Source organism: Melanaphis sacchari, unplaced genomic scaffold (genome assembly GCF_002803265.2).
Source record: "Melanaphis sacchari strain LSU unplaced genomic scaffold, SCAv2.0 Contig307_pilon_pilon, whole genome shotgun sequence".
Classification (NCBI taxonomy): Eukaryota; Metazoa; Arthropoda; class Insecta; order Hemiptera; family Aphididae; genus Melanaphis; species Melanaphis sacchari.
Window position 1 is genome coordinate 39 of NW_020271181.1, and position 72,089 is coordinate 72,127.

Here is a 72,089-nt window from a genome sequence, read left to right on the forward strand (position 1 = left end):
CACTTTCACAATAATTTGTCCTAGGGTGCTCATGTACTTCTTCTAACTCTTCACTCGCTACTGCTATTTGCTGTGGCACTTCACCTGAGCTACTATTGTTCCTTTGGTTTCAGTCGAAATCGACTATGTATGATTCTCTCATTGTATTGTATGTAGCCTTTAACTTTTTTCGCCTAGGGTTTATTCACTATCAGCCTCTCCCCTATACCTAGTCTCTTCTCTGCTGTTCCCAGCATGTGATTCTGTAGTCTCCGCTCCAGAGTCTCCTGGTTCAGCCATCTTATTCTGATATTCAGGATATCAATTTTCATCTTGTTCATTTCCATTTTCAGGTTTCCAACTTTCCACACTGTAATAACGTTCTTACGTTCAAGTTGCTATGAATTTGTATTCCTTATATTCTTTAACATTTCTTTCTCCTCTCGTAGTCCCCACCCGGAGATCCGAATGGAGGACTATTTTACCTCCGGAATATTTTACTTGAGAAGCTGTCATGTTGATTGCTGTTACTTGGGATATTAATATGGTGGTTTCCCGTTGCCTTCCATATGTCCATTTTGGTCGCCTCTTACGACGGGCATGGACTACCATGGGTGAATTCTACCCCCCACCCACAGGGGGAGGATGTACAATTATTATTGATTATTATTTATTAACAATTATTAGATACTTATGAAGAAGCAGCTATAAAAGAAAAGGAAATATTTATATCGGCAACAGCATTAGAATCTGATAACGCCGAACAAGTTAACAAAAAAAAAAAAAAAAAAAGAAAGAACATAGAAAAATCTGTTGACGATGACAGCTGTAAGTACCTGCAGATACCTATACTATTTTAACATTATAATTTGTATTATATTATATTAATAGCTTTAGTAAGTCTAATCAATAACTATGTTATTTGTTACTTATATGTATAGATATACTCATATAATCAATGTTAAAACTGTTTAAAAATATAGCGTATGATTTTGGCATTAACTTAAATAAATTAATGTGAGAATTTTATAATGGTTGTTGTTATAAATATAACATATAAGAAATGTTTTATTTGTATTTCAATTATGTAATTAGTTATATTTAAAAATTTTCTTACACACAATGTTACAGCATGTAGCAGTGCTCAGCTTACACCCATTAAAATATTAAAAGTAACTAACAATTGTGCTTCAACTTGCCATTAATCTTATGGAAATAATGCTGATTCTGTTAAAACTCCTGAGAAATTGGATCAAATGACAAACTGTCCTGCAATCATTGAATCAGAAGTGTTTACGTGTAAGTATTTAATTGTGTATAATTTTTTTTTTTTATGTTTATACCTCGGTTAATAATAAAATTAAGGTTACCATTTACTTTTAGCTGCTTTAACTTCAGTTTATGAATTGAGCCCTCCAAATTTTTCAAGTACTATACTTGATAATAAGATGCCAAGCACTGTAATTCTTAATTAGATGTCATGTAAGTATTACATTTTTTGATGAAGTTTAAATAATACAGGAGGAATACTATGATCCATGTATAAACACAAATTAAAAACATTATATTTCTGTTAGTTAATTAATTTAATATATTTTTTTTTATATCATACTTATTCTTACTTTCAAATAGGTTTGTTAGTTTTGTTAGTTAGCTTACTCCATACAAAAACCATTTTTTTAAAATTATTATTCATTTTGTATAATTTTTTCTATTGAATAATGCTCTATTTTAATCAATATTATATTTTTATTAATGTTATTATAGCAACTGCAGATAATGCAATTTAAAAACTCATTCTTGAAAAAGTCTCAATTACATTAGCATATATTAAAAGAATAGATGAGAAAATAAGCACGACAGCATCAGTTATGACTCAACATAATAATATTATGAACGACTACGAATTTTTAAATTTATTTCCTATGAAAGACGTTGAATCTTTACATAATATAGACAAAAGATTGTCCTTGGAAATTGAATTTGAAAATCAGATGGTAATCTCTCATTAAAATATCAAATTATTGTTATATTTATAACAGTGGCGGCTCGTGAGGTTCACGTTAAGTGGTGCACAAAAAATGTATGAGATATCTGTTAGATGGTAAAAAAATTTATTTTGGTATAGGTACATACCACGAATAATACCAAAATAACGTACTTACTTATCTTATCTAAATTAAATTTTTTTAAGCATTTTACCCCATTAAAATGTGAACTAATGTGAGAAGTTTATTTTTCATGCATTTTGATTTTCAAATTTAAATGAGCCAAATCGTTTATACCTTTTTGTACCCAATTATTATCACCAGATTTTCGAGAAAAACTGTTATTTAATAAATATTCAACAGTAACCATGTTTGATTGTTTGATTGGTAGTTACAAACACAAAATTAAAACTACAGGTACCCACGAAAAATAATTAATAAAAGTATAAAATTAATAATATTAATATTCGTACAAAGAAACTATTAAACGCAAACCGTACACGACACGCTGTTTGACGAAACTAATGGCAAATAATAGCTAATCATAACAATATGATTTTAATCTGTTTTTATATTATGAAACGTTGATGTTATCATAGACGTATTATAATAATAATAATAAGTCAATGGATATTATAGTAGTTATTAGTTGATTTGACAGCTGCACAGTGCACACTGGCAGCAGTTGATGGATACTGTACAATGATACATTGATGCGTTATCGTTTCGACGAATGACACGATATCGCGATAGCACGACAATAAAATAGGATCGGTGCACACATTAAATGTGCTCCAAATTGCCATGTATTACTAACCGGCGTGTTGAGGCATGTAGCTAATTTTTATACGGCCGCCCGGAGCACAAACAACTTGTGCTCCGCGATATTATTTAATCGTTTATAAATATATTTCTTAACATAAAAGCTGCAAAAATTTGTTTTTATTAATATTTTTTTTAATTACAGTCCATTTGTATAATCATCAATTATATTATGTTATTATGGCATATAATAATTTTTTATATAATTTTTTTGGGTGGTTCACGTGCTCCTGTGCACCATACCACGAGCCGCCACTGATTTATAACCATTATAAAATATACTTTTACAGATTAATTTTGTAACTAAAATTGGTGGAAATAATACAAACAACTTTATAAAAAGAATTTTTGGAAGATTATTTACAAATCAACTTGCAACAAAATATTCGTGGACAGGATTCCGAAATGACTGCCAGCTTCAAAACTTAAACTTATTTAAAATTATAAAAAGTAATGAAGTTAAATCATTTTATTATAATATCTTATTTTAACTTATTTTTTTTTTTGTATTAGATATTGCACTGAAGATATTTAATTCAACTGAGATAGAATTTGAAAACCACGTACAAAATTGGTTTCGCCACGGACAGCAACAACTTAATCGCAAAAAAAAATAAATAATGCATAATATTTTATTGTTTTTAAACAAAATTCATTTAAATTGCAATAAGTGCTTGCAATAGTCTTTAAGACAGAGGTTCCCAAACTGTGCGCCGCGGTTTGTTGTCAGGGGAGCCGCGGCTGTGCCTCGCTGCCGACCATGTTATCTGGTCTAAAAATAAACAACGATATTTTACGTTGACGAACATCGTCATTTTTATTACCATTATCTTGATTCTTACAATAAGTTATTATTACTATACTAAACAATTATTGTATTTGATAAAGATAAACGACTGTTCGTGTCTGGTGAAATTCATTTCTGCGTTAGTACCTATTTATTAACTATACACTCCGGTATTAGTCTCGACATGTTATAACATTTTGTTCAAGTTTCTTAAGAATATATTATATTTAGTAAGTTCTGTGATTTTCTTTAAATTGTGACTTTGTTCTGTGTTTAATTATTATGGATCGATTTTTATTAAACAATCGTAAACGTACGAGTACATGTGGAGACGAAGAAATTTTACCATCAACCAGTCGCGGTGAAACAGCAAAAAAGCGAAAATGTCGTAAGTATAATAATAGTTATTTGGATTTTGGTTTTACGTCAACAGAAATTAACGGCGAAGAAAGACCACTATGTGTAGTATGTATGAAAGTTTTGGCACCAGAATGCATGTTGCCGAGTAAATTAAAGCGCCATTTAGAAGCAAACCACAAGTATATGATTGAAAAACCTCGAGATTATTTTATTAGAAAGTTAAAAGAACTAAAACAGGAAAAAAGTACGTTTTTTAAGAATGCATCAATACCAACTAATGCTTTGATCGCATCTTATAAAATATCCTATAGAATTGCGAAATGTAAAAAGCCCCATACCATTGCAGAACAGCTTATCTTACCGGCTGCTATAGATATGGTAAATATTATGGTTGGTGAATCTGCTGGGAAATTACTCTCAAAAGTGCCTCTGTCCAATAATACGGTTAGTCGCAGAATTCATCATATGGCGGAGGACCTCAATGATCAATTGATAGAAAAAATCAAAGAAAGCGAATTTGGGTTGCAGCTGGACGTGGCTACGGATACTAATAAGGATGCTCATTTGATATGCTATGTTAGGTTTATAGATGGTGATGACCTACTTTTTTGTAAAAATATTACAGCAAGCGCTAAGGCTCAGGACTTATTTGATATTCTTAATAATTTTATGTCAGAAAATATGTTGGATTGGACTAAATGCGTCGGTGTTTGTACTGACGGCGCTCGTTCCATGTCTGGCAGTTATGGAGGATTACAGTCACTTATTAGAAGCAAAGCCCCTGATGCACTGTGGACCCATTGCATTATCCATAGAGAAGCACTTGCGGCAAAATATCTGAGTCCCGCTCTGAACCAAGTATTAGAATGTGTAGTGAATGTAGTTAATTTTATAAAAACTCGTCCACTGAAAGCAAGATTTTTCAAAAAATTATGTGACGATATGGGAGCTGAACACTCAAGTTTGTTGTACTACAGCAGTGCACGTTGGCTCTCTCGTGGTAATGTTTTATCACGTACGTTTGAACTACGGCAAGAAATTTATATATTCCTTAAAGAAGAAGGGCACAAATATGCCGATGAATTTTCTGACGAAAACTTTTTAATAAAATTGGCATATTTGTGTGACATTTTTGAAAAACTAAATGCATTGAACTCCTCATTGCAGGGAAATAATACGCACATTTTGAAGTCGATGGATAAAATGACAGCTTTTATAAAAAAACTCAAACTATGGAGAAGACAAATTAATGAAGGCACAAGCAAAGATTCTTTTTCTATATTGCAGCAGTTTCTGACCTCTAATAGAGTTGAGATTTCTCAAGATATGAAACCCATTTTTGAAGATCATTTATCACAGCTAGTAATATGGTTTGAGAAATATTTTAAAAATGAAGACACTGATAAATTTGCATGGATTCAAGATCCATTTAACTCCATTGTTCCATCAGAATTTATTTCTTCTGAAGAAGAAAATCTAATTGAGTTGTCTTGCGACAGTAGTTTGAAATCAAAATTTACCAATATGGAATTGACCAAATTTTGGATTTCAATAAAAAATGAATATCCACTTATATGTGAAAAAGCTCTTCGTGTTTTAATTCCGTTTTCTACTTCATATTTATGTGAAGCTGGGTTTTCGGCGGTCGCTGTGATAAAAAGCAAATATCGGTCAAAAATCAATGTGGAGAAGGAAATGAGAGTAGCGGTATCAAGTTTGATCCCAAGATTTGAAAAACTATGCAGTGATGTCCAGGCTCATCCATCTCACTAATTCAATTGTTTTCTACAGATAAACTATGTCTAATTTACCTTACCAAATAAAATTAAAATTAAATATTTCATTGTATAATTATAAAAAATAAATATTTTCATGTAATCTATTGAAAATTATACATGTTAATTATTTTATCTATATTATTTAAAAAAAAAAGTCGTAAATTTTATTAAGGGCGCCATGAGCAAACTTCAGTTCTAAAAGGGCGCCACGAGTAGGAAAAGTTTGGGAACCTCTGCTTTAAGAGGATTCCACACAATTTTATATTATTCTTTCAAAACATTTGATTATAATCTTAAAGGACAATTTTATTTTATTCTTACAAAACATTTTATTGTTATTTAAAGGGACATTTTATTTTATTCATTCTTTCTAATTATTTTATTATAATTTGAATAATATTTTATAATAACAATAAATGTATAATTAGTAATTATTAATTATTATAGCACATAATTGGTTCAGTAATTTATTTCAACCCTAGTGTTAAGCAAATTCAAAAATATTGTTGGAAATTAATTTTTCAAGATGTAGATTTTATAGAGCAGTTGTCAGCATACGCTGCGTGTACAGATCAAATGTTGGGTAGTTTAAAATAAAATGGAATAAAGAGATTAGCAGAAGTGAGTTGAAGGTTCTTGGATAAATGTTATATGAAATGATTAATGATTTAGATTTTAGAACGACAAAGCATAAGTGTTAAATGAAAATCATGATTATATATATTTTTTAATGTATACTTTTTAGAACAGAAAAAAGAAGGATATTAACTTATTATTGAGAAGGCATTTTGTACAACTAGTTAAGGACAATTTATCTGAACAATTATCCTTGAATAATCAACAGCAAGGTGTAAGCTTCTCAGAAACACCACAAATACAGAAATCAACTATGGAAGATGTCTCTATCAGTGTGCCTTTATCAATCGATAATATTCTGCAGCCTTCAAATAAATTTCAAGAGATTGCAACTAATATCAGTGATAATTATCATAATCAATTTAGTTTTAATACTAAAAATAAAACTGAAAATTATTCCTTAGATTCAAAACTACAAAAATGGGTAGTTGATTTTCATGTTACTCATAATTGTGTTAATTCATTGTTGGCAATTTTAAGATCAGAAGGTTTGCGACTCCCTAAAGATACAAGAACGTTGTTAAAAAACTCCAAAAACTGGTAGTCATGATATTGTTTCTATTCATCCTGGGTCATACATCCATTTCGGTGTTAAATTTATGTTATTAAAATGTTTAACTCCACATATTGGGCATTTTGAAAACAATTTTACTGTTCAACTAAGTTTCAACATAGATGGTGTACCACTTTCGTTTAGTTCCAAATCAAGTTTCTGGCCTATACTATTGTCTTTTGTAAATGTACCTCATTTATTAAAAACTGTAATTCCAGTAGGATTATATCATGGAAAATTTAAAAAACCATCACCAAGTTTTGAGTTTTTAAATCCATTTATTAGTGAAATTAATGATATTATATCTAATGGTCTTGATATCATCTTTCCGTGTGTTGCGGGGTCGACCAGTTCTTCCGGGTTGCCCCGGAGACACTCAGCCCCTTTATATAACCGCGTGGTTGTCTCTTCCGGGCAGTAATCCCGGATTGCTCCGGGGGTCCTACCCGGGGCGCCGCCTCACCTCGGGCGCCATAATGAGTGACCGCCGCGGCCAGAGCCCGACGGATTATCGCCTGAGTCAAACCCCTTCTACTAAGGCGGTACTCCCACAACCACCACGAGTCCTTCCTCAAGTGTGCCTTCCCCGGTGCGGGCGAGCGCGAGTCCTCGGTGAGTCCACGCGGTCGTGCGCCTCGGGTCCAGCACTCCCGGAGCGTCGAGGCGCTATTAGCAAGCCGACTCGACGGGGCTTACTCCGAGTCCCGTGGTACAAGGTTTGAACCCGGCGTTCAGGCCCTCGCAACTGCCTTGTCCGCAAGCAAGTAGGTCGGGGCACCGCTGTGTGTACCGCGACGACTCCTTTATAGCGCGTACGGTTTTGATCTTTATCGACAGATTGCCGTTTCTGCCGGTGCCTCTCTCGTATCAAGCCCCGAGCCGGCTGAATACGTGCACGTGCTTCGCCCGATGGGTGGTCTGGCCCCTTTAGTTCGAGCTCTCGGTCTAGGCAAGAATTTGTTCATAGGGAGCGAGGGCACTCAATTCGCCCCGCAAGATTTTCCGTCCGACCCGGTTCCGAGGAGACCGGGCATTCAGACAAGTCTTAGATGATCAGTGGTAAACTATTTTACCACCCTATAACTTCCAAACTTAAAGTATAAACATTTTTTTTTTTCAAATTTATTAAAATATACATGTATGCGAGTCTGGAAAACAAATTTTGGGTTAAACAAAGCAAAAGCACCTTATGCCCTATAAAGGGTTAAAGATATAGTGGCCACAAATCATTTTAAACTATTTTTAGATTCACTTTATGTTTTGTATAGTGCCTCGCCTAAAAATCAAACCGAATTAAAGAATATCTGCAGTGAATTAGAAGTAGTATTTTTAAAAATAGGCCGTGTTCTTAGCGTCCGTTGGGTTGCAAGTAGCTGGAGAGCAGTAAATGCCGTATGGAAAATATTCCAAGCTCTTTGCAATCATTTTTCAATTGCATCAAATGATCTAAGTAGAGATTCTAAAACTAAAAGTAAATACTTAGGGCTCTACAATAAATTGGCAAGTCCTGAATTTTTAAAAGATCTATCTATTATGTGTGATGTTCTTTATGAATTGGCTATTTATCAACAGAACTTCAAAGTCACAGTATTACATTAATGGAAGCAGACCATTGTATTAAGAGATGTATAAGAGTAATTAATTCTTTTAAAACACACGATGGTGAACATATGGCACAAGCAGTAATTGCCATAGATGAAATTGAATTTAAAAATATAATACTCACATGTAACAAAAAATTAATATGTATCAATAAAAATCAATTTCTAACAAGTATAGAAAATAATTTAATGTCAAGACTTCTTGAAAATGAAAGTGAAAATAAAATGATTTTAGAAAACATTTCAGTTTTAGATAAATCAACATGGCCTGATGAAGTGGATATTCGATACGGGGAAGATAAAATAAAATATTTATGTAATCGATTTTTATTGAACCAAAATGAAGCGATTAATGGTATGAAAAAACTAATTGACGATCCAACTAACTCCCCCGAAAAAGTGATGCCAACATTTTATAATTTTCTCAAAACATTCCCATGTTCAACAGCTGAATGTGAGAGGGGGTTCAGTGCAATGAATAATATATGCACGGATATCCGTTCAAGGCTAACAATATATAATATTTCAAATCTGATGTTTATTAATATTAATGGACCTCCAATAAATATTTGGAATCCAGATACCTATGTCAAAAGTTGGTTGGTCAATCATAGGTCTGCAGATGACACAAAGTCGAAGAACTATAAACCTAAACCCATGAGCAATGAAGACCTGCAAAAAAAAGTCTATGGCAGATTCTATAATCAGTTCACATTTTTATATTTATGATGATTAATGTTATGTAATATATTATATTATATTCAGATGTTATTATTAAAAAAGATTTTTATTGAATTACCAATTGTCTTATAGTTATAATTTTTACAAAAAATGTTTATGATCAATTTTTTTTACCACATACATAGCAAATGAAAATTATGTGATAAAAAGTAAATACTAACTCCATGTCTTAAAACTTTTTTTTGTGGTGGGGGGGTAGATAAATCAATTTAAATATAAAGGCGCGGTGGTATACCCCACGACTCACAATAAGTTAATTTTAGGTTTGGTTAGAATTTTTTTTTTTTTTTTGAGAGAGTGAGATGGTTAAGCTCCCCGCCCCTCACCCCTCAATATACGTCTATGTGCTGAGCGTATACCCTAGAAAAAAATTACGAATACATCACTGCTTATAACAGTTATAAAGTATACATGCATAAACAAATAGATATAAATAGGCCATAGGCGCTGTCGGATCAAAACAACACAATAGTCAATAATTATGTTATTTGCTATATTTTTTATAGATAATAAAGACAATATAAATAGTGTCTCATTCTTTGGAACATGCGGTGTTGTGGGTTCTTGAAGAGTACCACGCGCATTGAGTTAGTGGAGACATGTCTCACGAATGTTTCGTAAATTTATAAATATACCCACATGGTGATAACAATATAATATTATAATATTATACTAGCAATATTCTTATTCGTATCCAATAATAATAGTACATATTTAATTTTAACAGCTGTGTGCTCGTGTAGTTATAATAAATAATAATTCATATTTTAAATTTAAATTAATCAAAACTTTTGAACTATTTAGTAGTGATGGGATTTTTCGTTCCTTTCGTTTCAGGTTCACTAAAGGAACGATTCAAAATGACTCGTTCCATCGTTCCTTTCAGTACTTTTCCTATTATAGTTTTATTACCTATGTAATACCTAGTACCTACTTAGTACCGAATACCGATGTAAAACCAAATAACTACAACAAACACAACCTGTTTTTCAGCCACTAGTGTCGCGTATTTTACTCGACAATTCATAAAGGTTTTATACGGGTTTTTAAAATACATGTGTACATGAAGTTCGTGTATTTAATGTTAATTATTATGACAATAAAATCATTAATTTCAGATCTTTAAATAGATTAAATTTTTAACATATAAAATATAACTTATAAAAATGTATAAACTTTTATTTATGACATATTACATCAAATTACACGTGAATTAAAAATATACATGAAATAAATTATTGTAATGTTAATAATAAACGCAGCATATTATATAATATATACATTGTATTGTAATCAGGGCTCGGAACTTTATGCATTTGCATCTTACTCAGGAAGCTGCATATTTCAAATCTGATTCGATACAAATTCGTTTCATGAACCATACAGTTGAAATACAATTTATGTTGCATATTTTTGCATATTTACTAAATTTATATGATTATGCATATTTAAAGATTTTGAGTATATAAATGCATTTTATGGTAAAAATGTATAAGAAATCAACAACAAACAAGTTTTTGATAGTTGAATATTATAAATTAAATAATTTAAAAATAAATAGCCGCCGCACACGGTTTCCCAGTCTATGTTTTGAATTATACTATACCGAGTAATAGTTGAAATATTGTGTAAATGTTTATAAATATTATAATTTATAATCGTCTTATTTAATTAAAATGTTTTCAAGAATAAAATATTTATTTTTACCAATAGCTGTCATTATTGCCGTCGGCGACGCTCGCCCGTATGGTTTATAGTGTTTTTACTAAGAAATAAGAATTGGCCTTTAATGACCGTAATGACCGGCCAGGTTTTAAATTTATATTGAAGTCGCTCGTTAGATAAAATTAAACAAAATACCCATATACCAATGATATTGACATATTGTATGTTCGTGGTGTGTGTCAGTATGTGTTTGTTCGTGTGTCGAAAACATATTCGATAACGGTGGTCTGTTACTTTAATAAATTAGTGTGTTCGTAGTTCGTATTGTTCGCTTACCTTACCGTGCTCGATTGCCGCTTATGTGCCACGTAATATTCTGATTTTAATATTCGTCTGACAAAATTTAAAATGCCTAAAGAAAAAAAAAATTTAAGTAGTCGTTTAAATACTTTCGTGTCTGAGTTCGGTAAAAATGTTTTTAGTATTGACACTAGGGTATTATTTTGCAAATATTGCGAAACGAAAGTCGATTCGGAAAGAAGATCCAGCGTAATACAGCATTTGAAAACAGAAAAACATTTGCGTTCTGTTAAACGTAAAGAAAATCAAAAAGAGACCAAGTGCCAACCAGTGGCGTCATTTCAGTTTTCAATAGAGGGGGGCAAAGGTTTTGACCGGCCCGAATGGGTAAAAAAAAACCGCTCGCTTCGCTCGCAAGCGCATTATATCTACTTACATTTTTATCGAATTACCATACCAAACCTCACTTATTTGTAATTATACTCAATAAGATTTTTTTTTTTGGTATCATTTTTACAAGCTTATTTATTAACTGCTTAATAACAAAATTTACAAATATATGATAGCAGCATAAGCGTGCGCACGGGGGAGGCAGGGGAGGCAGCTGCCTCCCCTGCGACATTTTTCTGCACCCCCGAGATCTTATATTATATTATTATACATAACACCTATTAATACCATTAATACCTACCACGATATAATATACCAATATCTTAAATCGTGATACCTACCGGCTACCAAATTGTGATAATATTTTAATCGACAATAATAATATCATTGATTAAATATATGTATATTGTATACATAATATATAATAAATATATTATATATTTAATCAATGATAATATTATTATATTATTATATTGATAAGACAGTCCTGTATATCTTAGTCCGTGGCTTCCATTGAACTACAGTCAATTCCACGAGAGAATAATCACTTTTCGCGCATCACGAATGACGGCTTCAGCGACGCCGAACCCCAATTACCCCTTCCAAGCGTTGACGACGACGGCCGAGGCCGGCCTCGTGACAAACCGATACCCCTTCTTTCAAAGTTTACGCGCGCAGCGCGCATACACCACTACATTGTCGGCAGTCGCCCGACGGCGCAAGTACTGTACAGTCGTACTGTTGAACTTTATTTTGTATACATTCTTTCGTAATCCTTACCAAATTACTCAATTATATCTTAAAAAATACAACTCGGGTTAAAACATTTGTTAGATACATATATACACAACATAATGTATTATATACAACAATTATTACACACAGAACAACATAACATGTACAAAATGGCACAAAGTGGAACAACATAATACGTACAAATTTTATATACATATATACACAACACAATCTATTATACAACAATTCGAGTAAAAATAATGTATAATAATTAATTAATAAAATTTAGTCTGTATCTGATAGGTATCTGAAGTCTTCATCATCGTCGTCCGAGTCATCATCCGTGTCGCTTTGGCCAATTGTAAGAACACAAGGCTGATTTTCTGCTGACATGAGATCTTCGACCACATTATCCAAACTCCATGCTTTTTCTTCCTCCTTTATCACATGACCGACAAAATTTTTCCACATATCAGGGCTAACTTTATTCACTCCTTCAACTAACAAGTGTTTTATGTCTTGTAATTTAAAAGTTTTATTGTTATCTTTGACATGTTTCTTAACTATAGCCCATGCGAGTTCAATTGCATTAAGCTCACAATGATACGGAGGAAGTCTAAGGACAATTTTATTGTTAGCTTTTACCATTTCATCGATGACATAATTGTTATATAATGGTTTCAATTTTTTAACTTGGTCTAACAATTCTATGACAAGCATTGTGTTGTCGACTTGCTCTCCTTTGCTCTGGAGCCATGCAATTATGTCAGCTTTTCTCCAATTCGTAGTTGGGCATTTTTCAATTTTCACCGAATGATAAGGAGCGTTGTCCATTACGATGACAGCGTTGTCTTTGAGTTTCGGCAAAACACCTTCCAACCAATCACGAAAAGAGTCCCCGTTCATCTCATCGTGATAGTCTTGGGTGTTTTTCTTTGACTCAAAGCACAAAAGACCTCCGGGAACAAATCCATCTTCGGAACCGATGTGGCTAACAATTAAACGTTTCCCCTTGCCAGTAGGGTTTATTGCTCCAGTCGAAAGTCCCTCGGAAGATGCCACTCGAGCTGACGTTACAGTTTTGTCGACCCATACTTTGCTATTAACATCTCCGGCGTTTACCCACGTTTCATCTAGAAAGTAAATTGGCCTTCCTTCTTCTCTGTATCTTTTAATATCTTTTAAATATCTTCTCCGCCAAAGTATGATTTCAGATTTTTCAATCAAACCACTATTACGACCTCGCTTCATATATACGAAATCCAAAGATTTCAACAATCTAAATAATGATGTTCGAGAAAAATTTGGTAAACCTTTATCTTCATTGACGGACACAAGAATCTTGTCTAACGTAGGCGTATCACGATCGTGCCAAAATTGATGCACTTTTCTTCTGATACCATACTTGTCAAACTCATCTACTTTTTCGGTCAGTTGTTTTCGGACTTTCGTTTTGTTTGGCGAAGAAACAGTTTTTGTCCGTTGATACTCCAATATGGTGTTATAAATTGTCGATTGACCAATTCCAAGTTCGTAAGATAAAGTTTTTTTCAGGTGAACCATTTTATGTTCAGGGTTTTCGATCATTTTGGCTTTATATGCATTAATAATCATCGTTTTTTGACGAGAACAAACAAACTGAGAAAAATAAATATATTTAGATTACAATATTATCCACATCAGATTTTGAAATATAAGTCATAGTTAATACCTAATACAAATACATATTTAAACGTTTTAAACGTTTTATGTACTATATGTGATCTAATAAGGTTAAACGTAATAAATTTTTTTAAACTATAAAACTTTAAAAATGCATTAAAAATATGCACTTGAAAGGCAAAAAATGGCCAAAATAATTCAAAATTTAAGTTTCATAAACCGATTTGTTGTTACATAACTCAAATTATGTACTTACAAAGCTACGTTTCACAATCACGAAAAACAAGAACTTTTATGAAAAATCTGTTTTGACAAAATCTATTTTTTTATGTAGTTACAACCAGGGCTTCAAAACGTTAAAAATAACGTTATAATTTAAACGTTATAACGGAAAAAAATTAACAAAAAATAAATAAAATAAATAAACGAAAAACGAAAAAAATCGAATAACATTAAACATAATACATCATTAATCACAACTAATGTTTAAAAATTAACAATAAACGTATTTGTAACGTAAAAAAATTGCAAATAGGTAACGTTAATCGAAAAAACATTAGAGCTTTTTTTACATTGAACTCAATATGATTTTTTTTTTTAAATCTTAACGTTATGAACAATTCAAAATTGGCTAACTATTGTTGACAATAATTTATATTTTCCGAATTATTTTCAGGTTTATTTATTACTTTATAAGACGTAAATACGTTTATTTCTGTAATATTCAACTAATCAATGCCTATGATTTATTAATTTATAAATGTATATTATTAATTATTTAAATATAAGTTTGTTTGAATAATTTCTGTCAAACAAATTGTATTATATTGTGGAATAACTGCTCAACAAAAAATTATAAAATTTAAATTTTAAAATACACTAAATATCATATTATTTATAAATATTAATTCTAGATACAAATAACAACTTCATTACATATTACCATCTATAAAATATTAGTCATAAACTTGTAAATTACAACTATTTAGTATTTATTATGATTACAATTTTGAGCTAAAAAGTCTAATACCTACCTATTACAAATTGCAACACATAATACTGGTAAGTTATTATATTAATAATTTATAGAGTTACATTGAAGATTGAACATTTAAAATGTTTAAGCTGCTATTTAAATTAACTAATTACTATTTTGTAATTTATATACTTCAAGCAGTCAGTGGACTAATATAATTAGAATTTATTAAACACATTTTCTATTTCGTATGATGCCATTTTATTTTTGTTTCTGTGCACAGAGACCAGAGTATTAGATAATGTGATAATTTATAAATTTATGATACTTAAAATTAAAATTTGTTGTCAGTAATAAATATTACTTCATAGCTTGCTGAAGTTACTAATACCTAAATTAACATTAACTTATCAGTTAGCTCTTTGGTCTTTGTCAAAAACTAGGAAATTTGTCTAATTTCATAATTCTTACATAACAAAATGGATAATTATGTCACAAATAACGGTAGAATTTATTGAAAATAACCATTTAATCCCCTATTTATCTTTAAATTATAACATTTAACAAAAAACGAAAAATTAAAATAACGTTTAATAATGCAAAAACGTTTAAAGAAAAAAATCAAATAACGTTTCAACGTACAATAACGTTAAACATTAAAATCGTATAACGTTTAATAGCCAAAAACGGAAAAACGATATTTTTTTTTAGAATTTAAGCCCTGGTTACAACCACATAACAAAATCACTTTGTCTAAAACTGGTTTTGCTTAAATAAATTGCTGTTTTTCCGTCACTTTTTTTTTTTGTTTTCCTGATTTTTTTAAAAATTACTGGGAAATTATTTTTAAAAAAAACACATCATAGTAAAATACACATATTATACAATAAAAAATAATATACGGTATTTTTATATCTTGTATTTTAATTCAAAAACGAATAACCATTCATACTTGAAATTTTCAATAAAATTTTAATTAATATTTAAATAATGACTTACCTTTCCTCTCGGATTGTGTTTTGCAGGAGATCGTGTATTGCTAGGTAATTGATCCATAATTTTAAAAAAATTGAAACAAATTACAACAAATAACAACTGACAATATTAAAATTAATGAAAACGTGGATTATGGGCACGGCAAAGGACAAACAAAGTATCGTGGCATACGTCTAAATCAAAAATGACGACATGGCCATACACGATATGTATTAGGTGCGTAATACATTCCATATTATAGAAGGAGAAATAAAACATCTGCCAGCCAGACTAGCCAGTGGTCCTTAATATACATTACACAATAGACACCAAAGAGACTGACAAATACACCAGTTGGAATTTCTAGAATGCTGAATTATAAGTATTGTTATAAGGTAGATGTTATAGATACATCTAACTGTTGTCGATAATTTGTATCCCACCAAAAAAGGTCACATTCACACAATATAACACTGTATATATTGCGGCCCGAGAATTTTGTAAAATGTGAATTGTGTCTCAGTATATACTTCTATTTATTTTCAGTCACAAAGTCTGTACGTATATCAGTTCGAAAAGTCTGAGATCAAAAATCGTAATAACTGAACAATTATGTTTGAAAATACATATGGTAGATACAACAAAAAATACCGCACGTGTTCTTTTTACTAATTACGTTATTTATTTATTTAAATTTTTAACGAATCATAATTTATATATTTTGACATTGACGTTAGTTAATAATAACTTTCGATCGATAGATGAGACAATCGCATACTTATGATTTATATTCCATCATACATTGTTTAATGTATTAAACGTTTTCGTTCTTTTTAATTAACGAACGTATTAAAAATACTCTTTTAAATTTTGACTCTGCATAGTCAACATTTTTAAAAAATGTATCCGCCAAATTCAGTCGTCCTAATATTAGTATAGAGATCATGAATTGAGTTGTGGCGTCCGGCGCCCCAAGCGTGAATCGAAACACGCGGAGCGCCGACGTGAAACGAAACACTCCGAGCGCCGACGTGAAACGAAACACTCCGAGCGCCGACGTGAAACGAAACACTCCGAGCGCCGACGTCGCCGTTTGGACGCGGTCTCTAGAGTGGGGTGACATGCGCGAATACCGACGAAAGCTGGTCGGCTGACTGATTATTCTCTCGTGGAATTGACTGTATATTATGATAATTTAAAATATTATAATATTATCATATAGTTCAATGGTGGCTACAAGTTTCAATTATATTATCACAGAACAATTATGGTATTATGTTTACCTTGTTTCTTCTGTGATAATATCTACTAATCATATGGCTGGTAGCTATCAAATGATAAACCAAAAGCTTAAAATAGATTATTATTGTTATAATAAAATTATGTATTATTAAAATTCAACATTTTAACAATTATTAACGAATAACGGTACTGGTACTTTGATACAAAGTACAAGGAAATAAGGAAGCCGTATTGTTATACTTTAGTCTTTAACATATATATATATTATTCTTTGCTGTTGTTTAGTGTTTATTGTTTTTTGTTTAAAAGTACCATTATAAATAGACATGACTTCAAAAAAAATTAAATCAAAAACTTTACTCGATTTCTTCAAACCTGAACCAAATTCTGGTAAGTTAACATATAATTAATTTATTAATCATTAAAAGCTTATTGCTTATATTTTGTATCTGCACGACTGCACCTATGCCTCAATGCTAAATTTATTAATTGTATAGTTTTTCTTATAATTATATAAGTAATCTGATCATTGTATACACATTAATACATTAGTAATTAGTTCAATGTATTACTCATACTTACAATTTATTAAGTAAAAATTACATCTAAGTTATACATTTAAAAATCAAATTAATTTAATATAAGTTATTATTATTAGATTTAATTTTAATATATTTTATATTTTATTGTTTTATAGAGCATTTTAATACAAATCAGTTATCTGAAACTGCAAAGGAAATACCTATAAATGAATCATCAGGTAATTAACAACTATATTAATAGTACCTATTGTCGATTATACTGTACAATATTTGGAAAATTATAAATCTGTATTAACTATTTAGCTGTATGATGTGCCTATTTACCACTTAGTTTAATATACAAAATAATTTAGATGAATTGGATCCAGATGACCCAATGCTGTTGCCACAATGTACAAGTGATTCTACAGATATTGCACAGTTAAGAACAGAAGTAACTGGTATGAATATAAATATTTGAAAAAATAAATCATTTTAGTTTTGATATATTTTATTATTTTATAGAACAATCGAAAGTGGACCAGTCATTAAAAACTACAGTTTGTGAACTATTAGACAGTTGTATTGGTAATATTTTAAACTATTTTGTTTATGTGTTATTTGTGAGCTCTTTGTGTTCAATGTTATAATATTGACAATATTGTGTTTCTAGATTCATTGTATCTATAAAAACATTTATCAATCTTTTTTTTTTAATGTGAGTGCTTTTTGTATACAACTAATTTATTAGCTATATTATTGGTGGCTTTCGAATTAATATTGTGTATTAGATTTGTAATTAAAATTAACATAATTATTTATTTCTAGTTAAATAGTTTAAATGTGTTTTGTGATTTCTAAATTCCTAAGTATTTTACAAGTAACTAATCAGTAGGAATGAATAATAAATTATTATTTGTGTTATTTGATAGATCTGGAAAAATTTCCTTCTTCTGAACTTCATCCTGATGATCCTATTAATGAAATACTAACAATTCAAACTGAATTTAGACAACGTATTAAGAATGGTCCATTCCAACCTATACTAAACAGTTATCCAAAAACAGCGTTTAGTGGTATATTACGACATTTTCAAAGTCACTGGTATAAACAGTTTCCTTGGCTTGAGTATAGTCAAATAGGAGATTTAGCATATTGTTTTCCTTGTCGAATGTTTACACATTCTTCAGGAATCAATATTGGACAAGCAGAATTAACTTATTCAAAGTTGGGTTTTAAAAATTGGAAACTGGCTACATCTAAATTTAAATTGCATCAATTATCCAAAGCCCATTTAAACAGCTCTACATCTTTGAACAATTTTTTACGTTTAAAACCAATTGACATAATTTTGGATGAAAATAGAGAACTTGTGCACAGTCAAAAAGAACAAACACAATTAAAAAATAGACAAATTATGAAACGACTAATTGATATAACAGTTTGTCTTGGTATAGGTGGTAAACCGTTTCGCGGGCATAGTGAAAAGTCTAATGATATTCACAAAGGACTGTTTTTGGATATAGTTGGACTCTTAACAAAATATGATCGTATTCTAAATGAACATATTAACTCTGGACCAAAAAACGCTTTATATTGCAGTAATCGGATTCAAAACGACTTAATTTTGTCCATAAGTCAATTGATGAAAAGACAATTAAAAGAGTGTATACAAGATAAAAAACTATCATTGATTTCCGATGAAACAAGTGATTTAGGGCATCACGAGCAACTATCAATTGTAATCAGATACTTTGATGACACCAAGTGCTCTGTTGTAGAACAGTTTTTAACAATGAAAAGAATAAAGTCTGTTAATGCTCAAAGCATTTTCAATACATTGAGTGATGTCATTGAAGAATATAACATTAAATGGGAAAACATTGTTTCAACTTGTTTTGATGGAGCTGCGACAATGGCAGGTAGTACTGCAGGTGTTCAAACTAAATTTAAAGAAAAGAATAAGAAGATATTTTTTGTACACTGTTACGGCCATTGTTTAAATCTAATTTTGGTTGATTCCGTTGGTTGTAAAAATAGAATTGCTTTTGATTTTTTTGGAACTATCCAGTTAGTGTATAATTTCATAGAAGGTAGCTGTTCAAGACATGCTATTTTTGAAAAAATTGTCAATTCTACTAATGCTAAACTTAAAACTTTGAAATCTTTATCTAATACTAGATGGGCCTGCCGTTCCGAAGCTGTAAGTGCAGTAAAAATAAACTATTTGTCTCTTTTAGTAGCAATTGAAGAAATTATAGATTCTACCAAGCAATCTGATGTTAGAGTTAAAGGTTTAGGTATTATTTTTCAACTAAAAAAGTTTGAATTTATATTTGCTCTAGAAATGTTTCATCCTATTCTTAATGCAGTGTTAAAAGTAAGCACATTTCTACAAACTTCTAACATAAATTTGTTGACAGCTGTGGAAGTAGTAGAATCCTTGAAAGAATCTCTGAATAAAATGAGAAATGAGGAATATGAATTTAAAAATATTTATAAAAATACTGTTAAATTATGTACTGATATTGATATTCCAATTCCAACTTCAAGAAAAAGAAAAATTTCATCAAAAGTAGACACTTCTCATTCCAACGAGTATTTCTTTCAAACTAAAGAAGAAGAAATGAAACTAACTGTATATAATACAGCTTTGGATCAAATGATCAATGGCATATCTATTCGTTTTAATCAAGAAACAATTAATATGATTAAGAGTATAGTCAATTTAACAATTTTACAAACAAATTATGACAATGTGTGTACATTAGCATCATCGTTTAATCTGGATACACTAACTTTACAAACAGAAATACGACTCTTGCAAAATTACGATAGTGTTCCTAAAAATATATTGAAAAATAAATGCGATGAATGGATCAAATGGTTATCTTCTTGTGATAGACAAAATATTTTCCCTAGTATCACAAAAGCATTCAAGTTATTTGTTACAATACCAGTAACAAGTTGTAGTTGTGAAAGAACATTTTCAAAACTAAATTTGGTTAAAACAAAGTTACGAAGTACGATGGGTCAGGAAAGATTAGATGGACTTTTAAACATGTTCATTGAACAGGAACAAGCTTATAATGTAGATTATGAAGAAGTAATAGACATTTTTAAAACATTAGACCCTACTTCCAAACGACGTATGGAACTTTAATAAAACATACTACATTATTACCTATTTTAAAAGTTGTTTAAATTATGTTTTTTTTTTGTTATTTTTTCTTATTATGTATTCTATGTTCTATTAGGTAGGTTTTTATCGTTACCTATTCGTTAAAGATATTATTATTAAAAAGGGTTTATTGAAAACTATTTTGGTAATTTTATGTTTAACCTAACTCTTAACCGTATAGAATAATACCATAGTTTAATAGAATCATATACTTGATTTTGTGTGAAGATTTATTTATTAATCGTTGGATCACATCAAGCTCTAAGCTGTGAAAAAAATATCTAGGGGAAGGGTTTGAAGTCTGGATCTCCTTAGCAAAGATATTGCCTCCCCTGCCAAGAAGACCTGTGCACGCTTATGGATAGCAGATATTTTATAAAAACAACTGTAGAATCCTATACCAATTAAAACTCTGTAAACTATTAAATATCACAATTTTTATTAATTAAGAAAAATATTATTAATTTATCAAAGGATATCTTCTTTTTTTAATTTTTGAAAATATATCAACCGCATCATCTAAATTAATTTTACCTGATACATCACTTTCCACCGCAATGACCAGTAAATCACTCAGCCGTTCATTTCCCATTGTTAGTCGTAGATGGGTTTTAACTAATTTTAGAGAAGAAAAGAAGCGTTCATTGGATGCAGTAGTAACAGGCAAAGTCATAAGGATATTTATAATTTTAAGAGTTTCTTGAAAAGCATTTGGAAGTTGGTTTAAAATTTTTGAAATAGAATAAAGGTCATGAATTCCATCATCTCTGTCTATGTTTGCATGATTTATTAAATTTTTTGCAGATGGAAATTCACATTGAAGATTTTCATAATTAATTTTAAAATGTTTATAATGATCAATAAAGGTAACTAAATGGGGACTTTTTAAATTAAAATAATCAATACTAGAGGATGAGAAAATGTTACAAGTAAGAACTATTTCATTACTAGGATTGCTGAAGCGATGGTTTAGTTCATTCAAAAACCTAAAACAATAAAATAAAAAATATATACTATCAAATTAATGCAGATAAAAGTAGTTAGTTTTTTCAATTAAATGATACTTATTAATAATTTTGATTTAAGTTTTTACCTGTCAATTGCAGTATAAAAAATAATTTTTATATCACTCAATGGCTAGTTATTTTCAATTGATGTATTGCTATTATTTTCATAAGTTCCTTGTCCTATTGTTGATTGAATAAAAAAATCTTGAAGATTTCTATTTAATCTCACTGGTCTTCTATTTCTTGAACTATTTTCATAGACTATTTCTTTTTTTTCAGCAACTAATTTTGTGCTGTTATTAATTTTATCCCAAAATGTATCGCTACGCATTTTTTGGATATTTTGCTTTGTATTTTGTAACAAATTAATCGCTGAAGATTGTATAATACTTGCGCCTTGAAGTTCTACTGAAGCACAGTGAATAGTTTGTAATAAAATCTCCATAGCATGAGAAGTTTTTATAAATGAAATATTTTAAAATTCTTTTAATATACCAATAGCTCTTGCAGTTTGATCTCCTTGATGACTCAGTATTGATAGAACTTCTAAAATTTCAGTAAAACGCATATTAACTTTTTGTATTGATTTATACCAATATGCCCACCTTGTGTCTGCCAACCGTTCCAAATGAATTACAGGTATTTGTTTATCTTTTTGAGCTCTGACAAATAGCTCATACCTTGTCTGCCCATTCATTAAAAACTTATACAAGTTTTGAATTGTATTGAAAAAATTACATAAGTGGGGTATATTTTGTAGCGTTTGAACTAAACATAAATTTAAACGATGAGCATAGCAGTGGACATAAATGGCATGAGGAACTTTGGAGCATATTCTTTCTTGAACACCGGAATACTGCCCACTCATAACAGAAGCTCCATCGTAGCATTGTCCAATACAGTTCATGATATCCAATTTATTTATTGATAGTATTTTAGTTATTTCACTTGCCAAACATTCAGCATTTGAATTTGCCATGTAGTAGCAACCAATTGATCTCTCACAAATATTTAGTTCTTTGTCTACAAACCGTATTAAAAAACTCATTTGTTCTTTTTTTGATAAGTCTTTGGTTTCATCAACCATAATTGTATAAACGCCAAACTTATTCATAGAGTTTAATATAATCTGTCTTGTACATTGAGCTATACTACTTATAAAATCGTTTTGATACTCAGGACTAGTGTAGTGACCGTAACGTGCCTGTAATCGTAATTTTATTTTATCATCAGCAAACATATCTAAAATTTCTAAAAAATTCCCTCTGTTTTTAGAAATATCAGACTCATTATGTCCACGAAATGCTAAACCCTGTTTTGACAGAAAAAGTGCCGCCTTTAGTAAGAATTTTAAGTGTTCTCTATTTTCAATAATATTTTGTTGTCGTACGTTATTAACTTGATTAGCGATAGATAGTGAATGGTTTTTTTTAACTAGAAGATAATCGTTCCAACGCTGTACACAAATAACATGAGTCTTACATCTCTGATGATTGTTCAAAGATAAGGTCTGTTCCTTCCAAATTTTACATTTTGAACCATAATTAACAAAACATAAATTACCAGCAGTTTTTCCAGAGGCTATAATGTTGGCAGAAAAATGACGGCATGGAAAACAGAAAATTTCATCTTTTGATACAGAATACTCTATCCAGTTGTAAATTTTATAATGTCTACTTGTAAATCGTCGACCATTGGTAGCGGGGAATAACATTTCTGGCTGAACTGGTTCATCATTTTTTGATAAAGATATATCACAAATCTGTAAAGCATAAATATCATATTTAGTATATAGTAATTTTAACCAATCTAGCATAAAATAAAACAATTATTATACATACCAAAGGCTCTATAGCATCGCATACATTGGAAGCAGGCTCAGTACATGGTAAAACCTGTAAAGCATAAATATTATATTTATTATTTAGTCCATAGTATTTTTTACCAATGTAGCATAAAATAAAACAATTATACATACCAAAGGGTCTATAGAATCACATACAAAAGGGGTAGACTCAATACATGGTGTTGGTTCTAATGAAGACTTCTGCAAAAAATTAATTTTACCATGTTAAAAATTTGAAAACATTGCAATAGGCTCACAATCATTTTCGACCATGTACATAATTTATGCAAGAATTATTTATTTAAGAAATTAGAACTTACCAAGACTTCTTCAGAATCATTAATTGACGTGCTTTCTGAATTAGTGCTTGCTTCAGCCTCAGAAATTTTTGATGGTTCTATAAAACGATGTACATAATATTTTTAATATTTTGAAGTAATATTTATGAAATATAGAAAATATAAAACATATATTTTAGAAAATGTATAAGGAACTACTGCTTATAAGATAAACTATTATTAAACAAAAATAAAATTTAAGAGATCAGGTACCTACAAAATACATGTATTGCAATTTCATTCTTAAAGAACTGATATGTAAAATATTTGTAAATAGTAAAATGCAGAATTCAGAAACAATGTTGAATTATTCAATTGAAACATGCACTAATAGAAGTAAAAAAAGCAATGTTTTATTTGAGTACCTAATATGAACATTTTGTTAATTATATAATATGGATAACTAAATAAAATATTTGTGGCATGAAACTGTTACATAAATATGAAATATTATTAATATTTTATTTAGTTATCCATATACCTATTGTTAGATACAAATATTAAATATTATTAACAATATTTCTCGAATAAAACATTGCATTTTTTTTTATTATTATTATTGTGTATGTTACAATCGACTAATTTTTAATTCAACACTGTTTCTGAGTTCTGATTATCACAAATTATTACTCATTTATTTGATATTTAAACTATTTAGGTACAAACATTTTATATTTATGTTCTTTAAGATTCTATGCAAAATAGACTAATTTATTTGTTTTTTATATTTGTCACACAATATGCTTTTTGATTTGACTAATTTATATAAGCAACATAATAATATTTAAACCGTACTCACTGATGTAACTACTCTTATGTATGTTTGTATAATATGAAATATTTTAAAGAGAATTTTCAGTAAATTTACCCAATAGAAAAATATGAACTACTTACCGGCTGCATGAAATAACGTGGTTATCTTAGTGCAGTTTTGTCCCTGTACAACTGCAGGTTGTTGTATTAATTGTGCATCAATCTAAAAGATATAAAATCGAATTTATAAATTAATATTATCTTAAGTTATACTAATTTTTCAAATTTATTATTGCTTGCTTACTGGTTCAGGTTTTGTTTGTTTATTAAACAATTCAGAAATTGTTTTTGATTCTTGGGCGACTTGCTGTAGTTTTATTTTTTTTGCACGACGGTTTTTAGCCGCACCACCCATTACTTTTTTTTTAAGAAATGTTTTATCCATATCAAAAGAATAATGAGATTATGAGAACACACGTCACGAATATAATTAATATAGGTAGAATAAGCGGTTACTGAAATAAATATTAACAAAATACAGAATAGTTTACTGTGAATTATGATAAACGACTGACTAAGTTGACAGACGTCTGAGTCCTGAGATAATGAGTAGGTAAGAGTGTAAGTGCGCGTATCCATACGCGCGGAAACTCGAACATTGCGGCGGTTTATTTGCCGCGCACATTGATGTATCAACCTTTAAAGCGCGGCGTGCCTCGCGCGGCAGTTATCCAGCTCGTTTCACCTCCTAGAGTGCGATCCAACGTTCAGTCTTCGCGGCTAAGTGCAACCATGAACGTTTCACGTGCACGAGCAGCTGCTGCTTTCATATAATACATCACATTATTAAAAAAAAACCCAAACGAAAAGCGCGATGGTGGATGAAGAAATTGTATGTTAATCGAATGCAGTGTGGTGTTAAACTTTGGAAGATATGAGATATGAAGCCGTTGAAGATACAATAAAATTTTACAAGAATGACAACTATAGAGTTTGAGCACTTAAATCATTAATTGAGCCCACAGGTGAAGAAAATGGACACACAATTTCGAGAAGCGATTTCAGTAACGGAGATTAGGCATAACATTAAGATTTTTAGCAACTGGAGACTCATATACAACTTCCAATTTTCAGTATCAAACAATCTTTTCACGAATAGTTCGAGTTTGTGATGCATATGTAATGCTCTGAAAGATTGCTAAGGTAAGTGTAATAATGACACTTTTAATTTAACATTACCATTTATTGTAATCGCTTAAAATTAAATAAACTTATAATAAAAAGAAATTATTTTCTTTAATCGTCTTAGAACTATTCCAAATCTTCTTGATAGAGGAGCTTGAAGATGGTGAAGGAAATTGAACTGGTTGAGGAGACGAACTGAGTCTGAGGAGACGGAACTGGAGTCTGAGGAGACCGAGGGTGCTGAGGACGGAACTGGAGTCTGAGGAGACCGAAGTGGTGGCTGAGGAGACGGAACTGAGTCTGAGGAGACCGAAGTGGTGGCTGAGGAGATAGTGTTGAGTTTTGAGTAGTATTGTAATAGTAAGCATGTCCAAGATTAGTAGAGTATAAAATCCCAAATCAGCTTCATAAATCACATTGTTGATGCATTTTTCACGTAAAAGTTCGTTGATCATATTTACGGAGTTCGTTAGCTAAGTGCTGGCCATAAGTAAAGTATAGAGTCGTGACGATGATGTTTACGAATTTGAAACGCTTTTCCAACATAGGAGACTTCTTCTGTATTTTTCTTTTTCTTTTAACTGTAGACTATCGAACTTTGTAGCATTCACATTCTTCAACATGTTTCTGTACTGTCCGTAACGGATGGTGTGGGTCTCCATCATTATTTTCAGATGTTATCACATTTTGAGTGGTTGATATCTATAAAATAACGAATACAATTAATAAAAATAAATATTATGCTTATTTAATTTAATTGTTACAGGCACCAGACTCTGAAGAAGAATGGTTAGAGATAGCACACGATTTTGAAAGAAAATGGAATTTTCCTCATGTAATAGCGCGTTAGATGAAAGCATGTAATGTTACAAGCACGGTTAACAGTGGTACAGAATATTATAACTATACATTTTTCAGTATAGTACTAATGGCTTTAGTAGACGCTGACTATTGCTTTAGGTACGTAGATGTTGGTTGTAAAGGTAGACGTTCTGATGGTGGTGTTTTCAAGAATACTAAATTATACAAAAACTCGAAAATCTTGAAAATACCCTCCATCAATACTTCAGGTCCCTATGCTATCAACATACCGTATGTAATTCTGGCTGACAAAGCTTTTTCACTTAGTGAATACAATTATGAAACCATTTAAAGGAGAACCAGCCAGAGGTTCTCAGGAAAGAATCTTTAATTACAGGCTATCTCGAGGACGTCGAGTAGTCGAAAATGCTCGGAATTCTGAGCTCCAGTATTTAGAGTACTACGGAAGCCTATGTTACTAGAACCTAAAACGGCTACTAAAATTGTTCTAACCACTATTCATTTGCATAATTATTTGAGGAAAACCAAATACGCGATCACTATACACACCACCTGGATCTCTAGATAGTGAGACAGATGGGGAACTTAGACCAGGAACTTGGAGAAATGAACCTGCACCTACATCACTACTGCCTATGCCTTGTATTCCACGAAGAGCTGGAAACTATGCGAAAGAAATACGTTCACATCTAGCACATCATTTTGTTACCAATGAATCGTAAGTAAACAGATAAATTGTTAACTTACATCTTCCGTTATAGTATCGGAAGTCATTAGTACGTCTTTATTCTTCATAAAATCAAAGTCGTCAAAGAAACCACTTTGAAGCGTAAACTTTGATGTACCTAAATAAAATAATATTAATACAATTAATAATTCATAGGTTAAATGTTAGTTAATGTTAAAATTAAAATTATCATATAATTACTACATTATTAATTCTAAATATTATCAACAAGTAAAATTCAAAATAAAAACTTAGTATATTATACAGTATTTTTTTTTATTTGCCACATTATCCCTTTCACTAAGTACATTGGTAGTCAATACAATAAAATTTCATATAAATATACACACTCATATGAGTAAACATTCAGCTCCGAAAATGTGTTGAGGTTTTAATTTATTACCATACTAGAATGAAAATCGGAATGAATATAAATATAATTGTATTAAATAATAAAATATTGTATACGATACTGATTGTAAATAATACTGGTTACTTGACAACAAACACCATATGAATAAAATGTTTATAAATTATAATAGCATATTAATATAAATTTTTATATGTAAAAATATCAGCATTGATGTATAATTTTAACTATGACGATAAGATAAAAACGGTGGGAAAGATACTTTAAAAATTTAGGTTTTTATTTCATTAATAGTGCGTTATCATTGATGTACACATGGGTAGAGGGTTTTAAATAATATAATAAAATACTTTTATATTCTGTGTATCTTAAATAAATTATTTAAGTATTCTTTACAATAATGTGATATCTCAGGAACCAGTAATATGACTTTGGCTATTCTTGATTTCTTCATAAAGAGCCGAAGCAGTTGTCATTCTTCTTCAGTTCAATAGGTATGTTCATTACTGAACTTAGTTTCTTCACCATCTTCCTCACTGATTTATTGTGGTAAGGGAGATTTACTATTCATAAAAATCTTGTACTCCATACACTTGTATTAAACACGACACTTTTCATTATCCATGGTGGTAGCAAAATCGTGTATTGCCGCGCGAGCAACAACCGACAAGACCGTCCCTTACGCTCGCGAGCAATTAACTGAGCCCTCGCGCGTGCGTTTTACCGACATTTCGCGCGGCGTGTTCGACGCGCAACAAAATGTTGGCTCGCGTGGCAACTAGGTATCCATTTGAGGCATGCGCGCGCCACCGTTCGAGAGTGTGGCCGCGCGTAGGATACGCACCTTAAGAGTGTAAATCGATTGTTGTTTTTAGAATTTGTAATAATTTTAGATTTTAAAAATAAAACTATATGTGATTATGATATTAATTATTATTATTGCTGTGCATATAACAATATTGTGTTCCTACTTCCTTTTTCATAACAAAACACACACGCACACACAAAACATACATGCACGTCCCGCATGCGTCTAAATATAAATGTATTCCAACTATCAGTTATTAATTAAAAATGTATCATTATATATATAATTTCTTAGTAGGCAGACTGTAAAATATTTTCTGAAAATATTATAAAAATAATCATGTTTTTGCACAAATAAAATATAATAATGGTCAAACGGCAAAAACCGGAAACCGGCCCATTGGGCCGCTTTTAAAATCAGACAGGGGCAAATGCCCACCTTGCCACCCCCCCCCCCCCCCCCCCCGCCCCTCGTGCCAACAACTTTTAACCAATGATTAAACGTCTAAAAAATCGAAGTTCAACCTGGATTTATGCAAAGCTATGGTCTCAGCTAATATACCACTATACCACTGAATAAACTATCAAATATAGAGTTTCGGACATTTTTGGAAGTTTATTCTGGAAAAGATGTCCCCACAGAATCAGTACTTCGAAAATTCTATTTAGACGACTGCTACAATGAAATGATGGAAAAAAATTAGGCAACGTGTTTTCGACCGAAAAATTTGGGTGTCACTTGATGAAACAACAGACGCAGAAGGTCGGTATATAGCTAATGTAATAATAGGGACTTTAGAAGAGGATATTGCTGGTCCAATTTTTTTACTGAATACTGAAGCACTAGAAAAGACCAATCACTCTACGGTTAGTAAACTTTTTGACAAATCTTTAAGCATTTTATGGCCTGATGGGATAAGACACGACGACGTTTTATTATTTTTGTCCGACGCTGCGCCGTATATGGTAAAGTGTGGAAAATCTCTGAATGCACTCTACTCTAAAATGGTACACGTGACTTGTGCTGCTCATGGCCTCCATAGAGTTTCGGAGGAAGTACGAAATCAATTTGGTACTGTTGATAAAATTGTAGCTAATGTAAAAAAAATATTTAAAAAAGCACCATCACGCATACAAATTTTCAAAAATTACGCACCGGATATCCCTTTACCTCCAGAACCAATCATAACCCGATGGGATACCTGGATCAATGCCGTACATTATTATTGTAAATACTACGAACAAATTCGTGATTTTGTAAATATGTTGGACTCCAATGATGCTTTAAGTATTAAAGTTTCAAAAAAAAAATTTGGTAAAAGAACACGTTCAAAATAATTTAGTATATATTACTTCAAATTTTAAAGTTCTTTCTGAATCAATTTTGAAACTGCAGACTAAAAACATGCCTTTAGTTGAATCGTTGAGTATCGTGGACAATGTTCAAACACAATTAAAATCCGTTCAAGGTGAACCAGGGAAAAAAGTCTATGAAAAAATGGAAAATGTTTTGTCTAAAAACATCGGTTTAAAAACATTAAAACAAATCTCGTCAATACTTAGTGGATCTATCTCCACCATGGATGGTCTTCCCGAAGATCTGACAACAAATGACCTTATTTTCTACAAGTACGCACCAATTACGTCAGTGGATGTCGAAAGATCATTTTCTGTTTACAAAAACCTTCTGAGCCACAACAGACGATCATTTAAACTCGAAAACATAAAAAAGCATCTTATCATTCAGTGTAATTCAGGTAAATATAACAATGAATACCTAACATGAGTTAATAATCACTGTATTTGATAAATTCTATTTTTTTTTAAATTTAGGACTCTGGGAATAGATTCAGTATAACAGCTTCAATATTATCAAAAGAAAAATATAAAAAAAAATATTTATGATTCAAAAATAATTTTTTTTCTCTATAATTAATAATTATGCTTTTAAATACATTTTTTTAAAAATAATAAATGCATATTATACCGCATATTTTGGTCAAAAATAATTTTTTTAGTGCATACGTATGCACATATTTCATTGTTTTTAGCGCATAAAGTTCCGAGCCCTGATTGTAATATATTCAGTATTGTTTATACTTTATATATTGAAGTATCCAACACTAAAATATGTAAAAATAAAAATAAAAATAAAAATAAAAAACAATATGTGTAAAATAATAATAATTTCTTGTAAATTCTTATAAAAATAATTTATATAATATAAGTAATATAATAAATGTATTATATTATTTCATGGATTATACATACTTTTTTTTTAGAAATAATTAAATTTAAATATTAAATATTACTATTTAAGAACAATAATGATTCCGCATTTTTCATTGACAATCTATTTCGTCGATCTGATATAGTGTACACAGCTTAAGAAAAAATGCGTTCGCACGGCACTGAAGTTGAGGGAACACATAACCTTAACAATGCTAATTGGAACAAATTTGGATAAACCATTTTCATCTATTTCCACCACATTAATGGATCCGATTTCCTATCTAACAAGGGCTCATTTAAATATTTGTTAATTTCAATAATAGCTTTAGATTTTGGAGTGCTGATTATAGTAGATGCAGAGGCCTGTGAAAAATCGATTATTATTTTAAAAGTTAAAACAAATAAAACTATGTACTTTCTAACTAACCTGTAAGTCGAAGTCTTTCCAAATATCTAATTGTTCTTTTTCATTTGAATTTTCTTGAACGGCATTTACTTCGTTTTCCGACAAATTATGTTTTTTCCATTTGAATAATTGTTGTAACACTTTGAATAATTTTCTGGTATGCACGTTCATATGATGTTATATTAATAAAGCCTTTTTTTTTTTTTAACCTTGGATCTAATATTGTTGCTTCTGTCAATAATCGTTGTTCTCCAATCCCGTCAAATTGTTTTTCTGCATTTTTTTCCATACCTAAAAGCATAGAGTATATGCCAGATGGTAAATTGGCATCTTTTCTTTTTTTTTAGATGTGATAATTAGAGCGCGGATTTCTATGCATTGCATATTTTTTTCCTTTTAATGTTTTTGGATTTTTGTCAGTTATCTCCACGAATTATCATAATTTGAAGCTAATGGTGAAATTTTTTTTTGCATATTTCTGCATATTTGAAGGTTATTGCATATTTTTGCATATTTTGACAAAATTCAAAATTTATTGCATATTGAAGCGAAAATTTAAAAAAATGTATAGGATAATATTTTGTCAAGTAGAATGATTTAAAATTTATATCTATTCATTTGGCATTTTTAGTGATAAAAATAGTCATAAAAAAAACTGGAAACTCGAAATATGACTTTATATCTAAGCTTTTCAATAATTGACGAAACGAAAGAAAAAATGCATTCTATTCCTGGATTGAAAGGTGTAACACTTACAACAAAATTAAACGAGCTTTCCAATAAAAATGAAGGTCTGAAAATTCTACGAAAAATTAATTCAGTGTTATTAAGTGAAAACGTTCATCTTGAAGATCTTTATCAAGATCCGACAATACTAAGTTGCTTCAAATATGCCCCAATAACTTCGGTTGACGTCAAACGTTCGTTCTCAGTCTTTAAAAATATGTTAATCGATAAATGATACAACTCCACAGAAGAAAAACTTGAAATGCATATGATTATTAATTTTAATAATAAATACAATTTTAAAAATAAATTAAGTTTAGAAATTATTTATTATTAAGTATTTAAGTAATTAATTATTATAAGTTTTATTGTAAATTTTAAATAAATAAAAAATTCTTGTATATTTTTGCATATTTTCATAATTTTGACTGCATATTTTCATTATTTTTACTGCATATTATATGCCATATTTCGATACTTTTAAGTGCATAAAAATCCGCGCTTTAATTTATTAGTCACGGAGTCAGATTCAGAAAGTGATGAAAATGTAGAAATTTTAAATATAGAAGAAAATATTACTTATATTCTCCCAAGTCCACGAAAAAAATCGTTCATCAAATCGACAAAAAAATCCAAATAAATGCACACCAAATGTTTTTTTCCAACTGTCGTGAGCTTTTTCCTAATACTGAAAATTATCAAACAAATGAAGAACTTGCAGTACCTATATTAACACAACATACAACAAGTGAAGTACCAACTTTTGATGCAAACTCAAATTTTCAAGACGAGTTTATAGAACCTATTTGGTCGTCTAATGAAAATATAAATATAGACATTCCTTCATTTGATTGTTTGGAAGGACCTACAAATATTGTGGAAACCTTACCCGAAATTACTCCATTTTCAGTTTTCAAACTTTTACTGACAGACGAAGTTATTACATATATTACCTTTCACACTAATTTGTACGCAAATCAAAAATACATGCGAGACGGAAAATCATACACGGAAACAAATATTAACGAAATAAATGCATTTATTGGATTAAATCTGCTGATGGGGATAAAAAAACAATGCAGCTATAGAGATTATTGGTCATCCTCCCCAGATTTACATGATGCGTATATAAGTAGTATTATGCCATTAAATCGTTTTAGTTGGATACTTTCTCATTTGCATTTGAACGATAATTCGGTTATTCCAAAAAAGAGGTGAAGTAAACTTTGATAAATTATATAAAGTAAGACCATACCTAAATTTTATTTTAAAAAAATAGTCAAGCATTGTATAATCCTAATCGAATTGTAGCTATCGACGAATCTATGATTAAATTTAAAGGTCGTAATTCATGTAAACAATATATGCCTAAAAAGCCTATAAAAAGAGGTTATAAAGTATGAGCTTTAGCTGACAAACATGGATACTTATGGAACTTTGATGTGTACACAGGGAAATCTGGTGACATAGCTGAAAAAAAATTTAGGTGCTCGGGTGGTTAAAAATTTGTCTACTCCGCTTCAAAATAAAAATTATTTTTTATACATTGATAATTATTTCACGAGTTATCCACTTATAACTTATTTAAAATTAAACGGTATTCACGCATGTGGAACTGTGAATATGTCAAAAAAAACATTTGCCAAAGTTCAAAGATGACAAATTGTTTAAACAAGGAGATTATGATTGGCGTATTGATCAATTTTCAACATCAATCATCAAATGGAAAGACAAACGTATGGTAAGTCTTTTATCAAATTTTCATGACCCAAGGGATATCGAAAATGTACAAAGGCGAGCTAAAGATGGCACAGTTTTAATGATACCATGTCCAAAAGTTTTGAAAGATTATAATCAAAATATGAACTGCGTGGACAAACTGGACCAAAATAAAAAATCATGCCAAATAGATCGCAAAAGTAAAAAATGGTGGCATAGAATTTTTTTTCATTTTCTGGACATTGCAGTTGTAAATTCGCATAATATAGTATATACACAAGCTACTGGAAATAAAATGACAATGAAAAAATTTTCGACGAGAAATTACGGGACAGCTATTAAGCACAACAATTATTAATAAACGTAAATTAAAAAACAAAACAAAATCGCCAACAGAAATAAAAAAATTTAAGCCATCGGTTCCCGATTACATTAGGCTCGAGAAATCCGATCATCAACCAAAATTGTCTACTAGAAGGAGATGTACTCGATGTAGCACAAAACAAAAAATAAGTTAGAACAGAGTGGATTTGTTCAATATGCGATATTCCCCTTTGTATTACAAAATCTAGAAATTGTTTTTCTGACCATCATAATGCGTAAAAGAGGTAAATATTTAGAATAAAAACATTTAAAACACAGAAAACTTAATATTTTGTATGGTTATTTTTTCAGTTTTGAAGAAATTATACTAGCAACAGTGTGGAGACATAAAATGTACTATGATAAATATTTTGTTTTTTATAAGTGTATAATTATATTAAAATATTTATATTAGTTAGGTATTGTATAAACATTAAACATTTTTCCCTTGATTTTTTCTAATATTATTTTGTGCATTAGCAGTGTATATGCTTTTTTTTTAACTTGTATCATTTGTTTTAGTTGTTTATATTTATATGTATACAGATAATAAAGAGAATAGAATTGTCAAATTAAGTTAAATAAATAATTAATTTGTATAAAATGACTAAAAGAAATAGGTTACGCTCCTATGCTGTAGATACCTAAAATATATGACCCACTTATTGCACAGTGGGATTTATGCTGTCCCACCTTTGGTAACTTCCTAAGTTTTTAAGTTTTTTTTATTTTTTTCCCTAAAATCTATATTTGAATATATCTCTAATGACAAAACAGTAACAAAAAAAAAAAAAAATTATAAAAATACATATGTTTGTGCAACAGGGGTGTAGAGTATACTCAAAACCTCGTGCATGAAAGAGTTAAAAGAATGTAAGCAGTGATATATTTTTTTTTAAAGTGATTAAATACTATGACTAATAATAAATTATGTATAAACATATTTCATCCTTTTAACACTTTTAAAATTTTTAAAAATATACTAGTTAATTGTACAATATATGAATTAAATTATAAATTATAAACATTATTACTAATTATTATAAACGTGTATCAATTTTAAAATTTCAATTAAAACATAAATTTATTCGTCTTGGTTTTTTTTTGAGTAGTCTTCAATTACTTCATCATAAAAACTATTTTCTTTTTGAATTTTGGTTACCTAGTAATTGTTTTTCAATAGATAAAATTGACAATGCTGATAGTCTATTTTGTGATTGAGAGTTTCTTAAATATGTATTTATCTTTTTTCAAAGTCGAAAATGAACGTTCAGCACCTGCACTTGTTGCTGGAATTGTTAAAATTAAAGATGATAATTTTGTAACTTGAGGTAAACTTTCAGATAGTTCAGTTCATTTAAGATATAACCAAAGTTCGTTAATATTTCTTTTATGAAATTCGGTTGACAAATACACAATAGTTTATTCACATTTTAGTATAGAAAAATCAAAATATTCACCATACGAATTTTTTCAGTGAGTCCATAGAACTTGTTGGAAACTAATTAACAAACTGCTCAAATTTTGAAAAATCCAATAATGAAAAAAATTGTAATTTAGACATTTCGGAAAATCTCTCATTAATTTTTGTTAACAATACATCAATGATTTCAAAAAATAGTCTTCGGTAATTGGTTTTTTTGTCTTCAGAAATTTCAGTTATTCTTAGTCTTTTTGATCTTAATGGAATTTCGATATTTAAATACTGTTCAGATTTGGACCAAATTTGATCAAAATTATTTCTCATATTTTTTAAGTGATTAATAAAATCTAAAATTTTTGTATCACAATAAATGACATCAAATATTTTTGTTTGCAATATATTAAACAGAATAGTTGCTTGAGGTAAAATATTACCAAATATTAAAAGGAAAAAATAAAAATAAAAATCTTGAATCGTTTGAAAAAATCCTCTAGCACACGATAATGTTTCACTGTCCCACTTTTCTCCATTTTCTATAATTGTGTTCATGAGGTTTAACACTTCTTGTCTATACTCGGACATCATTTCAACGAGTCTACTGTTATAATTCCACCTAGTTGGGGCGACAGATGGAAATCTTTTTTTTACTTCTTGTTCAAGTGCATAAATTCTTTTTGTAGATTTTGAAAAAAAAGATGAAAGTCCAGAAAGTGTGAGGAAAAATATTTTACATTCTTTTATGTGATCAACGGACTGTTTTAATATTAATTAAGTTTGTGAGCATAACAATGTACAAACATTGCATTTTTGCATTTCGATCGTACAAGCGCTTGCAGACCATTATGTCGCCCAGACATAACTGCGACCCCGTCATATGTTTGTGCTATTAATTTATTTTCACAGTTATATTCTTGTAAAATATTAAAGGTATGTCCGGCTAAGCATTTGGCAGATCGATCTTGACTGATGTCTACAAATCCCAAAAACTTTCCTGTACCCCTTCATATGTCATATATCGAAAAAATTATTGATAATTGAGATTTCGAAACGACGTCGGTGGTTTCATCCATAATTATAGAAACAAAATCAACATTTTTTATTTCTAATGCAATTTTTTTCATTAGAACATTAGAAATTGATTGTATAAGATCGTTTTGTATATCTCCAGAAAGTCCAGAAAAAAACAGTGGCGGTCGAAAGGTGTCCGCTTAATTTGAGATCAAGTGTCCCCATCAAATTAATTAATTCTACGTAATTACCACGATTTGTGGAAGTTATTTGTTCATCGTGTCCACGAAACGGAAGCTCTTGTTTGGCCAAATAACACGTTGCATCAATTAATCGGCTAACAACATAATGATTATTTATATTGTTTCGTTATGTTGTTCGATACTTTTTTTTTTAAGCTTCACTAAGGTATGTTTCGATTCTAACATTACCAAATTTTTTTTAAAGTGATTAAACATTCAATATGTATACGATTTGTTTCATGGCGATGTTTCAAATTATGATAATTATTTAAATCATCAAAACCAAATTTCGACCAAACGTTTGACTCACGTGAAAATAAAATACAAGGCCAACAGTAAAGTTTTTGAGATTTTTTCTCAACCAGATAACCATTTATTTGAATCATAATAGGATGAATTAAAATATCGAAAAGTTTTTTTATTTTTTGATTTCAAATTTTGAAGTTTTGGAGTAGGTCTTCCTTTATTTATAATATTTTGTTTTTCAGAAATGAGTTAGTTCCAAAAGATTTTTGTAATAATTGTTCAATAATACATTTACAATAATTATTATTGTTTAAATTTAAATTTGAGGTACTTGCCAATGAATCCATGTTATAAATTCGATAAAATAAAGAATGTATATTACTACAAAAGTCTATTTGGCGAATGACAGTGTACTGTGTAAATAAGAAAAAAACGGCTACAGTCTACAACGCGTTAGATTACGTGCCGGTCGCTACTTGTTTCTCGCGTAATTAGCTTTAAGCTATGGTTTCCTAAAAAAGCGGTGCCGTTATCTAGCGGCCGTCATTTTACGGTGGTCAATAACGGCCGTCTTTACGGTGACCAACCTGTGGTTTCCTAGGAAGTAGTGCGACCGTATTCAATCGTAGTCACTCAGTAGTCAGTACTCACTCGAGAGTAGTAGATCGTGCACTGGTGAAAAAATGGACGATTTGGACATAGCATTATTAGTATTTTTGGATGATGAAGAGTCATCAGAAGACGAAAACAATCGTTTGGAGGAGAGTGTTATGTTCAAAAATCGTAAAACTGAGGGTGCATTTCAAATTTTAGTGCGTCGCCATCTGCAGTGTAATGACGAAAAATTTAGGCAATACTTTCGCTTAACACCAGTGTTATTTGACTATGTATTGAATCACATAAGAGACGACTTAACTTATAAACCATATAATAGACACAAAAAGCCCATATGCCCAGAAGAAAAGTTATGTATACTTGTGAGGTAAGTACCTACACTAAATCATATTTTATTATAAATTATACCTATAAATCTGTCACTAATGCTAGTAATACTGGTATACCAATAGTATACCGGCCAATATTATATAAAATGTTTAATAAAGTATAATAAATCAAAATATTTATATTATAATATATCGTAGTAAATTATAAATAACAAGCGAAGTAACATAATTAATTTTTAAAAGTATGTTATTATAAGTTTTAATGATTAGTCAGTCCATCCTTTCAACATAAAACTATAAAACTTTTAGTATAAAAAATTTTTAAAAACAAAATATAAATTTAAAATTAAAATTTTTCCTTTCCGTGTTTTTGTTATTTTAATAATTTTTATTATTACCTATTATTAAAATAACAAAATAAATCAAAATAAAATACATTTTAACTAAACATAATGCAAATAAACATAATATTATATGAAAATTTTAAAAACAATTTCGTGTGTGAAAAAAAAATTAAATATATGTTTATGAACGTCATAAACGTTCATTAACGTTATGTCATATATGCATTGTTAATTATAGATGTAAAAAAAATTGGTTATTTTCAGTTAGGCTAAGGACACTTTCTGAAACACCTCTTCCATCTCTTTGTGATGACTCGTCATATATTTGTTCTTGGTAATTTGACGTTTCACTTGTTGCTGGGGATGGCACCGTTTCTGAGTGTATGAAGCTCATTGTTGAACTTGGCCCTGTTGATGAAAGTGTCTGTCTTGAATCGCCTAAAATACTTTTTAATTCTGCATTACCGACCAATGACGAAATTTGCATCCTTAATTGCACTTGTTCATACCGAGGAAGCTTCTTTACAATTTTTGCCATGGAGTTAAAGAAAAGGTCGATTTCGTCCAATTCATTAGCAGGAGTTGAGTTTCGTTCAGCTATTTGTTTCAGTAATTGTAATCGTTCTTCAGAGTGTGTTAGTTTTATCTTTTTCTTATCTCTCATAATGTTTTCTTTCTTACCATCCATTTTTTTTATTATTATCTTCGTTACTATTGATGATTGTCATATTTTCTCCTCTTTCATCAATCTGGGTGATGTTTTCTTCGAGGTCAGCGTGAGAGTTTTCCATAAATTCACTCTCGTCAAACCTAGCCTCATCTCCAACAACATTGGTAATTGTGTTAAGTCTTTGTGATGATGGAAGGCTATCTAAGAATGACAGGAGAACAGACCTATTCTTTGCTGCCTCTCCACCTGAACCAGTACCAGGTTTACCTTTACGCCGAATATAATAATCCCTTACGTAGGCCCATCGTTTACTGCAGTCAGAACCTAAAACACAAATTGTAATTTGATTTCTTATTTCAGACATTTGGCCACAGGAGAATCTTTTCGGTCACTTGCTTTTCAATATCGAGTCAGTCATTCCTGGATAAGTGTCATAATAAGAGAAGTTTCTGAGGCCATTATTAAAAGGATGTTTGAGTTAACTATACCGTCGCCTACAGAAAATCAACTAAGACAAAACAGTAGTCAATTTTTTTCAAAATGGAATTTCCCGAACTGTGTCGGAGCGATAGATGGGAAACATGTAAGAATAAAGGCTCCCAAACGAAGTGGATCGTTATATTTTAACTATAAAGAGTACTATTCAATCGTTTTGCTAGCAGTCGTTGACGCGGATTGTAAATTCACTGCTGTTGATATTGGTTCCTATGGTAGAGAGGGCGATGCTGGTATCTACCTAAAGAGTCAAATAGGGAAAATGATAAAAAATAATACATTTAATATACCAGCACCAAAAGAAATACCCGGGACAAATACTGTTGTACCCCATGTCATTGTAGGGGATGAAGCTTTTGCTCTGCACGAAAACCTGATGAAACCTTATCCAAGACAGCAATCTGTACATGATCCATCAAAAGCTGTATATAATTATCGACTATCTAGAGCTCGGAGAACAGCTGAAAATACTTTCGGAATTTTATGCGGTTATTTCAGACTCTTTTTCCTACCTATTGCTACTACCCCAGAAACTACAGACAAATTGATTACATGTGCATGCATATTATATAATATTTTACGGGGAGCAAAAGTACTTGCTCCAGGTCAAAAAATATTTTGATGATGCACTACCACTACAAACTGAAAATTTAATCCCCATAACAGAACACAATGTGCGTGCCAAAATGAATCACACTCAAATTCGAGAAATATTCAAAAATTATTTCAACGGTCCAGGGGCTGTAGAGTGGCAGCATAGTTATGCATGCGACATTAATTGTGATTATTATATAATGTATTTATTGTGGTAATTACTTTTACTTTAAAGCATCTGTTGTATAATAATAATTAACATATTCATTATTCTTATATAATAGTATCTGTGACAATACGTAATCGATAACAAAAAAATAACATGTTACTATTCTAAATTTTATTTAATGTAATGTTGAATAAATTAAATTTAAGCTTGAAAAAAAGTGTTTTATATTAAATTAATTAATATTTATTGAGTTTTTCACTTTACTGAATTTTAGTACACACCTGATTTTTGAAGTATTATTCCAATTTCGTTCCACAAATTTTGCTTCATCTGGGCTTGTCTATACTCTTTGGATTTTATATTGTACAAAGCTTCATGATTTTTGACAAAATCAATTAATTGTTCGTCATTTTCGCTCGTCCAAATCACGTTTCCACTCATTTTTAATTAAATATGCACACCGCTACACGCGAAAAACGTTGAACAACTGTTTATCACCGCTATGACGGCCGTCATGCAACTGACAGCACCGCTATTTGACGTTACGGTGACACTCAACGTACTCTAGGAAACCTACTCCGATGTTATTTATAGAAAAAGTATGAGTGACGTCACCCAACGCTATATTACGGCCGCTAGATAACGGCACCGCTTTTTTTAAGAAACCATAGCTTTAAGCAATATCAAATGTGCTTACAAACGCTAGTTAAATACGTGACCCCTTCTATGACTCTATGACGTTATAGGCTATTCGTAAACAACAGTTCCGCGTAAGCAATTTCAGAATGTGTTACACTACAAATCGTATTATGTATGATATGCCGTTAACATAATGGATTAAAAATAGACCGTCAATCGATAATTTTCCCTAAATATAGTACACAGTACACGACACAAACAAAACAATAACAATAACCACTATTTACTATCAATAACTTTAAATATTTTATAAATAAAAAATAAAATTTTAAAATTTAATCATTTATTATGTACCTACCTATAATATAATAATATAATATTATATTATATTCTTAATATTAGTCGTGATTTAATTTATTATTCCTTTGATTTAAAGTGTAAGCAGTGCTTACAGTGCTTACATGCACGCTACGCTGCTGAAATGAATACCAAGTTCGTCATTGATATTTAAAGCAAAATTCTATTTTTATATATTTATTTTTAAATTTATTACTTATATTATTTAGTCTTAAAACTTTACTGATTTAAATTATTTTTTATTTTTGAACAGAGTTATAATGAAATGTTCTTATGAAGGTAATTTTAACGTACCACACTCGAAGAAAAGAAGAATAATAGGTTCTGAAAAAAAATAAAGCACTAGCTGCAATTTTGGATGGTAACATATGCCCTTTCGTCTATACTAGAAATGAAGCAAATAGAATAATGAAAGAAGGTAATAATTATTCAATACTTTTTTAATTAATATTTTAATAAATATAATTACTTAAGGTTTTAATTTCTTCAACGTAATGTGTAGAAACTCTAAAATTGTTTATTGTTTTGGTAATACTTCAGGTTTTTAAATCATGCATTCTTTTTTCTAAATATTTTATAGTGGTTTTAAATTAAGACTAAATTTGATATACATATATTTTTTTACATAGGTGATCCAATACCTGCTCATATCCCAAATTCATCATGTTTAAGAGTTGCCAAATGTAAAGCTATTGCTTCAACTAAATTACACCCTGATCCGATATTATCCTTAGGTTTAATGAAAAATAATTCAACATATGGTCCAATAATAAGGGATATTGGATTAGATAAATTCTTTGTTCATTTTTGGAGCAATATGCAATTACAGATATTCAAAGATAATTATGAAAAAACTACAGTACCTACAATATATTTTGATGCCACCGGAGGATGTGTAAAAAAAAATTAAGAGAAATTATAATGCATACAGTGATTCGATTTTACTGTTCGAAGGTTTTATGAATATAAACAACAATACTTTCACGGTTTGTTCAATGTTATCAGAACAACATGATAGCATGTATATTTATACGCGGTTGCAAAGATGGCTTAGGTGTGGCATAAAATCGCCAAAATTGGTTATAAGCGACCAATCTCTTGCTCTCATGTCCGCTTTAGTTCATACCTTTACTCAATATCAGTCGTTAGAATATTATTTAGTTGCGTGTTTTAATATTCTTGTTAAGAATCAAAACATTCCAATACCTCATTGTATGATTAAAAATGATATTAACCATTTCATGCATTTAGTTACACAATGGTCTCCTTTAAAAAATACCAAATTTGTTCGAACCAAACAACTGATAGCACGTACGATGGGGCTTCTCGTTTATTCTAGTTCAATTAGTGAAGCAGAACAAATTTTAGAAGCTCTATTTAGTGTAATTTTAAGTAGATACGATGGTAAATTGTTAAACGCAACAAAAAAACGATGAAATGCAAAATATATTTAAAAAATCGCATATCATCTAGTGAGATCGATCTAGTTGATAGAAATTTATCTAATGATACAGAAAACGAAAATGAAGAAGAAATATTAGAAAATGAAAATTATAATGGCGATTTTACAATTTCTTTCAAGAGATGGGCCCAGGCGATTTCTGACAAGATTAGAGTTATTGTGAATGAAATTGAAGGTGAATATGATAATGCACAATATCTTCCAGAACTAGAACCCATTATTGTAAGATTTCTAAAACTCTATCCTTGTTGGTCAGGAATTATGGGTGAAATATTTGGTTTTGGAAAAGAAACATCTTCAAGTGGTCGATAGAGAGTAATTTTAACCACTTGAAAAATAGAGTGTTTAAAAATGAATAAATGCCACTTAGAGTTAATACCTTTATCAAAAAATTAACTGAATATTATAGAAGAGACCATTTGTTGGTTCAAAGAAATGTAATTAATAAAGACGTATCACCACCACACAGAATTGAACCAATAACAGTAGATCAAGATAAAATTAATAACAAAGAAAATGAAAATAATTATCAAGAAACAATATTAGAAAAAAACAAATAACTCCGATACCCAATCTTCGTGTACGCCATGTAATGATGGCAATTTACCCACAGGTATTCATAAATGTATCAATTTTAATACACCCGTTAATTTATTTAGGTGCTCAATTTCAATTCCAAAAACAGAAGAAGGTTGTGGAGAACAAAGATTGTGTCTAAGATGCGACAAACAAAGTTCAATTCAAGCAGTTTAATCCAACTGAAAATTGGAACAAAAAAGGAAGATCACAAGATAATAAATTAAGATCTATGAAGTCATCGCGTTCTTTTATTGTTTATCAGCCAGGTTTTGAATTGATTGATTTAAATTTAAAAAGATCAATAACTCCAGTAATGTTACTAAAAAATGGAAACGCTCAGTGGCGAAGCTTGTGTTCAGAATTAGGGTAGACAAATTTATAAAATAATATTTTTTAAACAAAAATACATAAATAAACTTATTTTATTCATAATACATTATAACATACAATTTTTTTATATGGTTTTATGTATTAAATCTATTTTTCTATTTTTTGTTTTTGCAAATAAATTAATTACTTCATCAATAAATGTAGGATCTGTGGATAACTCGTTCAACATTTGTTTTTCAATGGCCAGTGATGACAAATTTGACAATCGGTCATTGTTCATAGAATTTCTTAAAAAAATGTTTTAATACGTTTCAAAGCACTCATATTCCTCTCACTGGAAGACGTTGTTAGAGGGATGGATAATACTAATTGTAGCAATTTTAAAAGCTCTTGATATACATCTAGTAAATTGTTTAAATTAAATAAAAATTATTAATAATTATAAATATTTTTAATTGAAATGTACATTATAATTATTTATATTCTTACTTTTGTATAAATAATTGAATAAATCTTTTGGTGTTAAATATTTATCAGGGCTGTTATAAATTATTACCAATTCATTCTGTAATCGTTCTAAGTTAAATATGCCTGGAAAATTATTTTTCAGTTCCATTAGTTTATCCACTGGGAAATTATTTTTGTAATTCTTAAACGACATATTATTTGTAAGTTCGACGAATTCTAAATTTATGAAATCTTTAAATCGAACTTCAATTTGTACTATTATAGAATCTAATATTTCAAGTTAGAGTTTTGAGATCAATCTTATTTTTTTTCTGAATATTGTAGTTCGCAATTTAACTCTATCGCCGATTTACAACATATTGATATAGTTTTCTCTTTTCTCATTGCAGTTAATTGATCAGAAAATATTTTTATTTGATTGACACAATATTGAACATTGGCTGTACATTTAGTCTGTAGTATTAAAAATACATGGTCTGAGTATAAAAAATAGTTTTTTAAACAAGCAAAGTAAATAAACAAATTTAAGATTTGATAGCTTATGCAATAAACCATAAGCCATACTAACAGTTGTTGGATCCCAGTCGTCTTCGTCTGTAATACAAGTTATCGCTTTTTTTTAATTCTATAAAATGGGTAGTAATAGTTGCAGCACCTCTGGAGTGATAATTCCATCTCGTTTCACAGCTTTGAGGAAGTTTAAACCCCTTTTCCCTTAAAAGTTGACTCCATTTTGGCGATCTACTAAAGAATGTATGAAACATAGTCAAATCACTTATAAATATTTTAACAGATTTTATAAATTTTGATCTGTGTAGAAACACTAGATTAAGTTGGTGGGCATAACAATGTATGAACATTGCTTTTGGATACGACTGTTTAATAATGGCTTGAACTCCATTCTTTTGCCCTGCCATAACAGCTGCTCCGTCATATGTTTGACACACTAGTTTATCGCCTATATTCCAATTTTTTATTTCTGTCAATAAAATTTCAGATAGCCCAAAAGCAGATTTATCTTTTGATACATCGTAAAATCCTATAAACCTTTCTTCAATTTTGTTATCAACTACATATCTAAATATAATGCTCATTTGAGATTTACAAGATACATCTGTTGTTTCGTCTACTTGAATAGAAATAAAATTTGCTTTTTGCAATTCATTTGAAATTTTTGTTTTTAACACACTAGTAATACAGGAAATTAAATCGTTTTATATATCGCTTGATGTTCCTTTAAAAACTGAACTCGACATAAAATGTTCTCTGAGCAGTTGCTCTTCTCGAGAAAGTAAATCTAAAAGTTCTAAATAATTGCCTTTATTTATAGAAGAACTATCTTCGTTATGACCCCGGAAAGCAATTTCTTGCTTTCCCAAAAAAACAAACAACGTGTAAATATGCGACGATTAACACCGACATTTTCATTATGTTTAATAGCAGCCAAACGACGTCCTTCCGAAAATGCATGTTCAATTCGATTTGCCCCAAGCAACATAAATTGTTCTTGGGAAGTTAAATGTGTTTTACTTATTGCATGTTTAGATGCTTTACGATCAAAATTTTTCATAACAGAAATACCAACCCATGTTTTTTTCTCCACAGAACAGTAGACAATAATAACAAAATAATTTACCAAGATTTTCACTTCCAGCTAACCACGCATATTTTGTGTACCATGATATTTGAAATTTTCGTATAGTATTCCCATCAACCGTTTCCAAAATTAAACGCGGTGTTGGTTTTTTGTTTTTTCAATTCAAGTTTATGTTCGAATGAATAGTTATGAATTCCTACTTTTAAAATTTCACTAATTATATCTGAACACTCCATATTAAATTTAAAACACTGCGTTCCAACGGGAAACAACAACTAAAAACTAAATAGTAGTGACGCGTTCATGAACGAATCGTTCCAATAGAACGAGTCCAGTGGGGGAACGAATCGGAACGATTCCACCTATACGTTCTTTTTTAAGTGCAATAGGTCCAAAACCAAGTTGTTCCTTAGTCCGTATCACTGTATCAGTCGTATCGAGAACCGATTACACCAAATACCGAAGTACCGAATTGAGTCTTATTTTGTGATATACACACTCCATTCCTAACGTATATTCCCCACTATTACAACAATATTATAACGTATTTTACTAGTTTACTACCACAAAACTACTATGCTGTCATATTATTATTATTATTATACATTATTTAATTCAAACGTTCCACCGCGCTCTCGCGCATTGGTGCTTCGTACACTTGTACGTCGGCTATCGACTATGAAAACTCCAAGCTGTACAATACTTGCTACTGTTTATTATCTATTTATAGGAATGGGACTATAAAAATTTAAAAATAGCTTGATTATAATCAATAATGGTTATATTTATAATAATAATGAATAATTTTATTATAAAGATAATCGAGTCATTTACTCCGTGGTTTGTTTATCGGCTAGTCGTAGTTCGTTTGACAATTATTATTTATGGTAATTATTTTATTTTACTTTTATTAATTATTAATAATGAGTAGGAAAACTAGCGATATTTGGTATCATTTTACTACAGCGAGTAACGAGTCAGCAAAATGCAAATACTGTTCGGTTTCGTACTCGTATGAAGGTGGTTCAACCGCAAACCTCAGTAGGCATTTAAAAAGAAAACACATTATACAATATGATGTTAGGAAAAAAATTTGCACTGCAAAGACTGATAATCTAGATCTAGAGGAAAATATTGATGACCCTAATACAGCTTTTGTCCAGCAAAATACTTCTGAAACACAATACCAACCGTCTACATCTTCACTTTTGACTTCTAAAATAACTCATACATCTATTAAAACCTCCCAATCTCAAACAGTGATGGACTCATTTATACCAAGACCACTGTCAATGAATAAATCGCAAAAAATTGACGAGCAGTTAGGAATTATGATAGCTAAAGAATTTCAACCATTTAGTGTTGTTGAAAACGTTGAATTTAGAAAATTTGTTAATATGCTAAATCCTAATTACTCAATTCCTTCTAGAAAAACCGTTTCCAAGTCCATCATACCACAATGATTAGAAAAAAAATAAACAAAAAGTAAAAACTAATTTAAATAATGCCAAATATATAGCATTTACTACTGATAGCTGGACGTCTTTGAACAACGATAGTTTCGTCGGTATAACAGTCCATTATATAGATAGTATAATGTTTTAAAGTCATATTTATTAGGGTGCTATTATTTCGAACAAGCCCATACTGCAATTAATTTGTCTGAATTTATGAATAAATGTTTCGATGAATGGGAAATATCTGAAAAAAATTAAAATTGCTGTTAGTGATAATGCGGTTAATATTACAAATGCAATAAGTTTAAATTCAAATTGGCGTTATATGCCATGCTTGCCACACAGCATAAATTTAATTGCACAAAGTGGGTTATCAGACATACAAATTGTTCACAAAAAAAGTTAAAAGTATTGTAGAATTTTTTAAACGATCAACAAAATCATACATTAAATTAAAACAAACACAAACACAAATGGGTCTACCTTTACTTAAATTAATTCAAGACGTTGTTACCCGTTGGAACAGTACGTACGATATGTTCCAAAGGTCTATTGATATTAAAGATCCTTTAATATCTACAATAGCACTTATTGGTAAAATTGAAAATTTATTATCCTATGATTTTGATATAATGGAACATTATTGCAGTATTTTTAAGTCAATTAAAGAAATGACAATTGAGCTTAATTTTGAAAAAGGATTATCGATTTAAAAAGTCATTATACTATGTAATGTTTTATTATCACTAAAGCGCGGATTTTTATGCACTTAAAAGTATCGAAATATGGCATATAATATGCAGTAAAAATAATGAAAATATGCAGTCAAAATTATGAAAATATGCAAAAATATACAAGAATTTTTTATTTATTTAAAATTTACAATAAAACTTATAATAATTAATTACTTAAATACTTAATAATAAATAATTTCTAAACTTAATTTATTTTTAAAATTGTATTTATTATTAAAATTAATAATCATATGCATTTCAAGTTTTTCTTCTGTGAAGTTGTATCATTTATCGATTAACATATTTTTAAAGACTGAGAACGAACGTTTGATGTCAAACGAAGTTATTGGGGCATATTTGAAGCAACTTAGTATTGTCGGATCTTGATAAAGATCTTCAAGATGAACGTTTTCACTTAATAACACTGAATTAATTTTTCGTAGAATTTTCAGACCTTCATTTTTATTGGAAAGCTCGTTTAATTTTGTTGTAAGTGTTACACCTTTCAATCCAGGAATAGAATGCATTTTTTCTTTCGTTTCGTCAATTATTGAAAAGCTTAGATATAAAGTCATATTTCGAGTTTCCAGTTTTTTTTATGACTATTTTTATCACTAAAAATGCCAAATGAATAGATATAAATTTTAAATCATTCTACTTGACAAAATATTATCCTATACATTTTTTTAAATTTTCGCTTCAATATGCAATAAATTTTGAATTTTGTCAAAATATGCAAAAATATGCAATAACCTTCAAATATGCAGAAATATGCAAAAAAAAATTTCACCATTAGCTTCAAATTATGATAATTCGTGGAGATAACTGACAAAAATCCAAAAACATTAAAAGGAAAAAAAATATGCAATGCATAGAAATCCGCGCTCTAATTATCACATCTAAAAAAAAAGAAAAGATGCCAATTTACCATCTGGCATATACTCTATGCTTTTAGGTATGGAAAAAAATGCAGAAAAACAATTTGACGGGATTGGAGAACAACGATTATTGACAGAAGCAACAATATTAGATCCAAGGTTAAAAAAAAAAAAGGCTTTATTAATATAACATCATATGAACGTGCATACCAGAAAATTATTCAAAGTGTTACAACAATTATTCAAATGGAAAAACATAATTTGTCGGAAAACGAAGTAAATGCCGTTCAAGAAAATTCAAATGAAAAAGAACAATTAGATATTTGGAAAGACTTCGACTTACAGGTTAGTTAGAAAGTACATAGTTTTATTTGTTTTAACTTTTAAAATAATAATCGATTTTTCACAGGCCTCTGCATCTACTATAATCAGCACTCCAAAATCTAAAGCTATTATTGAAATTAACAAATATTTAAATGAGCCCTTGTTAGATAGGAAATCGGATCCATTAATGTGGTGGAAATAGATGAAAATGGTTTATCCAAATTTGTTCCAATTAGCATTGTTAAGGTTATGTGTTCCCTCAACTTCAGTGCCGTGCGAACGCATTTTTTCTTAAGCTGTGTACACTATATCAGATCGACGAAATAGATTGTCAATGAAAAATGCGGAATCATTATTGTTCTTAAATAGTAATATTTAATATTTAAATTTAATTATTTCTAAAAAAAAAGTATGTATAATCCATGAAATAATATAATACATTTATTATATTACTTATATTATATAAATTATTTTTACAAGAATTTACAAGAAATTATTATTATTTTACACATATTGTTTTTTATTTTTATTTTTATTTTTACATATTTTAGTGTTGGATACTTCAATATATAAAGTATAAACAATACTGAATATATTACAATCAGGGCTCGGAACTTTATGCGCTAAAAACAATGAAATATGTGCATACGTATGCACTAAAAAAAATAACCTTCAAATATGCAGAAATATGCAAAAAAAAATTTCACCATTAGCTTCAAATTATGATAATTCGTGGAGATAACTGACAAAAATCCAAAAATATTAAAAGGAAAAAAATATGCAATGCATAGAAATCCGCGCTCTACTAATAATGTATCATGATTAGATTCAGGAACATACGTATGTTTCGTCGTCATCGGTATCGTCAATTGACGACAAACTTTCATCATCTGATGGTAAATCTTCAAATAATATTTTATTTACTTCATGGTCTGAATAACGTTTAGCCATTTTAATAAAATAATAAAATCACACACTCCAACGAATAATAAACAAACGAATTCGCACAGTACGCGTATTACCGTCGGTGTCTATTACGAATACTCACGTTATTGCACGGTGGGACATATAATGGATGCTCACTTTTACGCAAATATTAGGCCATATATTTAGAATAATTTATTAAAACCAAAACCAAAATAAACTATATTATATTTGGAATTCAATGAAATAATAATCAAACTAATTGATCGATTCAATAAGGAGAAAATTAAAATTTAGATTTTAAGAATAAATATTTAAAACTAATAATTTGGAAAAATTAATTAAATTATATTTAATAATGTTAGCTTTCTAAGAATTTATATACAAAAGCTATATATAATGAAAAACATATTAAATGTCTTAAATTAAACCAACAGACGATTCAAAAATAGAAAAAAAATATTTTATAGGTGGTATGCTATTTGTCCCACCGTGTCGAATGGGTTATTTTTTTGGTGGGATTACGTTTATCCCACCGTGCCGGAAAGAGTTAATACACACGCCACGCCACTGCATTGCAGGGATATCAATAATTTTCCCATCGAAAATCGAACCACAGGTTGTGCATCTACCACGTATTGATAAAAATACCATCCCATTCCAACTCACATTAGCTTTTTTAAATGTTAAGCAACACGCAAGTCTAGTATGTAGAAAAAAAATGTTCATGAATGCAATTGGTCCATTCATAAGGAGATACTAATTTATACGTCCTTGGACCAGATTTTTCAAAATAGGTTTTTTTCGAGACTGTATAGTTTTCCATTCATCCGTGGATAAAGTAATATCAAAAATTATGTTACCTTTATCTTTATCATCGCTTTCTTCTGTACTTGAAGATACACAACCATTATTAATTGAACAATCTATAGATAAATATAATGTATTTAAAAAGTTCATACTATATGTACCTATTATTTAAATTCATACCATTATTGGCGATTTTGCTGTTATCAGAATTAATATCTATTTGATTAATTAGGCCAATTTCTTTTTTTGATATTATCTCTATTTAATGCAACACGAATACGGATGGATTCTGATGTCATACTAGACCTATATTTTTCATTAATTACATCAGCAATTTCTAGCCAAATCCTTAAATTTTTACTAAATATATCTTTTAAAATTATAAATTAAATAAAAATATACATTAAATGTGAAATATATAATTTAAAATTTAATCTAAGTAAAAATGCTTTTGATATTATTTTAAATATTTTTATTAAAATTAATTTATCTGTTATCACTTTTGGTGATTGTAAAAAATAAAAATACATCAATTTTTTACTTACACTACTTTTATGGAAAGTGAATCTAATTGGTACTTTTGGGGTAAAAAAGAATTCTCAATATTTTTGAAAAGCTCCATAAAAAAAACCATCATAACATCAAAGAAAAAAACTCAGATTTACATGCAAAAGTGCTTTTTAAAAAAAATTGTTGTTGTTTTTTAATGTAACTTTAAAATAAAAAATCTGTAGCTATATGGAATTTTTAAAATATTTTGACGATTGAGCTATTTATAACGTTATAACATATAGCCATAAGAAAATTTTGATTTTTATAATTTTTTTTTTTAAAATTATTATTGTTAAAAAATGTTTACTAGGTCAAAAAACTTGAAAATTTATTAAATTTTAGTTTTACAATGAAAAGTGCTTCTAAACAGAGATGGTCATTTTAGATTTTTTTTATTGCGGAATTTATTTACATTGGTATTTATTAGAAATTATAGCTTAAATTCAATCAAAATATTTTTTTCAATTCACGTGTGTATTTGTGTAGAAATATAATATAAGAATAATACATTAAAATTACAAAAAAAAAAAAAAAACGATAAAAATGAGTATATTTCGTTTAAGAAACAAATTTTTTTATAGAAATATGAGCTTCAATTTTGCTAGCTTTATCTCAAATTATTAAATTTTATTATAAGTTATATGACGTACAGAAAATAATAATTTAAATATGTTTAGTAACAATTGTATGTTCTAACATTTAACATTGTATGTAGTATAGTAAAAATCTAAAATCGTTTGATTAGAAATCATTAGTGTATATATTGTATATTTAGTGCAAATTTCCTATTTCGTATAAATTTTAACTTCAAAGTTCATAAATTTTGTTTTTTTTTTTAGAAAACATTTTATTTATAATATTCTCATAAGTAAAGTTTATTAAGAACCTTTTATTTATTATTAAAATTTTAGGTATAATATTATATTATAATAAATATTTTAAATTTGTATATTTTTTTTACAGTTAACATTTTATAAATTTTTAACAACAAAAAAATATGCAATTTTTCTTAATGTTGATGATTTTCGTGAAATATTGAACTTCATACACTCATGTAAATATTTTTAATTATTTTAAGACAACTTATGGGAAACCTATTGTATTAAATTTTCCAGAATTTTTGAGAAGTCAAATATTTTTTATAGATATTTTTTAAATAAGCTAAATAATAAAAATGTTTAATTATCTATAAATAGCTCAAAGTAGTTTCAAAATGTCTTGAAAATTATTAGTGCTTTCTATTACTACACACAAAAATAAGACAATACCGCAAAAATTTGTTAAATATAATAATTTCAAAAATATAACTTATAAATAACTTTCAAAAAAATAATCTAAATTAAAATAATTATAAACGGGTAAAATTTATAGTAATAAAGTAATAGCAATAAAAATGTAATAATTTATTTTTTGTTTATCACTGTCTGCATTGTATTGTTGATCTTTAAAATTATTCCGAACTAAAACTGTTTTTTTTCACTGTTGGTGATAATGGTTTCACTACATGTTTTCTGCATACATTATTTTTAGCCCTTTCAGTCCCCAGTGCAATTTCAATGGCATAATAAAAGAAATATTGTTATCAAATTCAATTCAAATTATTTTTGTTATGTAATCATCGACTTATACATAAACACATGTGTAGAATACGTAAAAAAATGATAAGAAATCAATACGGACTCAAATAAAGCTATTGTATAAGTTGATTATTACCAAAATAAAATTATTCGTCAATATTTTTTTTTTCATATCACCATTTCTTTTAATTCCAAAATAATACAAACACTAAAATTCCCAAATTTTATTTTCTTGAGGCTAAACTATTATTGTTTACATATTATGAAATAATATTTTTATTTAACATTTAATGTTATCATTTTATGGTGCTGTAAACATTATGCCATTAAAATGGCAATTAAACATCATAGTCATCATATTTTCTATCAATAAATATCAACACTGCTTTGTTGATTTGTTCGTTAACCGTTCCTTTTGTAATAATGTTTATTTGGTTTATAAAACATTTAATTTTTAATTGTAAAATATTTAAGATTTATCAAAAAAAAAAAAGCTAAAAATACTTGATTTATTGTTTTGTATCTAAATCTATTGTTGCCCAAATTCTATTAAAAAAACATAGAAAGTGACAACTTTTAATGCCCAACTGCATTTCTTCTTCTTCAGTTTTTAAAGTTCATTGAGGCCCATTACCGCAACACAAACTTGCTTCCATCTGTCTCTGTCTTGTGCTATTGTTTCTCCATCTCGTATTCCGATCTCTGCTAAGTTCTTCTCCACTTTGTCGATCCACCTTTGTTTCGGCCTGCCAAGTGGTCTTTTCCCCTGGGGTTTCCATTTTAAAACTTCTTTCATAAGACCATTTGACCTCCATACATGACCGGCCCATGCCATTCTCCTATTTTTTTAATACTGCTACTATGTCTGGCTCTTTATATAACTGTTGTATTTCTATATTGTTTCTTTTCTCATATTGTTGTGTCATGTTATTTATTTTTGGCCCAAATATTCTTCTTAATATTCTTCTTTCGAGTATTGCTAATTTGTCTTCGTCTCCTTTAGTCGTTGGCCATGTTTCACACGCATATAGAAGGACTGGTCTGATAATTACCTTGTATATTGTAATTTTTGATTTGAGTGATACCTGTTTTGATTTTAGTATACTCGTTACTCCGTAATAGCATTTATTTGCTGCAGTTAGTCTTATTTTAATTTCATCGTGATTATTATTTTTGCTATTTATTGTAACATCCAGGTATTTAAAATGTTGTACTCTTTCAAATTTATAATTCTCAACTTCTAAATTTTCTTCGTGATTTTCTCGCCTAGATATTACCATATATTAGGTTTTCCCTTCGTTTATTTGTAATCCAATGTCTTTGCTGTTTATTATTAGTTCTTTGGTTTCTGCTTTGACTTCTTGACTGTCTGATCCCAATATGATAATATCATCTGCGTACGCTAGTATTCCGCATTGTCTTCTGTTCTCTTCCAAGTTTACCCCACCATATTTTTTCTGAGTTTTTCTAACTACCATTTCTAAAGCTATATTAAAGAGTATTGGGGATAGGGCATCTCCCTGTCGATGTCTTAACTTCAAATTCATCTGATATATGCTGATTGAATCTAACTTTACATCTGGTTTTATTCATACATAATTTGATCATTTTCACTATCTTAGCTAGTATCCCAAAGGTTATAAGTGTGTCCCATAGTACTTCTCTATTAATTGAATCATAAGCCTGTTTATAGTCAATAAATAGTAGATGTAGATCATTGTCGAATTCATAATGTTCCTCAACTAGTTGTTTAACAGTGAAAATGTGATCTATGGTGGATTTACCACTCATAAAACCACATTGGTAGTCCCCAATGATGTCTTTTATGTAAGGTTTTATTCTGTTTAGTATGAGACCTGACAATAATTTGTACATTGTATTTAGTAACGATATTCCTCGGTAATTTTGGTATCTTGAACTGTCTCCCTTTTTATAAATTGGACATATTATTGCTAGTTGCCATTCTTTTGGTATTTCTTCTTTATGCCATACATCTCTGATTAATTTCCCTACTTCTCTTATTAGTTCCTCACCACCATACTTTAAGAGTTCTGAAGCTAAGCCATCTTCACCTGGCGGTTTATTGTTTTTAAGAGTGTTTATGATCATTCTAACTTCGTCGTCCGTTGGTTCTACGTCTTCAGGTTCTGTTGTATAGTACTCAATTTGCGTATGGTCTTGGTGCGTTTGTGGGTTGAATAGTTCCTCGAACACTTTCCCAAACTTATGTACAGCGATCGCACATTCCAGGTTCCGAGATTAAACTTATCCAAAAAATTTTTTCATCCGAGGCTTGGTTTTGTGTTGTTCTGGAACCCATATTTTTTTTTCCTGTGTGAGGTGGTTGGCCTCACGCCAAAACTACATTTACAATAGCATATCACAATAACTTAGGACTTAGTGATCAAACAATTTTCAAACTCAAAATAAATCTTTGTTTGGTCACGTATATAACTATATAAGTGATAAGGAACAAAAATTTTTTTTTTTATCAGAACAAAATTTGGAAATGAAAGGGTGAAGTATATAGTACTTGGAAATACAAATTAATGAATTGTTCATTACCAACATATTGTATCGTTACCATTTAAACGTAAGAAAATAATGTTAAAGAAATAATGAACTATTTAGATTTGAACTAGGATCTTTGGGAATAGTAAGTACGAAATTTACTATTAAACAATTAAACTACAAAAAACTTTATAATTTATAACAATATTGTAATAATGAATATGATATAACATTAAATATTATACTATTTTCAATAACCCGGAACTAAATCCAAATACAAAGTTTAAGTTTTCCTGTTGTTTTCAATAGGTACCTATACACCAAACTACATAATTCCAAAATAATAAACTGGCTAACAAAATAGTTCCTTCATTTTCAGATATTTATAAGTATATTAATTAACAGTACCTATAACTAGTATAACTTATAATTTATCGTTGACTACCTAATTAGTAATTATTTTTGTTTTACTTACGTTTGCCGTTTTCTTCATTCATATTTACAGCTTGAAGTATTTGGTCTTTATGGTTTTTAATTTCATTGTTTATTAAATGACTTTGTACAGTCGGAATTCTACCACGTTTGGTACACATTTTTAGAATTACGTAGGTACACGATGACGATAGCGATCAATAAGACAAGTAAATAATATATCAATATATCATTAATTACAATTATAAATTACAAATAAGTGTCAATGTCTTCACTAAATCAACAAAACAAAAGATTTTTGGAAAATTATTTCTAAAATTAAATTATAGAAATGCGTGAGTAGCTACTGAATAGTAATACTCTAATATTAATCTTATCATGGATATCAAAATAACATTTATGTATATTAATAGAAAATGAAATAATAATGAACATTATAGATATTGATGTATAATATAACTAGGGTTAGGATGTTTATGACGTTAAAAACACTAAAAAATGCATGCAAATATGCACAATAAATATCAAAATATGCCCTTAAAAAAAATTAAACATGTCATTTTAAAATTGTATTCCTAATGAAAAATGTATTTTAAATTAATTTACAACTTCTTTTATAACTTTAAACTTATATACAAAAATATGATATTTTGAAATTAAAAACATAGATGTACATACTATGCGTAGATTTATTGTCACTGCTTTCTTTTGTGTTACTTTTGATACAATTCTGAAAATAATATAGATGTAAATTAAATTTATTATTATTTATACTTAAGTTATTTTTTTACGTACTCTCTTGATTGACTTGAACGATAAGGGTTTTTTTAAGGTTTTCAAATAGAAACTTGCGTCGGTTGTCGGATAATACATTTTTGTAAGCCGAAAAACTTCGTTCAACATCAACAGATGTGATGGGTGCATATTTAAAATGTACACATTAATCTGCTGTTAGTTCAGCTGGTAAACTGTCTTTTGAAGTTTCATTTCCATCAAGTATTTCAGCAATTTTCACTATTGTTTTGATATATACTGGATTTTTACTCAAAACACACTTCATTTTATTTTTAATAATTTCTCCGACATGGTTTGGCACATTTTCCAATGATTTTTCAGCGTTCTGTATAATTTTAAGAAATTCAGTTAATAATAATCCATTGGTTTCTAAACGAGTTATTTCCGTTGATAAAAAGCCAAAATTAGCTTTTATATAAATTAAGTTGGTTTCTAAATTTGATTTTTCAAATAAACGTTGAGCGTTTGTTATACTAATTGCATCTTCAGAATTTAATTCGAAAATAACTGATTTAAGACCATCGTAGTTTTCGCAATAATAGTTAACTGTTGATAGCCACGTACCCCACCTAGTCAAAATAGGTTCGGGAGGCAATGGAACTCCCGGTAGAATACTTCTAAAACGTTGAATACGATAAGGTGATTTAAGAAAAATCTTTTTACAATTTGATATAAGATCATTTACATCTGGGAATTTGCCTCTGATTTCTTCTGTAACTCGGTGTAACGCATGTGCCAAACACGTTAGATGTTGACATTTTGAATACAATACTTTTATAGTTTTTCCAGCTTTTATCATGTAAGGCGCAGCGTCAGTTACAAAAAGCAAAATATTTTCTCGTTTTATGCCTTCTGGCCATAATAAAAGCATAGAATTTTCGAATAATTGAACAATTGTTGAATGGTTTGTCTTTTCTAAAATTTCGCAGTTAAGTAAAAACGTTTTACCGAGTTTATTAACTTCCAGTGTCCCAATAATTACATTGCCGACATATCGTCCATCTGTATTCGTACTTTCATCAATTGAAACCCATATTTTATTATTCGCAACATATTTTCTGATTTGATCCATTGTATTAATGTAACATTGATTTAAATAATTTTTGCGCAACGTAGACTCATTTGGTATATCATGTTTGATATATTTTTCAAGAAAACTTCGAAATTCTACGTTGTTTAATTTATTTAATGGTATATTTGATGATAAAAATACTTGACAAAGTTCTTCATTGAACGATGATTTTTTTGTGTCTGAGATAAATATTTGTGTTGTCGCCCTTTCTTGAGTTTCCTTGCGTTGTAATGCCCTTACATGTTTTCCGCTTACGATGTGTTGTTTTAAAGTAAATTTTTTTTCTGATGCAATTTTGACTCCACATATTTTACATAACATCACTAACCCGTCCGTTGAAAATACATCCTCGCCAAACTCCAAAATAAATTTGTGTAGTCGAGCAGAATTGGAACATTTTACTTTGGGCATTTTTAGTGTGAATAAAACGCGTATAGGTACTAAAATATATCAATAACACTACAGTCTACACGGTACCTACCTGTGGCACACCACACACTAAACTAAAGATTTTATAATGTAAGTTATTTTGTCCTATCGGCACACTATCACAATCATCGGTCGTAAACATGATTAATAAACGTAGGATTAAAGTTAAGATAAGTAAGTAATAAAGATAAGTTAATTATATACTACGGGTTTCATATTTTCTCATTTTCGTTAAAGATGAAACCGACTGTGCCCACCTATTTGTATTTATTGAGGTTTATATTGTATTTAAGTTATTTTTTGGGAAAATATTCATTTATTTACAATTTTTTTCAAAATATGCAAAAATATGCAAAATAAAATTGAATGTATCTGATTCTATGTCGCACAAAACAAATTTATAACTTGGTCTGTAATGTGCACGACTAAAAGAAAAAATATGCAAAAGTCATAAACATCCTAACCCTAAATATAACATTATCAAGATATTTGTGATAAAATGGATAATATTTTGTTAGTTTTGTAATCAAAAATAATGGAAGAGAGAATTTAATAATAAAATTTATTAAAAGTAGCTAAGGAAATAGTAACTAATAAGTAATTAATACATTAATTTATTATTAATGTATCTGTTCATTAATTAATTTTTTAGTGTAAGAAGTACAACTTAGTAAATAGTATCATAAACTTGGGAATTGGGATAGTCATCTAGTAGGTATTATGTTAATACTTTACAACTAAATGACAAATTTGAAATCCATTAATACGTATCATTATTCATGTTTCACAAGCAAAGTATTACAAAATAGGTACTTACTAGTTACTATATAGGTATACCTTATCGGCGAGAGTAAATATATGCACTAGACAATATATAGGTACAACATATATCTACATTTTACAATAATAAGCGATTATAATAAAAGGTAATTTATTAAATTTAAATGCATATTTCACTTTTATGCACATTAGTTTTTACTCTGTATATATTGTATGATAATAATTTTATCATATTGCTTATGTATAAGTATTAAGTATACATCTATATTCTGAATCTAGGTCAAAATATCCAAGGACAAAATATCCAAATATATCCGTTTTTCCGAAAATAAGTGCATTACACTTTATTTTCTAATAAATCTAATAAAATATAAATATATTATATTATAATACATAAATTAATAAAATAATATAAAATAAAATGTAAAATAATCTTATTTTTTAATAAAATTAATAATTAATTTATAAAGAAAATAAGAAATTGTATCTTAATTATTGTCGAATAAAATTAGCTATTGCATTTAAAAAATTGGGAATGTCCCTAGTTCTATCATTGTATTCTTCGCAAATATGTTTTAATAAGTATTTTTTATTTTTTTTCGTTGGTGGTCCAATGGTACCCAGTTGACGCTGTGCGACTTTCGTTTCGTCTGCTGCATTTTCATGCCGCATCTTAGTAATTAATGTCCAAATTGTTGGATGCTTGTGATTAACCTAAATCAATATTAAATAAATTATATTGAATAATTTAATTTTAATTTCTAATAATAAACACTTACTAAGTTTGAAAACCGATTATTCCATCCCTCACATACATTGTTAGTCCGATCTCCGTTATTTAATGTTGCATCGTTTACATTCCAGACAGATGGTGGAAAATGAGGAGATGTTTTTTCGCAATTTTATACGTGTCTCCGATTGCCCGTTTCCGACTCTTTTATAGGACCCTATATACGTGCGCTCAAAATATTCGACCAAATCTGTGGCTTCTTCAGGCATGACACTTTTTAAATATGATAAACCTAAAAAAAAATCAATGTTTTAAATTATTATTATTTGTTTCATTATTTCAAAAAGCATTCAGGTTTTTGAAAATATTTTTTTACATAGTTTCAAGTTGTTAAAAAAGCAACGTTTTTATTAAAAAAAAATTATATTTGTGTGGAGTGGAGTTTTACGGGGTTACCCCGTAAAATGTTTAAAAATATAATTTTTTATTAAAATACGTTATTTTTTTAACAACTTGAAACTATGTAAAAAAATATTTTTAAAAACATGAATACTTTTTAAAATATGATAACTTATTATTGTTGAGAATCTCGTTAATTTTAAATAATATTTATTTAATAAATAAACGAGTTAAAAGTTTAAACGTTAATAAATAACTTGTTACTTTTTTTTTCAAATTTACTTTTAATTTAATAAGTTTTTTAATAAATTATATTTTACGTTTTAACTACTTACCTGTATCAATATCATTTATTGGTAAAAATGCCAGGCTGTCTAGCATGCCACAAAAATGTGAAAATTCCTCATTTGATCTATATAATTGTTCAAGACCTAACTGCTGTATTTTTCTATGTGTACTCAGGCAGAGATGAAAAAAGCATCCCTGGATTTGCACATCTTCTCCAATAACAGTTTTTATGGAATTTATAACTGCTTTTTCAAAGTCCACATTAATAATTTGTGGGTCTGGAAATAAATTTTTTTCGGCACATTTATGCATTATAATTTGAAACATATTTTCGTAACTTGATTCGGTTTTGTTTTTGAGTAAAATGAAAGCGGCAGTTATAAAAACACTATTTATTTTAACGCGAATGACATACAATTGATGAAATATTACTGGAGCCATTGAAAAATTTCCATCCATGTACCAGGTCGAAGCTTCAGTTAAATATTTCAAACCATTATCTGTTGCAAAAATAATTATCCGTTCAGTTTTGTCAGTCCCGTTATCGTGCAACAAAAAGCGTGTTGACTTGTCACTCAAATAACACCATTCATCCTCTATAACTAACTCATTGAGACAATTAGGATTTATTGGATTAGTTTTAGATTTTTGTCTTCTTAATCTTCTTTTTACAGTGTCTTCGGCTGGCATCAGAGCTTTTGTGTTATGGTCCACTTTTGCTACCACTTCGGAAAATATTTGTCCCGGCTTTTTTTTCACTATGCACAGCAAGTTGAATCATTTCATTCACATATTTTGTTACATTAATTTTCTCTGTATTTTTGGTACATGTCATTAAATGTGTTTTTATTATGTGCGGTTCAGAATAATCCAATTCAGATTGTAAAATCCCTGGACATTTTAATACATTTGATTTTACACAGCGCCATGATATTTTTTTTAATACCTTTATATTTAATAGTATACATATGTCCACTAAATAAGGCTTTTAAACCACCTTTGTTTGAACTCGTTATTTCCATATTATTAAATTTTAATAAATTTATAAGCTGCACTTCACTATAACACGAAAACCGAACAACGTTAACGACAATGAAGACAATAATGATGTATTTTAGATTTATATTTCGAAGTTTGGAAAACAGACACTAAATATAGGCCACAGCTTATAGTCCGTATGGCTGATGGGTACAATATAACATGATCTAATAAATAATAATCTGATAAAATCACTATAGTCACTCTCACTCACACTTGTCTTGTCGAAAATGTAAACGATAAGATACGTAATACGTACCTATTATGGCTTAGCGTCTCGTGTAATTTCCAGGTTGAAATACAATTATTATATTATTATATACGTATTATTACATTTTACTATTATTGTGGGTGCGTGTATGATATATACAGCGCGTCGATCCATGAGCTGAGATTTGCGAACTTTATTAATATTATATAATATTATTGTCATAAATATAATATATATATATATACACTATACAGCAACGTATTTTTTATTATATGAGACATTTCTAAATACGTCCATGATATATATATATAATATTATATATCAGCAAGTAACAACAATTAAAAGCTCATGGGTGGATTGGGAGAGCTATGGAATTGTATAGAAACCGGATCAGTTCCTAGATCCTTTTCTATTATATTATACATTTTTTTTATTTATAAAATTTTATTTTTCTTGTCAAAATGCTTAATATTATTTGAGTATTTGAGCTAATTTTATTAGCAAGTAAAGTGTAATGCACTTATTTTCTTTATAAATTAATTATTAATTTTATTAAAAAAATAAGATTATTTTACATTTTATTTTATATTATTTTATTAATTTATGTATTATAATATAATATATTTATATTTTATTAGAAAATAAAGTGTAATGCACTTATTTTCGGAAAAAACGGATATATTTGGATATTTTGTCCGTGGATATTTTGACCGTTGGATATTTTTTCCTTGGATATTTTGGTTTGGATATTTTGTCCGTGGATATTTTGTCCTTGGATATTTTGACCGATTACCCTATATTCTATACAATAAATACACAAATTAACATTGGGTTATTCTTTAAAATGGTTCTTCTTACTAAAATTGTACAAATCATTGCACGGGTTAATGGTACAATAGATTTTATTTAATACCACAATTCTTTTTAGTGTTATCATTTAATATTGTATTTTTAATTTTTTATTTGAGCTACTGTTATTTCTATTATCAATATTCGATACACCAGATATAATTATTATTATGTTATGTTTTCAGTCATATAAAAGATAAAAAAGTTATACTTTATTTAAGAAAAACATAGACACATGTCACATAGTTAATTTGGTGTGATTCCGGGTACCGGGAAACTTTTTCATGGCACACGTAGAAGAAAATTGATTTTTCCGGGAGAAATTTATCGGTACAAATTTCCAAATGGGTGGTAAAAATGGGTACAAATGATGGTACAATTAATGGCACAGAAAAAAAAATGGATTTTTTAACTTTGTGGTGCCAGGGAAACTTATCTGATCGGACGCAAAAAAAACGAGAGTCACTCGTTGGTGCGTCGCGCGAGGTGTCGTTAACACCGTGGAGAGTCGTACATGGTGGAAGGGGAGCGCGGTGAACAGAGTCGGAGACGCGATTGGCACATAAGATAAGGAACGACACAATAATTCGGTACGCGATACAATAATTTAGTACAAGTTACAATAAAGACATACAATAATAACCGTAGTAGTGGTGATACTACGGTATCGCCACAATATGTGTAACCTGTTTAGAGGTACCTAATATTGCCATAGTGATAGTACCTACCCACTTATACCACAGAATATTGTGTTTCTTATTTTTATACAATATTCTTATATCAATACTATTGTGGTCGTGTCCGTCGTGATGATTACGGACCGTACCAACAAACGGAAGAAAAGAAAGGCGAGATCGACGTAGTCTTTTTATCCCTTAACTTGGTGTAGTATCTTTTAAGATACGTCAAGTTTGCGAATTTTTAATTCAATAATATTTAAAGATATTTTTGATTAGACTTTTCGGATACACTGCGTTACGTATAGTTTGAAAACAGAAAAAAATTTGGTATCACTGTATTAACTCATTATCTAATATTTAGGTTTTGGTCATCTGTTTTTTTTATGTTATCAGATAGCGTGTGTCGGCGTTTTTCGTTTTGTTTTTAGACGACATAAATACGTTATTGATTATATTTTTATAAAAACAACGTATTGGTAAGTAGTTTTGCAACGTGTATTCATAATATTATATAATTAAATAATGTTTATGTATTAAATAAGTGTTCAAAGTATATGTATCTTATAAGATACATCGCCATGAACTGCCCATTTCATTAATTTTACTAATTGTATCCTACAAGATACATTGCCAATAAATACTCATTTTACTAATTTTTTTAATTGTATCCTATAAGATACATCACCAATTACTGATAGGTCTAGATATTATTTTATTTTATAGATGTTCGTTTTTCATAAAATATTATAAATTATTTATTACCTTATAAACTTATATTTTACTTACATTTATCTTCATATTAATTTAGTAAACTTTCACTATGCAACGAAGAAGAACCCAACAAATATTAAGTATGGTCCCCCCTGACTGAGAGGTAGTGGGAGTTCTGGAAACGAATCTAGTGACGAACATGTAGATTATACCTTTAATTATGATTCTTCTTCTTCTTCTTTATCAGCGAACGCTGATGAAAATGAGTTAGATGAACTTTTAAAAGATTTCGAATTGAACCCAATTGATGAAGTAAATATAAATATATTTTTATAAATTTAGAAATATGATTTATTTTTAATTTATACATATTATAATGATAGGCGACTAGAGAATTTTTTGATAGTATCGATGAAAATATAATTGAAAAAGAAATTTCAACCACCAATTTTTCACCAACTTTCGTGTCAGATATTTCGAAGCCAAGTACATCTAGCACTTTTCCATTGCCTGAAACTGAATTTGTTTCCCCACAGCCAAGTACGTCTGCAAGCATGTCTAGTAAATCTAAACAATTGTCTACTAGAACTTCAAAACGAATTTTAAACTATAATGTAAGAACGCCACCCATTCCTTTACCTTCACCACAACCCTCTCCATTACCTGAAGCTCAGTTTGTTTCTCCAAGGTCCTCAAGAAAGTATAAAATAGAACATATGCAATTTAAATGGAAAAGTGAAAAACAATTTAATTTTGGAGTTGAAATTCCAAACTACGAATTTCATACTAATAATAAAGAAGTATTAACTCCTTATGTATATTTCAAACGATTTTTTTCCGATGATATTTTTGATTTAATTGTGCAAGAAAGTAATATTTATTCTTTTCAAAAATTTGGAAAATCTGTTAATATATCTTCTGCAGAGCTAGCTGATTTTCTTGCAGTTCAGTTATGGATGGGTGTAAATAAACTTCCGGCCTACACAGACTATTGGTCAAATTTGATGGGAGTTCCTAAAGTACAAGATATTATGCCTCTAAAAAAATACCAAAAAATATTACGTTCTCTTCATTTTCAAAATAACGATGAATATGACCCTAATGATAGATTTTATAAAATCCGGCCATTCCTTAATAAAATACGTCAGAATTGTTTAAACCAAGAAGAAGGAAACCGTTATTCTATTGATGAAATGATGATTCCCTATAAGGGAACCAAAGCAGGTTCTCGTAGGCAATATATTAAGTCCAAGCCCAAAAAATGGGGCTTTAAGTTTTTTATAAGGGCTGGAATTAATGGTCAAGTATTTGACATTTTGCCATATGGTGGAGAAAGTACATTTACGGATATTAAATTTACTGATTATGAAAACAAATATTTTGGTTTGGGTGGAAAGGTAATTTTAGCTTTAGCTTCCACGATACCAAGAAAATCTCTTTCAGTTATATACTATGACAACTTTTTCACATCACCGGAACTTATTTATCACTTAAGAAAAAAGTATGGTATTCTTAGTCTAGGTACAGTACAGCAAAACCGCCTAAGAAATTGCCCACTATTAGATGAAAAAAAATTAAAAAAAAAAGGTAGAGGAAGTTACTCTGCAAAATGCGATAGAAAAAAAAAAGTCATGGTTGTCAAATGGTTTGACAATAAATCTGTTTGCTTAGCGAGTAGTTATGTTGGAGTGCATCCATTGTCAACTACAAGAAGGTATAATAAGACTACGAAGTCTAGAGTAGATGTGTCTATGCCTCAAATTGTCAAACATTATAATTCGCATATGGGTGGTGTTGACCTCGCTGATATGCTCATTGCAATTTATCGCACGAACATGAAAACACATAAGTGGTACTTAAATATTTTTTCCCAATTATTAGACGTATGTGTCAATAATGCTTGGCTCCAATATCGTAAGGACTGCGTGGAACTAAAAGAAAAAAAGGTTATGCGCCTAAAAGAATTCAGAATAAATATTGCGATTGCTCTGTCCTCTAAAAATAAGCCAAAAGTTGGTAGAAAATCTAAAGAAATGTGTATACCAGAAAATATAAAGATAAAAAAGAAAATTGTACCACGACCGATAGATGATGTTAGACTTGATCGTTATGACCATATGCCTATTGTCGGAATAAAAGGAAGATGCAGAATGTGCAAGACTGGTCAAACAACATTTTCATGTGACAAGTGTGATTCGAGGCTGTGCATCATATCAACAAGAAATTGTTTTAAAACATTTCATAAACAAAAATAAGTTAAATACGTTAGTATTATAATATTATGTAGTTTTTCATTTTTTTTTTTATCATTTTTAGTTAAAAGTTATTTTATTTTGATTAATTTTGTTATTTTTAAAATATTTTTTTAATTGTGTTATGATTACTTATAACTATACATATCAAGTTTCCAGAGGACATGGAAAATTTGAATTTTAATTTTAATTTTATTTATTGTTATTAATTTTACAAAAATGTTTATAATATTAAGTCGAAACCGAAAGGATGAACTGAATAATTTTTAAACACAATAAAAAGTTCCTATAGTGGTCTCAATCAACCGTTATTAATTATTAATTGAACCTATGAAAATATTTTAAATCTATTTTAAATAATAAAATAAGAAATAGATTATTTATAGTACTGATCAAGATCAAAAAAACAATAATTCTAAATTTAGAATAATTAAATTAGAAAAATCAAATTGAAATATTGATTTATTCGCTGTATATGTATACATGTAAATAATAACCTTATCTTGGCAATGTATCCTTAAAGATACAGGAACTACAATATCGGTTTCTGGCAATGTATCTTTTAAGATACAATTGATAACTTTGAACTTTCAAGTCCAAAATTTTTTTTGATAACAATTTTGAATTCAGCGACCATAAATTAGTTTAAAAATATCTACTTTCAAATTTTCATTCTAATATTTTGATGCTTGCCAAGTTAAGGGTGAAACTATCTGGTCAAACAATAACATAAACTGTGAAGAACACGATTTCAGTGTCCTATATGATGGACCAGCGTCATTAATTACGTCAAATACTATTGATGAAAGTTCAAATACATCTACTTATATTGTGGAGACTGACAAAATAGTCTTTGCTTTAAAAAAAGTCAAAAAAACGTTTGCTTGCACAGGAATCCCAGTTTTTCAGACTGAACATATGCAGTTATTAATTTTAACAGAACCTACATTTTTTAATTATTTCACACGAAAAACCATAACTGCTCAAAATACTGATTTATTAGCTTACATGAACACAAAATTTGTTTATGTCGAAAATTTCTTCAAATCAACTTTTACATCGTTGTATAACGATATACTACTTTTTTTTAATTTTTTTTTATTTGTTTTATTAGAAAATTTACAATCTGTATTATATAACACAATAAGTAAAATAGATAATTGATATAACACTATATACATAATAAAAATACAATGAGGCACATGATGAGGGAAATCATCCAGCGATGGTACCCTCTAGTAATTTATTTTTTTGTTCATTTATTCAATAGGTCACGGCACCAATTTCTTTTAAGTCGGCGTGGTGGGTTGTCAGGAAGAGTACGTGATGCTAGGTGAGTGACTAAAGGATTGGGATGGTGTTGCAGTTTGGAGTGAAATCTGTTATAGTATAATTTAGCTAGTTGGTCGACTTTTGGGATTCTTAAATCATTGTGTAGGGTATCATTTGTTACGTACCATGGGGCCGAGGTTATTAGCCGGAGAGTGATGGAGTGTGAAGATTGGATAGTATAGACTTGGGAAGGTTTGGCACATCCCCAGATTTGCATACCGTACGCCCAGATAGGTCCAAGTAGAGATTTGTACAATGTGGACTTTGTGTGTATTGATAGTTTGGATTTAAGAATCGGTCTGAGCAGATGAAGTCGGTAGTTAATGATTTTACGTTTGGACTTTAGATGAGGTCCCCATGTCAATCTTTTGTCTAGTAAAATTCCCAAGTATTTTACCTGATTCGATGAAGGAATCTGATTCCTTGAAGTTGGAGCGAGGGGAGGTTGTGTTTACGTAATGTAAATGGCACTTGGAAAGATTTATCGGGATTTATTAAAATTTTCCATTTGGTTGCCCAGGTGTTTATTAAATTAAGGTGATCTTGGAGATAGTTTGAAGACAAAATAGGGTCTGAATTGGAGGAGAGTATAGCTGTATCATCTGCATAAGTTGCTAAGGTTGTGTTTGCTGTTTTTGGGATGTCTGACGTATATATGTTAAATAAATCGGGTGATAAGTCACTTCCTTGTGGAACACCGGCAGAGATTTAAAAGTGGGAGGATATTGAGTAGCCCTGTCGAACTGCAAATGTACGATCATAGAGGTAGGATTGGATTATTAGATAGTAAGGAGCTGGGAGAAATAATTTTAACTTGTATAGGAGGCCATCGTGCCAAACCCTATCAAAGGCTTGGGCCACATCTAAAAAAACTCCTGGGCAGTATTCTTTATTTTCGAATGAAGTTTGAATTTTATCAGTAATTCTGTGTATTTGATGTATTGTCGAGTGAGATGTCCTGAAACCAAATTGTGTATGGGGTATTATATTGTTTGAATGAATGAGTGGTCTAATTCTTTTGATGATAATTTTCTCGAAAAGTTTAGCTAAAACTGGTAGTAGACTTATAGGTCTATAGGATGACGGTAGGTGTTTGGGTTTATCAGGTTTATGTATAAGTATTACTATAGAAAATTTCCAGATTTGAGGGAAGTGAGAGAGTCTTAACATGGAATTATAAATAAATGTGAGAAGTAATAGAGTTTTATTGGGTAAGTGTTGTAATATTTTATTTGTAATTAAGTCGTATCCAGGTGACTTCCTTGGCTTTAGTTTGCTAATTAAGTGTTTGATTTCATTTGGTGTTGTGTGTTTTGCTGGGAGAGACATTGATAAAGGACTATCATGAAATCTGGCAACGTTGTCGAGGTGTGTAGATTCAGGATTAATATTAGAGTGTGGCGTAAATATATTTGAGAGATGGGTTCCAAAAAGTTCAGTTTTATCTTTGTCAGAGATCGCTAGTTCTCCATTTGGACCATTGAGCGGTGCAGCTTGTTCTTTGATTTTGAGAATATTTTTGGTAGTTCTCCATAGAGAACCGTCATTAGAATTTAGGGATTGAAATTTTTCTTGGAAAAAGTTGGATTTGTGTTTTATAATGAGTTTTTTGATCAAATTTGATAGATTATTTAATAATCGTTTATCAGAAGGCAGGTTGGATCTTTGCCACAATGAGCGAACCCTTCTTTTTTTAACTATTAATTTTTGGATTTGGGGAGGAAGAATATTATGTTTTGAGTTGTCAGGTGTATTTGTGACATACGATGCTTTAAAAACGGCGGTTTGAATTGAGGTCGTTAGGTTTTGCGCTGCTTCATCGATTTGGTCGGTTGACTTGAGTGAGATTTTAAGGTTAGTGGCATTTTCTAGAATTTTTGAAAAGGAACTCCAATTGACTGGTCCTTTCGCTAAGGAAAGACGGGGAGGATTGTAGTTAATCTCACAATTCAGATTGAAAAGAACTGGACTGTGGTCACATGTTGGATCTGCTAGATTTACTATGGAATGAGTAATGTGTCTTGGGATTGTAGTGAGGAAATAATCTAAAATATCGGGGTGCCGGTTTTGGTGGGAAGGCCAGTAAGTAGGTCCCGGAGGAGAAATAAATGTAATTCTTGTGTTCAGTATAATATTTTGAAGCAACCGACCCCTAGTGTTATCGGTCCGACAGCCCCATTGCGAGTGTTTGGCATTAAAGTCACCGCCTATAAGAAATGAGCGGCCAAGTGAGTTCAGAAATTGGGAGAGCTGTTCAGATGATATTGCAGGCCTTGGAGGACAATAAACTGCGGATATAGTTGTGGGAATATGATTAAGAGTAATTGAGATGTTTGTAGCTTGAATAGTGTTAGTTTTGTGATTAGGTAACGGTTGGCATTGTATTTTTTTTGAAATTATAATGGCCGAGCCCCCATGGGCAGAGCCATCAGGGTGGTCGGTTCGATAAATGTTGTACCCGGGGAAAAAATTTTTAGAATTGGAAGTGAAGTGAGTTTCTGAGATAAGTGCAATGTTTATATGTTTTTCTGTGAATAGGTTGAGCAGTTCAGGTTCATGACGTTTAAGACCGTTTGCGTTCCAAAGAAAAATTCTAAGGGAGTTTACGTTCGCTTGTCTATTTAACATCTTTTAGGATTAGTTTATTTATAACAGCAGTGAGAAGTTGGATTAAAGGATTTATCACTAATTTTAATTCTGATAAGAATGAGGAAAATTGAGAGGTTAGATTGTTATCGGGTTGAGTATTAAACATATTTGAATTGAAATGATTTTTTTTGTAGTAATTTGGTTTGTCATTGCTATCTTGTGGGTGAGATACGTTTGTCGGAAGGCTTGGGAATTCCTTAGTATTATTTAAGTTGAGATTAGGTTGACCAGAGAGTGTTCCATCGCTAGTGGTTTTACCCCTCTGTACATTATAATTTAAATTAACATTTTGTTTAGTTGTGGCTTTGGAATTATTGTGAAATTTCTGAAGGTCTTTGTGAACGGTACATCCACGGTAATTTGCCGGATGACTTCCTCCACAGAGAGCGCACGTTGGAGGTTGATCTATGGATTTGGTGCAAGATGAAGATGTGTGAAGTTCAGCGCAGCGGACGCAGCGAGGTGGGTGTGAGCAATAGCTTTTGGAGTGGCCATATTTCTGGCAGTTTTGACATTGAATTACTTCCCGACGTTTATATGGTTCTGCGATTCGAACTTTGTGTGAAGAATGGATGTTACGTGGAATATATCTTTGTTGATCTCAGCTGGTTCCAGATCGACAAAGAAGAGAAGCAAATTTTTTTTTGTTATTTTGTCACGGACATTAGAAACTTGACGCACTGTGTAGCCAATTTCTTGAACTGCGATTCCAATCTCACTTAATGGGGTGGAAGGATGGATATTACGTATAACAACACGAAAAGCTTTGTTTTCGCGTTGTTGATAGGTGTGGTATTCTGCTTTATTTGCATTTAAATACTTTATCACAGCTCTATAAGAGTCGGAGTTTTTAGTGAGGATTTTTAAATCTTTAGTGGATGATTTGAATAAGAAATTTTCTGCACCGAGCAGTTTGATAAAATCGTTGCGAAGCGCAACAAAATCAAGTACCCCTTGAACCATAATTGGTGGTGGAGGTGGTGGAGGTTTGACGGATTCACTGATATCGTCTGATGCTTCGTTTGATAGAATCTGGGATGGGAACGTTATCTCTGGGTTGTCATCAACAGCAAGGCAGGAGTATCTATTTGTAGTTGAGAATATACTTTTTTGGGTCGTCTTAGCTATTTTGCTTGTGAAAAGTTCGTCAGAGGATGAAATAATCCTACCGGATTTATTAGACTTTTTTACGGTATCGTCTATGTCCATGTCATAATTATCGAACACATCACTTGATGCACTCTGTATACGACTGGACGCGGAATTAGTTTTATTTCTATTTGAGGTTTTATTTTTCGAATCAGTAGTAATTACATTATTATTAAGGTTCATTGTGCGTATTGATGTTATCGCGATTTGGGATAGGTTTATCTACAGTTTATATAATTATCTATAGCTGCCGCCGGCAACGCCGGGGAGCGCGGACGACCGTTAACTACGTAGAACCGAATAGGCCTACGAGTATAGCAATTATAATTACCAGTTTTTGAGTGATGAGGGTTTGAGAGGTTGAAATTCCGTGGCAATGACGGAAATGGGATACACTGGCCGATATCCGGATTTTTTTGACACCATTCACAATTAATTTGGTTGGGTAAGACTTGAGAAACAAAAGAAACTGCGTGCATGTATAACTGATACGTGTGTTGCGGACAACAGTCACGGAGCGAATGATATACTACTTAAACAATGTGAGTTAGACAGAAAATTACTTGAGCAACGACTCACATTAGCATCTTCTAGTCTTTCAGAATTTGCATATTTAATGGGCGGCGGATCAGGGTTTACCGCAATAAAAGTCAGTGAAATTATCTACTTGATAAAATGTAAAAAAGTCAACGTAGAAATTTCACAAAAAAAAAAAAAATTGTTTTAATGAACCGCCAGTATTATATAATAATAAAACATTATTTAT

General features: G+C 29.8%; 4 protein-coding genes and 3 pseudogenes across 4 annotated transcripts; 4 read left to right on the forward strand and 3 right to left on the reverse strand.

Moving 5' to 3' along the window:
- Positions 1-589: 589 nt before the first annotated feature.
- Positions 590-1,991, forward strand: LOC112596183 (annotated as a pseudogene).
- A 10,629-nt stretch (positions 1,992-12,620) lies between these two features.
- Positions 12,621-13,922, reverse strand: LOC112596185. Its single transcript, XM_025341677.1, has one exon. The coding sequence runs from the start codon at positions 13,920-13,922 to the stop codon at positions 12,621-12,623; it is 1,302 nt and encodes a 433-aa protein (XP_025197462.1).
- Positions 13,923-18,552: 4,630 nt separating this feature from the next.
- Positions 18,553-20,874, forward strand: LOC112596186 (zinc finger MYM-type protein 1-like). Its single transcript, XM_025341678.1, has 2 exons — positions 18,553-18,580; positions 18,644-20,874. Exons 1-2 carry the CDS (start codon positions 18,553-18,555, stop codon positions 20,872-20,874), a joined length of 2,259 nt encoding a protein of 752 aa, XP_025197463.1.
- Positions 20,875-29,377: 8,503 nt separating this feature from the next.
- On the forward strand, positions 29,378-30,606 carry LOC112596187 (annotated as a pseudogene).
- Positions 30,607-39,539: 8,933 nt separating this feature from the next.
- Positions 39,540-40,187, forward strand: LOC112596189 (putative nuclease HARBI1). The gene has a single exon (XM_025341679.1). It carries the CDS (start codon positions 39,540-39,542, stop codon positions 40,185-40,187), a length of 648 nt encoding a protein of 215 aa, XP_025197464.1.
- A 4,539-nt stretch (positions 40,188-44,726) lies between these two features.
- Positions 44,727-45,733, reverse strand: LOC112596190 (zinc finger MYM-type protein 1-like). The gene is made up of 2 exons (XM_025341680.1): positions 45,553-45,733; positions 44,727-45,313 (listed from the first exon to the last, which is right to left on the reverse strand). Exons 1-2 carry the CDS (start codon positions 45,731-45,733, stop codon positions 44,727-44,729), a joined length of 768 nt encoding a protein of 255 aa, XP_025197465.1.
- Positions 45,734-59,585: 13,852 nt separating this feature from the next.
- On the reverse strand, positions 59,586-61,142 carry LOC112596184 (annotated as a pseudogene).
- Positions 61,143-72,089: the final 10,947 nt, after the last annotated feature.

What these genes read in the sequence shown, in the direction of transcription:
- LOC112596185 (XM_025341677.1), bottom strand. Translation starts at nt 13,922, where the DNA reads ATGATCGAAAACCCTGAACATAAAATGGTTCACCTGAAAAAAACTTTA.
- LOC112596186 (XM_025341678.1), top strand. Translation starts at nt 18,553, where the DNA reads ATGTGTTTTGTGATTTCTAAATTCCTAA. An exon ending in TGTGATTTCTAAATTCCTAA is followed by an intron (nt 18,581 to 18,643) that starts GTATTTTACAAG and finishes GTTATTTGATAG; the next exon opens with ATCTGGAAAAATTTCCTTCT.
- LOC112596189 (XM_025341679.1), top strand. Translation starts at nt 39,540, where the DNA reads ATGTTTGAGTTAACTATACCGTCGCCTACAGAAAATCAACTAAGACAA.
- LOC112596190 (XM_025341680.1), bottom strand. Translation starts at nt 45,733, where the DNA reads ATGAAAAATTTTGATCGTAAAGCATCTAAACATGCAATAAGTAAAACA. An exon ending in TCGTCGCATATTTACACGTT is followed by an intron (nt 45,314 to 45,552) that starts GTTTGTTTTTTT and finishes AATTGCAAAAAG; the next exon opens with CAAATTTTATTTCTATTCAA.